A 72089-nucleotide genomic window follows, 5' to 3' on the forward strand; every position below is an offset into this window, starting at 1 on the left:
TAAGGCCAGTGGATCCCATGGTCATGGTCCCACTCTCACACATTTTGTGCTGTAAAGTGACTCCCCAGGTCTGATGCAGTGCTATGTGGGTCCCTATGCTGATGAATCAAATACTCTATAATCCCTCAGAGAGTACTGCTGGCTGTGGCTCTGTAGACAGGAAAGGTGAACTCGTAGTATCCCTGTGAGAATAAATCACTAGTCTTTCCAAGCAGGGAAGGCTCAATATGGTCAAATTGCCACCAATTGGCCAGTAGGACTCTTTAAGGAATAGTGCCATAGTGGGGGCTCAGTGTTGGTGTCTGTTGCTGACAAGTTGGATATTGAAAGGCAGTAATAATTAGACAGGGCTTCTTAAGTGGGAGTTCACGCTGTTGGGCCCATGTGTAGCCTTCATCTCTGCCACAATAACCTCTCCATTCATGCACCTATCATGCCAGGTTTGGGAAGTCCGATGATGAAGGCTGACTAAGGTCAACTGGCCAAATCATTCCATCAACTTGTTTATTCAGTGCCTCTTCCACAGTAGATGTTTTCTGATGGATATTAACATGTGATATAAATGTCTTCACAGTTTGTCCTCACTTCCACAAACCCATCCACATACCTCTACCACTGACCTCCTTGCCCTCTATATTCCCTGTCTTTCTCCTTCCAGGACCCTAACCAGCTGGCCAGACCATTCATGACTTCTTTTTCTGTAGAAAGTGAATGACCAGGTACACTGTTTAAAACTTTGCCCATTGGGAGTATTTTTCTTTGCCACTGTCTTTTGAGGCCATCATTGAGGGAGACTGTACTGCAAGTACTGTCCATTTTTCACTAGCACCTACATACACCCACATACACCCACATATGGATACTTGTGCATCCATAAACTGAGCTCAGGCTTTTTACTCCTTTATTAACTAGTGGTATGGGATCCCTTATATGACCATGTCAGCTAATAGAGGGCTCTGGATCAACAGTGGTGGATGCCATGAGGATCTGGGCTACCTGCTCATGCACCTTTCCTGTGCCCTCTGGTCCTATTTATGCTTAATTCAAGATGTACTACTTCCATCTCATGAAGAATTATTGACGGGCCTACCTAATCTTGTGACTTGGTACATCGGACAGAACACAGACCATGGGGGAAATTCTGGACTCATGGACTCTTGAGTCTAATGGTCAGGTATTCTGTGTCTACCAGGACGCAGTAGCACACCGTAAGTTGTTTTTTGTTTGTTTTGTTGTAAGTTCTTTAGGTCTTCACTGCTGTTGTCGTGGTCTTGCTCTAGAACCCCAGCAGTTTGTTTTGTGGCTCTTTCACTGGTGCTTGCCAAAGCCTGCATGTGGCATTGTTTCTTACCATTGATACCTCCAACAACATAGGGTCTGCTGGACCACATGGTCTAAGAGGCAGGATTGCTTGCACTAGAGCCTGGACCTTACGCAAAGCCCTTTCCTACTCTAAGTCCCAATCAAAGCTGAAAACCTTCCATTTCACCTAGTATACGAGCTGGACCTACTTTTCTAGGTGTGGAATAAGCAGCCCCAGAACTTAAAGGGGACCATCAGATGTTTTGTTTCCTTTTACATTGTAGGAGATGCAAGATACAATAATTTGTCTCTTGGTTTGAAGGGGGTGTCATAGCACACTTTTGACCATAGGGCCCTTAACATTTTTATAGATGTGGCAGGCCCTGAATCGTCATAGAGTTTATCTCCTACCTTCTGGAGGATTTATGTCTTACCAAGGCCTCTAACTCCCTTGGTACCTCTTCCTCATTCATACCAATTAACATGTCATTGATACAATGGATCAATGTGATGTTCTGCAGGATGTCCAAACGGTCCAGACTTCTTTGTACTGTATTATGTCAAAGGGCAGAAGAGTTAACTAGCCCTGCATCAAAACTATAAATATATATTGTTGTCATTTCCATGTGAATACAGCCCTTTCTGATCCTTTTTTCTACTTGGGACAGAAGGCGTTTGTCAAATCAATGGCTATAAACCATGTATCAAGGTCATATGAGTCTTCTTTAGCAAAGATCCACATTTGGCAAATTAGTTACAATCAGGGGCTACTATCTGGTTGAGCTTGACGTAGTCTACAGGCATCCTTCAGGAACTATTGAGTTTCTTCAAGGCCAAACTCGTGAATTAAATGGAGAAATGATGGGGACTATCATGTCCTTTAGATTTTTAAGAGTGGCTCTAATTTCTGTCATTTGCCTTCCCCTCCTGTGATGCGATATTGTTTTTGACTTACTATTTTGGTCGAGGAGCATTTTATCAGATGCTTCCATTTACCTCTACTCACTGTGACAGTTTTTGCTCCATAGTTCAAGGACCCAATTTGGCCATTGCTTCAGTTGCCAAGTATGTCAGTCTTAATTATACATTTGGACAAGGGGTAAGGAAATGATCAAATGTGTCCACAGATCCAGGGGATGTGTTGTAAACTGGACCTTAGCCAGCCCTTCTATGCCTTCACTCCAACAGTGAGGACAATAATAACACTTCAAATCTCTGGGTTTCAATGTCAGTTTAGACCCATGATCCAGGATCCTTGAAATGTCTGAGTGTACCTTCACTTGGGTAAATGGCTGTAGGTCTCTTTGGGAAAGGACTGAGGGAATCATTGCTGTGTGTACTTGCCATAATTTGGCAGAGACCTTCCTTCTGTGGACTGAACCTCTTTAGTCAATGGGTCCAGGTCAGAAAACTGGCTCAGGTTTAGAAATTGGGCTGAGAATCATTAATTTTTATTGGAGTGACTGCATTTGTGTCCCAGTCATCCATTTCTTCTGCTGGTACAAACTGAGTAGTATCCATGTTCTTTACCCGTCTATTTTTCCTAAGGATCTTACGTTTTATTGACTATCTCCGTAACACTTTTACATCAGACCCCCTTGACTGCCACTCTGACCTTGCCAGCTGTTATGGTAGTCGTGACCTTGTAGCTTCTGGCATTTAAGCTCCGCCACTTGGCCTCTATAGTTTTGGCGTCTTCTCATACACATTACTATCAGCAAGCTAAGTTTTGCAACTGCTTCTCCTACTATCAGCCCCAGTCTGCAGAGAAGATCCACCACTGATGATGGTGATGGTGATGCTGGTGCCCCTCTTGTCAGAGCATTCTTCATGGCCTCAGTACATGGTGTGTCCCCAGGTCGGTCCCATGGAACATACTCTTCTGATAGGTCTCTCTCAACTTTACAAAGTAGATTTGTTACTGCACAAAAAGGAGGTTCTCTGACTGATGTGCATAAAAAAAGCCAATTATTATGCCATTGGCTTTTTAGAAAGGAAAAGACTTTATTGTGAGGTCAATCAGCAAAGAGACAGGAGGCAAAGCTCTGAAATCTGTCTCCCCAGTTCAAGGTTTGGGGCAAAATTTAAGAGGTTAGGGAGAATGGGCTGGTACACAAAAATGCTGGCAGGGTAGGTTTCCATTGGAGGGCTTCAAACATTTATGGTAAGGATTTAAACATTTATGGTAATGTGTAGACGGGGCTTTAATACCAGATCTTCCTGGACAACAGACGCCTCACTTTTAATAAGAGTCTGACTTTCAAGTTCCAGTCATGTCCCTGTCTTTCGGTTCCTTGCAGGGGGGGAGAATCTTTGGTTCTGGTGTCATTTCAGGTCAATATTTTTTCCTCTGCACATGCTCTGGCTACATGACTTGCAAATTTTTTTGCTGACAGCCTCTGAAAAACAACTTTTAATCACTCCATTGATAAGATGGGGTCGGTTCGAACTGGTCCTAGTGGGCCTATGGTTACAGATCCGTTGTGCCATGACTATTTCTCTGAACCTTTTAATCCTTTCCTCCACCATCTGCCTTGGCACTTCTAACATTTCAACTGCACTCAGTATGAGCCATCACTTTTTTATGCTTTCAGGAGCTATCCTATTAGGGAGTTCACACCATGTCCTGGGGTTCTTGCTGGGGTGTTAAATCCTGTATTTCTGGAGAACACTCACAAGTCAACAGACTCTTCCAAATCCGATTTTATGATTTGCCTCCCCTTTATCAAGCGCTGTCAGAATCTAGTCCCATGTGTTACTCCCTGAGCTCCCGTGCTACTAGCTAGTTCTTGAATCTTCTATGGGGGTATAGTCCCTTTCCTCCCTTACCAGGCACAACACCTTCCCAGCTTAGTTATGTTGCAACTTAACCCTAGTCATAGGCCTAGTTGTCAGGAGAGGTTGAGTAGGGAGGAGATTCTCAGAAGAGTACCTGTTACCTTTTGAGTAGAGACTTCTGAATTATCCTCTAGCAATGGGATGGAGAACTAACTCTTACTAGATGGACCACTTCTGTAGGATCACAAGGTTCAGAAGTATCTGCTATTTCTTCCACCGAAGCCTGATGCATCTTAGTGCCTTCCTTTCCATGGGACCACTCTCCCAATTCTGGTGAATGTTTTAACAGTTGGACCACCACTTCGGGCCAGGAGCTGACTGTGCTCCACCTATTACTAGCGAGGGGATTCTCCCTGCCAGCCTGGCAGTGAGTGATCCAGCTCCAAGGCCTGTCTTATCGCCTGCTTTCTTGGACCAGTCCTCACACAAACTTCCTCATGCTGGGTTTTGTGGAAGCAGACACTAAGATGGAATTTAGAGTACAGGATATTTTTTAGGGACCAACACCTGTGAAAAGAAGCATGCTTGAGTAGAGCAAGTCCAGGTGCAACGCAGGCCTGGCAAAGCCTTGGCGAACCTAGTGAGGAGCTCTGGAACCAGTGTTGCCCTTCATAGTCGCCCTGTGGCAGGCTGAAATGGCCAGGCCTTTTTACCCATCACCTCTCACCCACTTTGCTCAATCACAAGATGATGGCAGCCTCTGGAAAGGCATTCCTTTGGGTCACTTTGCCCTCTGCAGGCAATCCCTCAGGTGAGGCAGCTCTCTGCATCTGAGGCAGAGCCTGAAGGAGCTGACAGCTGGTGTCTGCGTGTGACCCCACTCCCTGCAGGTGGGCAGCACGTCCTTCCTTGAAGCAGGATCTGGGCAGCGTGTCTCCATGTCTGCCACTTCCCCCACCCTTCTGGTCACCTGTGCCAGTACTGCTTACAGTTTGTGAACTATCTCATTAATCAAGATCAAGAGCAGAACACAGTATTACCACAGTGATTCTGTGACTAGCACACTGTGCTCTGAGACCAGCACCTCATTTGAGCAAGATCCAATAGATTGGTCCATACGCTCAAGATGGCATTTTCTTTTAGATTTTTAAAAATCATGTCACATTATCCAAATACACAAAGCTGCTGTGGAGAAGAGAAGATAAAATAGAGGTTATTAAAGCAATGCACAGCAGAGAGAAGGTGCGTGTTGGGTCAGGATGAGATTGATGGAAATCCGGGCCATGTTACTTACTTGATATGTGACCAGCACATATCCAGTTTTCCATAAACATTGGTGAGAGTCATTCTGAAGTGATTTAAAGAGATTTGAGTTCTCTAAGCCTCTTTCATTCTCTGGAAAATAAGAGTAAGAAGCACCTACCACAGGCTTGTTCTGAGAATTAAAACAGGATAATTATGAAAAGTTGTTCACTGATATATCACCAACACCAAAAACAGTATCTGGACCTGAGGTAGCACTCAAATATTTCAATGAATGTGTGCATGAATGAATCAATAAATTTGGTGCAAAATAAATGCCAACTTTTATGATTATGCACTAAACACTTTACCTGCATTAACTCGTATAATCTTTGTAACAATCCTATGAGGCAGGTATTTGTATCTTCACCATTTTACAGATGAGGAAACTGAGGCTCAGAAAGGGTAAGATTAGGTTGCCAGTAAGTTGGTGAGTCAGAATTAGAACCCAGATCTCTGTGTTTCAAAAACCTGTGATTTTTCTCGTATGCAACTTACAGTTTTCAACTACCTGTATCATCACACTGAAGTATTGACCAGGTAGTGGATCTCCTGCCAGAAGAAAAGGAATGGTCAACCTTTTCAGAGCAAGGCTTTCTCATTTTCAGAGGCTGAGGCTGCTGAAAATACGATAGCTCTTTAGGTTCTGTCAAGAATAGATGCCTTACTCTCAAGGATCAATCCCCTCTGTCTATCTTCTCAAAGAGCAGTCGCTCAGAATATAGACTTTTGACGATGGAGCAAGAATCAGTAGAAGGCCAAGGAGGACGTTTCATTCATCAGTCAAGGTTTAATCTTAGCAGTGAGACAACAGTAAAATGAGTGTTATATAACATGCTTTACACACTTTAAAAAGCACATCTTTCTACTGCTACCAGCTTTTCTTCCACTCTTTCTTAGCCTTCTACTGATGCTTGCTGGTAGCTTGGTGAATGGAGTGTGCTGGTGGAGGTGAGCATGCCCCTCCAAAGGGAATTACCCCAATCTCACCAGCACACTCCATTCACCAAGCTCAAGTCCACTGAATAGCTTCTGATAAAACACTGATTTCAGGACACTCGAAGAGCCAGTTTGGAGCTCTTCTCTTTCCTTCCTCTCCTATTTCCTTAGAATCTTGAATCCAGCAAAATCTCTCTTTCCGGCCAGGTGAAAGTGGGCCATAGTTAGCCTTGTCCAGAGCTCTCAAACGCACAGCCAGCCCTAGATCTTCATCTTTAATCTTGGGACCAGGATCTCATGTGCTTTTGAAAGTGTGTAAAGCATGTTATATAATACTCGTTTTAGTGTTGGCTCACAGCTGAGATTAAACCTTGATGGATGAATGAACCTTTCATATCTAAAGGCAATGGCTAAGTATTAAAATCCTTGCACTGGCAGCAGTACGATAGCGCACATGCTAGGAAAGTGTAAGGAGCTTTAAAAACAAGCATTCTCTGCTAATTTTAGCTTTCCTACACTGAAAGAAACTCTAGCTCCATGGCTCCATACTTAGGAAATAATGAAAACAGCTCTGCTCTTTCTCCTAGTAACCAAAGTTTGGGCAGGGGTGGGGATATTCACCTTGTTCTTCATTTTCTCACATAGTGTTAGCTTTTTTCCAGCTAGCCACTGTCAGATCATTACCTCACTATCTACACACTGTATCAATTACCATTATCATCACTAGCATCATAATCATCATCATTATAGAATATGATGCTACCCCTGCCTGAATATTCTCCCCTAAGCCTGTTTTCTGTGGGACCCCTTGCCTAAACCACTGCAGAATTATTCACTCTGACAGTTAACTGCCATCATTCACTCAAAATTGAATGATATTATGTTCTTTCAGTCTAGTGTCTGCTGCTTTTCTTCTATCTTGACTTTCACAAAAGAGAAAAGAAATATATGTATAGCATTCACCAACAAATCAATTTCCTCCACCTTCAAAAAATATCAAGAATGTGATCGTATGTATACAATATTTTATATGTGTATAATCTCTGGCCTAGACCACAGCCACGGCCACCTGACTGGTCTCTCTGGTCATTCTAAGGTATCACTCTTGCCCTGTAGCGTCCATTCTTTCTCCAGTAGCAACCTGAATGATCCTTTATTAATGTAAATCAGATCACGTCACTCTCCTGCTCACAAGTGTCTAACCATTTCTAGTTACATTTAGAATAAAAGCCATATTTCTTGCCATGTCCCATGAGGCCCTGCATGGTCTGGGCCCTACTGACCTCTTAAGCCTCATTTCCTCTCACTCTCTTCCTGCCTTCCTCTGCCTCATCCATTCTGAAGGAAATGGGATAAGGTGAATGTTATAGGATGCATCATGCGACTTTTCCTGTGGTCCTGGAAAATTGACTGAAGCTCAAAACTGGGGGCAGTGGGAGTTAAGTAAATTAATAATAATGAAAGCTCACAATTATTCATCACTCAGCGTGTGCCAGGCATGCTTCTAAGTGCTCTCGCATGGATCGACTCATTTAAAAACAACTTCATGAAGGAGGCACTATTATCATTCTCATTTCGGAGAAAAGGAAGCCAAAGTACTGAGATGATGTGTAACTTGCCTGAAATCACACAGTGAGTGCTACGGCCAAGAGTTGGTTCCAGGTGGTCTGATTCTGGAGTCCTTGCCCTTCACAGCCACTTTTCAGCTGTTCCTCACAGTCTCAAGGGATCAGCTAAGGAGCTACCTAACACACCTTTCCAATACCTGGTAAGAGGTGGCTAAACTGCCCCTTTAGACCACATGTTCCACCCCATCCACCCTAAACAAGCAGAAAAATGGGACTTTTTGAAGGCAGGATAGTCTTGGAAGACAGGGATTTTTTTTTGGTGTCAAGGGTGAATTTTATGTCTATGTCTTTTTTTAAAAAATATTTTATTGAGGTCATGTTGGTTTACAACAGTGCATAACTTCAGGTGTACATTATTATATATGAGTTTCTGTATCGACTGCATTGTGCTCACCAACAATAGTCCGGTTTTTATCTGCACCATACATATGTGCCCCTTTACTCCTTTTGCCCTCCTCCCCAACCCCCTTCCCCTCTGATAACCACTAATCTGTTCTCTTTATCCATGTGTTTGTTTATCTTCCATATATGAGTGAAATCATATGGTATTTGTCTTTCTCTGTCTGGCTTATTTCTCTTAACATAATACCCTCAAGGTCCTTCCATGTTGTTGCAAAGGGGACGACTTTGTCTTTTTTATGGCTGAGTAGTATTCCATTGTATATATATACCACATCTTCTTTATCCATCCATCAGTTTATGGACACTTGGATTGCTTCCATGTCTTGGCTGTTGTGAATAATGCTGCAATGAACATAGGGGTGCATAAATCTCTTTGTATTTTTTATTTCATGTTCTTTGGATAGATACCCAGTAGTGGGATAGCTGGATGGTATGGCATTTCTATTTTTAATTTTTTGAGGAATCTCCATACTGTTTTCCATAGTGGCTGCACCAGTTTGCATTCCCACCAGCAGTGGATGAGGGTTCTGGGAGAGAGAGGATTTGTATTAGGGGGTAGTTATCAAGCCAAGTTGGGGGCATTTTCCATCCCACTTCATGGAGGGCAAAAGACTCCTCAAATTCAAGCCAAATGAGACTGAACTGTTGATATGTCCTAGAATGGCAATTGCATCGAGCTCTTTAATGGCATGGGCTATGTCTTTTTGGGTCTCTGTATCTGCAATTCCTAGTACCATACCAGACACAGGATAGGAGCTTGGTACACAAGCGACTGAGGCACAGCTGTGCTGGAGCATTTGCATATCAAGCACTTCCTTCAGCTGGCTGGGGAGCACCCAGCAAATGAAATGAATGGTTTGAGCCTTGAGCTGCTTATGATCTAAGGGACATAGACAGGGAGATAGAAAGCAGAGAGCAACTGCAAAAAAAAAAAAATAGACAAGTACAAAAACACCCAGAGAAAAGTCCAGTTGCCAAGTATGAAAACTAAAGGAAACCAGCAAGGAAGGCTTAATAAAGGTTGCAGTTATTATTGTCTTCATTTAGTGGATGTCAAAACAAGATGCAGAAAGATGATGAAGGCCATGGATTTATGCCCATAGTGCAATCAGACATGCCAGGAAGATGCAGTCACTTTTATTTGCTGGGGTCCATCTCCTAATTCTTGTGATTGACTGGGACTCAAAGACATGGGAACATTATTACAGGCAAAATCATGATAATGAAACTTGCTGGAGAATAATGACTACATCTTACAGCTGCATCTTATTCTACTACATCTGTGCCTATCGACTCAGTCAGCAGTCAAGAGACACTTGAGTAATTGTAGCTAGAGTTAGAGAGGCGGCCAGCTATGGCCCCTGCAGCAGGCACTGTAGCATGGAAAATGGAGTAAGGAGGTGTGGGAGAGGAATTGACTTTCAACAAGAACCATGGACAAGGGGATTAGAGAGGCCTCTTGACAAATAGATGGCAGGGTAGTATAGACTGGGTTATAATCTAGGGCATTGGAGTCATACTATCTGGCTTTAAATTCTGACTCTGTTTCGTAATAGCAATTAACTTATTAATTCTGGCACTGGCATGTGGTGTGTTAATTAACTCTTACTTGACTCTGTTTTCTCATCCATAAAATGGAACTAATAATAGTGCCTACGTCGTGGGATTGTTATGAGTGTTAAATAAAATAGTGTATGCAAAGTGCTTGACACTTAGCTAGTGCTTAACAAAACATGCTATTATTGTTATCTCCTACCTGTATTTTTCACACTCTGGTTTCAACCCATTAATAAATGAGAAAAATCATTTAGGTAGTCATGACCTGGATATTTCATTAATAAAATATCATTGATTAAAAAATATGAGTGCATTGAATGTTATAAGTATTGTTTCATGAAACTTGTTTCAGTGTTTACGTGCATGCATGTAAAACATACATGTATACACATGTAAATAAACACAGATACACACATACACACGGGTACACATGGAAATATGTACATACTTATAGATGTAAATATACATATATACTTATATAAATAAACACAAACCTATAAAACACATATTCACATGCATACACACATAAACACTTGCACACATATCACAGATACACAAACATACAGATACATGTTCAGGTATGCACATACTTGCACACATACATATATAAACATACTTATATACACACATATGAACATGAAGCATACTGATACATATAAACATACTCATACACATATATACATATAAATTCATGCACACAACGCAATACACACATTAGTGTATATATATACATATACACACATACTCACATACAGAAATACAAATGAACATACACACATACACAGATGCACAGACATGTGCTAACATACACACATATAATAGACACACAAACACGTAAGATATACACACCACCACATACACACACAGATACATGTTCACACAAATGCTAATGCACACACGTGTACACATACACATTCACATACATATAGACACATGCCACATACACAGCCTTGCACACACACATGTACCTACACAATACATATACATGCTCAAACCCACACACACACACAGCACTATCCTGTTGGCATGAGAACCAGGTTCTAGATTTCAGGTATGCCTTTGTCTCTGATCCGTGTTCAAACTAGATCAGTCCTCAGACCCTAGCACACTTTGTGCCAATGGAGAAAAACGTTTGATCACACCAGGAGCATTTTATAATCATTATCGGCAGATTTCATTACTGCTTTTCAACCATTTATTCATATTACCTACCAATGTGAAGATTTTTAAAGTAGCCTTGCCTGGAATTCATTTTCAGTCCTGCCTTTGAATCTGTAAAAGGAGAAACACAAAGCATCAGTAGCTACCTCTTCAGCAAAGGAAGGACACTTTCTGGAGTTACCAAGCTTGGACAGTTGCCACTCAGAAAAGACTGGTGACGTCAACAGTTCATGTTCAAAGCCTTAACTTCTGGGAGGTGTTTGGACTTGGGTTACATCACCGAAGCCCGACTCCACGAAACAGACTAAGTGCTGCTGGGAATTGTTTCAACTGGCTAATTTTGGAACAGTTGATCCCTAACGAGAATTCAAGGAGAAAGGGAACTTGCATGAGTGAAACCTATCACAAAAATGGACAGAGAAACCCCAAATTAGAGAGAAGGCTTTTAATATTTCTGTAACATAAACGAGTTTTAAAATGAGTGACTAGAGAAGATGAACTGTATTTTCAACCTCTCAAAAAAATGTGCGAAGGAGAAACCCACTGCCTTCAGGAGGGGAAGGAGGGGGAAATACTGGATCCTTCTCATGTGGTGATGGAAAAGGTTTGGGAAACTTTAGGCTTCAGTCCACATATGAAGGGTGAAGGATATGGTTAGAAAGGTTGAGGATGGAGAGTACCGGGTAGAGAGACCCATTAGAGATAGTTCACAAGTAAGAAGAATTTCGGACTCTACTGGCATATTTCTCACTTTACTTCTTTGACCCCTACAAAGAAATCATCCCTGTGCTGAGCTCTAAGGATACAGAGAAGAATGGAAGGCGGCTTCTGACTTCTAGAAGCATAAGTCTTACCCTACCCCTACTCTGCCAATTTGAAGCTTGTTACCCTGGAGCCTGTAGTAGAGACGGCTAACTGTCCACCAAATTCATGCTGCCCTTCCATTACATAGAGTGGTTGCTGGAAAGTGGCTGTCCAGCCAGGGACTGTATTTCCTAGTCTTCATTATAGTTTTTGATGGAGTCATGTCACTAGTTCTCATTAATAGTGTACGAGTGAAGAGATGAGTATCACTCCCGGGCCAATCATGTGCAGTTTTTCCACTCAATTTTTCCTTTTCACTTGCCTGATGCAGAGGAGAATGTGTTCTGGGAAGCCATGTGTTGAAGATAAAGGAGCCAAAAGGTAGGAGTCTGGGTCCCTGAGTCACTGCTTAGGAGAGAGCTGCCTGCCTAACAGGAACACCCATTTGGGCTTTTATGTGAGTGAGAAGTAAAGTTCTATTGTGTTTGAGCCTATTACACAGTTGAGTCTGTCTTTTTCTAGCAGTTATTCTCTAATACAAGTACCTTACGTGAGATGTATCTTTCCGGATTTATAGTTTAGATCAGAACTTTCCCTGACTTTGGTTGTTCTCTTAGTCTGTTCAGGCTGCTATAAGAAAATACCATAGACTAGGTGCTTTATAAAAAACAGGAATTTATTTCTCATATTTCTGGAGGCTGGGAAGTCTGCACTCAAGGCACTGGCAGATTTGTTCTGGTGAGGACCTGCTTCCTGGCTCATGGAAGGCTTTCTTCTCACTGAGTCCTCACATGGCAGAACAGGAGAGAGAGCTCTCTGGGGTCTCTTTTGTAAGGGCACTAATCCCATTCAAGAGGGCTCCACCCTCAAGACTTAATCACCTCCCGAAGGCCCCAGCTCCTAATACCATAACATTGAGGGTTAGGATTTCAACATGTGAATTTTGAGGAGACACAAACATTCAGTCCACGGCAGTCATGGATTCAAAGTAACGTGAGGCTATCTAAAAGCCTCTCTACTGATCTTGGCCATTAGTACTTGCGCTCTGCAAGTAGGCTGAAGATTTTTAATAAAGGAGAAAGGCAGCTAAATTACTATTGACCTTCAGATACTTTAGTTGGTGCCAAGCATATAAAGATTATTTATTTTGTTTAACAAACAATTAAAAAACACTCTGCTAGGCACTGTTATAATTGCTTTGATAAGTTAAATATTAACTCTTTCAATCTTCTCAACAATTCTGTGAGTTAGGCTCTATTACTACCTCCAATTTACATATGAGGAAACAGGCGCAGAGAGATAAATAATTTGCCAGAGGTTACACAGCTAATAAGCAACAGAGGCGGGAGGAAAACCCAGGCAAGCTGGCTCCAGAGCTCAGGCTTTTATCCACCACACCAGATTGCCTCCCATTAATGGAGGAATTGTTTTCTCTGCCCTACTCTTAGTGGAGGGCAGGTCTGAGACCTCCCCTGAACCTTAAAAGAGCTAGTGGTTTTTCAAGAAGTATTTGGGACGATGGTTTTGCTTTGAGCAGAAGACAGCCTCCAATCCCTGAATTCTTCCTGAATTAGAAAGTAGATGACTGCCACCTACTGCCTCCATGATACCATTTTGAGTGTTCCTTGGAGGTTGCATGTGTGCACGTGGAGGAAGGCAGCCAGCCCCACAGAGCTGCTTTGCCTCTGAGAATTAATAGGATCACAGTACACGGTGGTATGATTGCAAATAGAAATACTGCTCTGTTCAAACAAATCTGTTTCTTGCTTCATGCCAAGAACTTCAGTGGGTAAACTTGTATTCAAATTGGCCTTGATGCCTGGAACGTTGTTTCTTCTGTAACAAACCCTTGGCCTTGGCCGGATCTCCCTAGCCGTGACCCTAGTCAGTGAGTGTTCAGTAGGGCGGAAGTGGCCCAAGGCTCTGAGTTGTTAGGGGTCTGCCAGGTGTTTGGGTGAGAGGAGTGGAGAGAGGTAAATATCAGCAGCGATCATCTCCTGTCTTCACTGACACTGAAGTTGGGTCATTAATTCTGACACACTCCTTTCCTACTTCCTACTTAGAAGTTCCTGTGGGAGTCTTACAACTCTTTTCTCTATCGGGTTTTATTCCTAAGGGTTGAACTCTCACTACCTCCTCTAACCCCATTACTGAGGCACTCCTTCACCCTTGTCTTTGCCTCTATCACTTCTTAAAAAATCTCAAGAACATGATGCTTCTACATGTTTATATTTCTACATATAAAATATAAGAATTTAGAGCATCAGAGCTGGAAGAGCGCTTAGAGATGATCTTCTACCCAAACCCCTTCATGTCATAAATGGGGAGACTGAAGCCTGGGGGAGGGCGATCTACCGCAAAGGCCTATGGGAAGCGGAAGTGAGGAAAACTGCTACTAGGGTTTGACTTGTGTCCCTAAGTTATACTGATGAACCGCATCTGCCTGGATAGAATGGCGTGCTTTGGGGTTGGCATCCTAAGCAGTGTACTTGGCCGAGTCCAGACTACTGTTCAAGGGGCCCTATGGTTTAGTGAGTATTCTGGCCTGGTAAGAAAAGGTTACAATCCAGTGCTAAAAAGTAGAAATAGTAATGGATGCCAAACGTCAAGTCCCCTACTCTAGATCAGATGTCATCCTGTGTGCTTACATGCTCGATTTTTGAGGCAACTAAGGCTTAACTATCACAGCTATATTATTTCATTTGAGCTGCACAGTAATCTTCCAAGGTTGGTTTTATTATCTTATTTTACAAAAGAGTAAACTGAGGCACAGATATATTAAATAACTTGCCAAGGGTCACGTAGCAAGTAGTTGCAGACCCAGGATTCACATCTGGCTCCATCTAACTTCACAGCCCGCATGTTAAACACTGAGCCAAGTGAGAAGTGCTTGGCCACAGTGAGACTCTCAGATGCTCCCAGAAGTGTGCCTAGATTGGCTCCTTCTGACAGTTCTTGGCTCATTTTCTTTGGGATAATTACTAGTAGCATCTAAGGACCATGCCTTGGCTCATGACCAGGCCTTAGCATGGACCCCATGAAGAAGCAGGAGTTTGGCTTTCACAGCCCATTGTTCCCTAGTAACTTCTCTTTTCCCCTGTGACCTGCTGGCAGGTGGCCTGTTGAAGTTGCTCTACAAATGATCTGCACCATAAACTCCTTCACTCTAAGGTACTGGAAAGTTTATGGATTTGGTTTCTGAGTAATTATCGCATTTCAAAAAGAAACCGTTTGTTTGAGTTTTCATTTTATCCCAAAGGGAGAGGGCTGGCTCATGAATGGTGAAACCTGTAGCATGCTTGGATTGTGGGCAGGGGAGGGAGAGAAGAGTGGAGTTCTCCTCACTGGAATAAAACCTCATCTGGGAAAAAGCTGCGGTTTCTATCAGTACCATCTAAGTCTCACCCTCTCCATTCCTTTAACCATATAGTGAAGAAGGAAAATGAGAAGTAAGTTTGTCTCCTCTGAATATGTTCTGGAATGAAGCCGTGTGTCCTGGCACTTGGAGAACTGTGCAAAGTCCAGTGATAATGGCTAATATTTGTATAGCAACTATTTGTCTTGTGCTGTTGTAAGTGCTTTATATATACGTTAATTCACTTAATCTTCGCAACAACCTTAAGAGATGGGTAAATTTTCATTGTTATCATCACCATTTTACAGATTTAGAAACAGGCACAGAGAAGTAATGTAACTTGCTCAAGATCACACAGCTAGGAAGTGGTGAAGCCAGCGTTGGAAACCCAGGCAGTGTGACTGTAGAGTGCGTGCGTGTGATCATCACACCAGCCTACTTCAGGGAGAGAAGAGGCGGCCAAAGTGTGATCCTGCACGTCTTTTGAGGACAGGCTGTGTGTGCTCTGACTCTAACTTGGCCGTGGTACTTGCCAGACCATTGACAAAGACTGGCGTGTGATGCACTGACCTTTATGCTGTGTGTATGATTGTTCGCTTGTCTGCCATCCTTGTCCTGTGCTGCTCATGTCAGGGCTACCAAGAACAAGAACGGTCAACATCAGGGAAATCAACATTCTGCTTTGTCCTCTTTCTCTAGCAAAACTGAAAATTGAGCCCTTTATTTCTAGTCAACTGTCTCTCCTCTTGCTAGGTCTTTTGTGGACCAAATCAGCTTTTTGTTCAAATGAGTGAAGAGAAAACCAATACTCACTTTGTTATGTCTTCTCCGTGGGAGAAAAGTGAGCATGCATGTTTAACCGTAGTGTAGTCAAATACTCTAAATTGGACTGGTTCCAAGATAATTTTCAGCTATAAAAACATATGATTCTGCATGTAAAGATTGGGAATCCTAAGCATTTTTGCAATTTCTGCCAATTGCAATAAAAAAAAAATTTCAAGTCCAACCTCAAGAATTTCATAGTCCCGAGCACACGGTGTCACAGTAAAGAAGAAGCAAGTGGCAAGGAAAATTTGATATTTGTCGCCCTATATTGAGAAAAAGACAAGTGGTTTTAAATATTATAAATGTGTTATTTTTAGAAGGCCCCAAACTCTCACTCACTCTCAGTTTAGAAGGCTGATCGAAATAAAATAAATAAATAGCAATGGTTTCTGCTTAAATTAGGTCTTTCTCAGTTTCCATGGCATCCAATCTGTTAGCACCAATATTCTTACCAGGATCTGTGCTTAGCCTTTACAATGGCAATATTTGCTTTAAGGTTTATGGGACATTTTATAGCTCAATGCGTTCGATTATACTCAAGGAAAGAGAGGATTTGTGGACGCCAGTAGGTGATGCTGTATTTGACGCCTGGCGTTACTGTTTGGTCCTAGCCTTCACACGAGTCTGTGGGTAACTGGGATTTGATAGAATTACAGATGATATGTTTACGCTAAGTGCTCAGTCTCTCGCTGCACTGTTCTACAGCAGCCACTGCAGGTAACATTCATAGGCTAACCCTAATAAGAGGGTACTCCAGGGAAATCATTCCAATGCAGAGAATGCGGAGACAACTAGGGTTTGAGCAATGTGTAAATCTTCATTTTGCACTTGAAGAAGCTTAACTGCAAGGCTCAAGAGAACTTTTTCATGTACCAGTGGCTCCACACTAAATTTAATTCCTCAAGCAAACAAACAAACAAACAAACTAACTAACTAACAACCATACAAGCAGTACCTTTGTAGGCCTTCCTTAGAAAGGGAAGAAAATGTAATTAAACTAATATGTGCAATTTCCAAAGAAACTGACAGGAAGGGAAGTGTGGACTTATTTGTTAAAATATACATGACAGTGTGAAATAAAAGAAGGTATGATAAATTTAGCAGGTGGAATGGCCTTCGTTCTTCTCTGAACATATCACTTAAAAATAATATTCCATTTAGAAAATATGCAAGTCCCACATTTTATAATCACTCCAACTCTCAAAGTTTATTCATAGTGATTTCTTATTAGTTGACATCTCTTAAACCTCATGTCTTCAGTTTCTTTTTTAAGTTTTCTGTTTTTCAATCAGATTGCAATTGGAGCAACATCTTTGGGAAGATCAATTTAGGTAGGTCCTTACCCTTAGCTTCCTCGTCTTTAAAAGGAAAAGGCTGCATTAGAATGCAGATTCATAATCCGGGCTCCATGGGTGGGCTTCACGGGGCTCTCTAAGCCCCCCGTGAAACTGTATGCAAAATTCTGTGTGTATGTATAAATACTTATGTGCAGTGTTCTAAGGAGAGAGGCTGTGGCTTTCATTAGACTCTCAGAAGTTCATGTAATCCCAGAAAATTAAGAATTTCTGAGTTAGATACTTTCTAAATTCCTATGTAACTCTAAAGTTCAAAGAGATTTGCTAAGCAGATTTATTACAGCTCTTCCTTAGTTGAGGGGAGGATAATGGGAAATTCAACAGGCAGCCCAGCGAAGGCTGTATCATATTTTCCATGGACAAGCATAATTGAAAATCTGTCTATGTAATCACACAATCTAATGTATGATTTTAAGCTGGAGAGAGAAAAGTAATAAGGACCAATAAATTCCAAACCCCAATAATTTTAAGTCAAGTTAATAATGCTAAAAGATTTCTTGAAGCCCACTTTATTTTCAGTGTTGTTTATCATCATGCTAACTACCTACTTCTAATTCTTTTTGCATATCCACGGATATCCTATGGACTTTCAGAGTAAGCTACTCAGAAACAGAATAAACATGTGAGGGAGACAAGATGAGAATGAAGCTGACTATGATTGCAACTAGGTCAAATCTATTAATATGTGATATTTATGTCTCTGCATGGTTGAAGCTGCAAATCCTTTTGCATAACACTTCCTCTTTGATAGAAAATTTCTCACTCAAAATACTTCAATAACTTCATTTTAATTTTTATCACCCCCGAAAAGTTCATTTTTAAATGGAGCAGAATGTTATCATGCTGAAATAGATGTTGTTGGATTACATCACTTTGTATGGTGTGAAACTCCCTCTCTAGAGTTAATTTCACTACTGCGTATCAGAAATGTGCCTGTGAACTTGAGGGGGTGGTTAGAGGACAGAGCTAATGAGGACAAGGTCACAGGTTCAGTCTCTGTAAGAGTATTAACTCAGTTACGTTCCCTGACCCTATGGTACTAGACTGTACCCCAACCCTGGCCAGAAGACTCTTGGGGTCAAGGGAATCCAGGGAAGAGAGGAGATGACGCAGTGTAAACCCATCCTCCATGACTAGGGAGACAGCTCAAAGAACACACATTTCAGAATCTCCCAATGTGAGTGTTGGAAAGAACCTCAGAGCTCTTCTTTTGTTTCCTTCCCATGAGGTGTGCGATAATTTTGTCAAGGAGTTATCCAGTCTCCTCTCGAATACCTCCAGTGACAGAGAACTCATCGCCTCCCAGTACCACCCATTCAGTCTTGGAACAGCTCTGATAAATTCTTTCTTATGTGAATTACAACTGTCTGCCATTCTGTAAACTGGTCCTAGGCCTTCCTTGTGGGATTAACAGAATAAGACTTCAAGCCAATCCTTTGCAGGTTGGAAAACAGCAGCAGAGTTGAAGTAAGGACTTCTGGCTTTACCTCCACATTGCTATTCTTATTGGCTTATGTCAGCAGAGAGAGCCCTTGCTTAGAGATGCGAGCATTTAAGCAGAGGTTTCGATTCCTGTATATAAAGGACTTGGGGTATAGCATTTGGGGAGGGAGGCTAAATTCCCTTCGAGCTCTTGAGGCCGGTTTCACATATAGTACACAGCTGGGTGACACAAAAAGGACCACTAAGGAGGCATCTATCAACTCTCAGTCTGCAAAGAACACTGCAATGGGGCACTGTCTCCAGGCAGGAGATTTGGAACATTAATGGGTGGTCCAGACCAATCTGTCATTGCTTCTCCAGAGGGCCTAGTGAGGAGACCTTTGAATGACAAGATTGATGTTTAATCCCTCCAGAAGACTTGTACTCATGTATTCATCCATTCAAAAAGTATTGACTGCAGGCCTTCTGTGCCCTAAGTCTTAGGGATACAGTGATAAGCAAAACAGACAGGACCAACTGGGGGATATGGACATCAAACCAACAATCACACACAGTGATATATAATTCCAAACCATAGTTAGTGATAGGAAAGAAAATTACAGATTGTTTTCAGAGCATAGCAGATCTGACTTGGTTGAGGGATTCAAGGAAGGCTTGCCTGAAATTTGAGTTAACATATAAAGGATAAATAAGAATTAACAGTAAAGGGTGTAGAGATGAGGGAAGCATTTCAGACAGAGGCAACAGCATATGCAAAGGCCCTGTAGGAGAGAGGTGTAGGAAGAAGCACAGAATATTCAAGGAACTGAGAGAGGACCACTGTAGGTGAAATTCAGAGATGAGGAATGTTGTGGTACAAGATGAAGCTGGAGGGGTCATAGGGGCCAGTCAGTGGAAGATCTGGCAGTCTATGGTAAGACCTGTGTGACTTTACCTTCTGCACTTCCCCTCACAAATTCTCTGCTCTTTTCAGCCAATGCCATGATCACCTCCCACCTTCAGTTCTCTACTTGTTTTATTCTTGTCCTCAGGAGCATTCTCCCTTCTCATCATCCATCTCCTACACAAAGATGTATTTTCTCATTCTCTGAACTTTGGCATCCGGGCAGTGCGGGGGAAGAAAGGGGCTCTAATGTATATTAAGCACCTACTATTCACCAAGCACAGTGCTAAGTCCTTTATATTTACAACTTTTTAACCCCTCGTCATAACGCTATGAGGTACTACCCTTTCCACCATCGTTCAGAGGGTGAAATTGGCACTCAAAAATCTTGAATAATCAGTCCAATGGCATATAGTAAACTAATAAGCCCAGATAGAAATTCAGGTTTGCCTGGTTCCAAAGATTCTGCTCTTTCTCATAAACCAAGTTGCTTCTATCTGCCTTTCTCATTGTTCATTAACCTCCTGGTGGAAGTGTCTGGGAGAAACCAATTTTGACATTAAGGTGACCATGTGAAACATGTCAGTTACTGGCATCAGTGGGATGCCATCCAGTGGGAGTTGAAGTTCCTGAGAATAAGAGCTCCATTCATGGTTCATAATGCCCTTCTATTCACAAGGAACCAAATGCAGTCATTGTGGGAGAAGCTTGTACACAGAACGTCTACTTTGCTATTACTCCTTGAAAGTGAGCACTTAATGCAAGTGTTTGTCAACATTTTCTAAGAAATTTTATGTGACCTCTATAAAGCTAATCTACCTCAAGACCTAGTCTTGGCACAAGGTCACATTTAAATAAACATTATTCTGAACATCAAGAAAAAAATGTGAAAAACAATTGTAATTAACATTATTGATATTGTCTCAGAATGCACCAAAGGGGATTCCAATCTCAATGTATGTCAAACCTTCATAAAGTTCTTTCTAAAACTTCTTTCTCCATGTCATTCTCTCTCAATAGCTTAACACAGAACAGAGACCTCAAACCTCTCTCCTTTTTCTCTCTCAATCTCTCCAAAGTCTTCCTGAAACCTAGCCTGTGTTGCTGACTCTTGTCTTTCTTGCTATTTTCTCTCATCTTCAGGATTTATTCATCTTTTTCTTGCCAGTACCTTTCTGCTCTGTCCAATGTAAATGCTTCGTAGTCAGGATGGCAGAAAAAGAATCTTCATAAATCAGGAGGAGGAGGAGATGCCCTGAGTATCTAAACATGAAGTTTATTTTTTCCTTCACATTTATTTTTGTTATGTGTCCATTTCAAAATTCTTTCATAAATACTTTGGTTTCCATTTTCTAATCTTGGCAGAGTCTGTCAATGCCCATGGATAGCCCTGAGCCACTCTGTACTTGCCAGCACCCCTTCATGGCTGGATCGGCCATGAGACTGGTTCCAGTATGTGGAATTTGAGTGAAAGTGACTTGTGTCACTTCTGCACCTAGATGGGTAAGTATCCAGTTTGCCTTTTGTAAACTCTCTTTCCCCTGTTTGTTTCCTGGATAATACCAGGTGATCTTGAAGCCACCAGATGGAAGCACTCTGAGTCCTTGAGTTACTGCTTAGAAGAGAATTAATCCATATTCCACTATAACGTGAGAAATAAACCAAGGGTGCATTGTTTGTTTCAGCAGCTAGTGTGAATGAAGCTAATAAATTATTTATATTTTAATTAAAACTCATTAATAAGTTCAAAATTATAGTGAAGTCTACTTTATCAATCTTTTCATCTATAGTTAGTGCTCTTTATGCACTAACCCAGGGTCATGAAGCTATTTTCTGATACTTTATTCTAGAAGTTTGATTGCTTTACCTTTTAGATTTAGGTCTATGATCTATCTCAGGTTAATTTTTGTACACAGCTTGAGGGTCACGGTTAGTTTTCCATATAGATATGCAATTGACCCAGTACCATATGTGGAAAAGGCCATCATTCTCCCACTGGATTTCAGTGGCCCCTTCACTGGATGTCAGATGTAGTAGATAATCTCTAAAATGGCTCCCAATGATCCCCACATGCTAGTTACTATTTACACCCTCGTGTAATCTCCTTCACTTAAGCGTGGGCTGGGCATAGTGACTCACTCCTAATGAACAGAATATGGCAAAAGTGTCTGGAGGTCACTTCTGTGATTAGGTTAAAAAAGGCTGTGAATTCTATTTACTCTCACTTTCTCTTATCCTTTCTCACTCTTCAGTAAAGAACTTTACATTTCCCCATTGTAATCTGGTGTGTGCTGTGGTGAGGCTGGAGAGAAGGGATGGTCATAGGCTTGCAAATGGCATAGTTTGTGGTGATATTGCTCAGAATAAGATGGTCCTGGAAAGACACCCCTCTGACAATTGGATTACTAGGGGGAGACTCCACCGGTTATCTTCAGGAGAAGACGTCACACAGGAGCCCCCAGGTGCAAGAGGCAATCAGATTGAATCCCCTGGTGCTGCACTATGTTGGCAAGGATGCCTTTATGGCAAAAAGGGAAGACCTTACCACATCTGGGCTATATGACGGGGAGCCAAATTTATTAAGATTTTGTTATCTGGATTTAGCCTTCTATCAACAATATTACTATCTATAAAATAGACTGCTATTTTCTATTTTTTATAAGATTTTGATTAAGAAAAGTCTGAGGTACACAATTTCATTTTTCAACAGCATCAGTTTTCTACAAGATAGACACAAGTCAAATAAATATCCCTTTGCCCCATCCCTGCCATCCCTCACCCCAGTCTAGAACCAAAACATATATTTAGAACATAAACTTTCAGAGGCCAGACAACATTCTTCTTTGCTTCCTGATAAGTGAGCTAGTCCACCGTTGCTTCAAAATGTTTCTGGTATAAAAGCAAGATTCTAAACACCAGAGACACAAGCTACAGTGATGGCTGGAGTGTGGTTGATTTTACACATGGGAAATTTTAAATCAAACCAGTTCTTCTCATTTTTATTTAACAGTTTCCTGGGATCCCCACATTCCCAAATCCTCTAGTTCTGGCAGGAGGAGCAGAAGGTATTTCAGTCTCCATTTTGCAACCTATTCAGTTGATGTGCTTGGGGGCATCCTTAGCCTCATCCTCTTCACGTGGCATGTGTCAGTGCTCAAAAATAGAGTGCAGGGGTCCCAAATTCCATCAGTTCCTGTGCAAAGGAAGATCAAATGAAAAAGAGGGGAGAGGCTCAGTTAGTCTATTTGGGCTGGGTTGTGTTCTTACTATGGATTTCCAGGGAAGGGAAAGCACTAGGGAGCGACTTTGCCACTTCAGGCAAAAGCAAAATACAGCAATTTAACTTCCATTTCCTAGGAGCATGGCACAATCCTGAATCCCTTACCTTCTATTATTTAATACTCACTATAACCCTGAGAGGCAGATACTGTTATCACAGGTGTGCAAATGGCTTAGACACAGAGAGATTAAGAAGCAGTATGAAATCACATAGGTAGTAAGTAGTTGATCCAGGGTTTGAACTCAAGTCCGTCTGATTCCAAAGTCCATTCCCATAACTCTCATGTGACACTAAGCTTTTATAGTAATAAGATGCTCAAGGGAATGAATGATACCACATTTTACAATGGGAAAATATGCAGCCATTACGAAAATGATTTAAAAAATGGAAGATATCCAATATATATTTTTGTTTATTTATATGCTTTAAAATGCCCAATAGTCACCTACCGCACGCCAGCCACAGTTCTAGGTGCTAGGGAATACAAATACCCTACCCTGGTGTAGCTCTTATCAGGAGGGTTTGGCACAGATAATAAGCGAACACAAATGCTGTCATTTCTGCTTGCAATAAGTGCTATGAACAAAATTAAATGGAGCTATGGGATTGGAGGGAGTGTTTTAGCTTGGGTGGACAGGGAAGTCCTCTCTAAGGAGGTGAGACCTAGGTGATGAGAAGACGGTCATTCTGCATTTCAGGCGGGGGAAACAGCAAGTGCAAGAGCACAGAGAAGGGAAGAGCATGTATGTTTCAGGGACAAAAAGAAGGGTACTGTGGCCCAAGAGTAGTGGATTGACTGGGTAGCAGCAGTGAGGGTAGTAGTAGGCGATGCAGTTTGAGAGGCCAGCAAGGGCCACATCATATAGGGTGTGTTAGGCCGCATTAAAGGGTTTGGATTTTAATTTTAGTGTTATGGAAAACCAGTGGTGTGTTTTAGATAGGGAAGGGATGTGATCTGGCTGCTTCCTGAGGATCGAATGTAGCAGAGCAAGAAGGGCGGCAAGGGGAACAGTTAAAGGCTATTATGGGTTATGGCCAAAGGAGAAGATTGGCAAATATTCTTCCCCCCAAGCAATTATAGGCCTGGCCGAAATTGACAAAATATCCATCTCTGATCTCTGGACTGTGGAAATTGACCAACGGCATATAATAAATTGAGAATTGTTTATTTAAGAAAAACTACTGAACTTCAGGTCAGAACAGGAGGAATTCAATGTTTCTTAGCCTGGGGCTGTCCCTATCTCCCCTACATTTATCAGTGCAGCAGTTCCACTAGGGTAGGACAAGCTGTGAACCAACAACTTTGCTTCCAGAAGTGGTTGAACTGGTATGGAGCGCAGCAGAGAAAACCCCATGTTCCTGGGAATTGTATGAAATGGAGGTGATCTTGGTGACAAACGAATGGAGGAAGGACAACATCACAGCCTGCCTGATGTGATCCTGGTTGGCAAGCAACAGCCTGACAGACTAATTTTAAACATAACAGGAAAACCCTGGAAATGAGAAACCATGGCGGGCCTTGATAAGCTCCCACACGTCTCTGGCCGTCTAGAAGGCTGTGCACATGCTTCAGGCTACATAAATACTGAGAGACCAGAGAGAGTCCTTGCTATCCATAGGGCTCTGGCCGAATGTGAGGCTTGGCATGTGACAGAGGAGACAAGAGAGGGCCTGCGAGAAAGTAGAAGCTGAGACATACCCATAAACTGCCTGAACTTTGAATGCAACCTCCAATCCACAAGCAGATCCACCAGCAAAAGGTAAAAGACTTTACTGACTCAAGGTGTTTGAGCACAACCTCTGACCAGTCATTGGCTGCTCACCAAGGTATCCGGACACTGGGGTGACCCATAAGAAGACAGCTTAAAAATGAAAAACAAAGAATTTTTAAAGACCTAAGCCAAGACATTAGTGGCCACATGTTTTAGGGGCAACAGACTTTACACAGTGAGTATAGAAAGTCCATAAACTAACAAAACACAGCAACAACAATCCCCTGGGGAAATCAATCTAGAGTTACTAAAGTTTTGTTGAAAATATCCAGTTTTCCACAAAAAATTATTAGACATTCAAAGAAACAGCAAAGTGTGAGCTATACTCAGGAAAAAAGCAGTCAAAGAAGCTGTCGCTGAGTTGGCTCAGATGTTGGGTTTAGCACAAAAGACTTCAAAGCCACTATTATAAATATGTTGAAAGAACTAAAAGAAATGATGTTTAAATGATTAAAACATGGTATGATAAAAATAACTCCTCAACAGAGAAACTGGAAGCCTCATACATTAGTGGTGAGGATATAAAAATGGTACAATTGCTTTGGAATAGGCTCATCAGTTTCTTAACACATGACTCAGCAATCCCACTCCTAGAAATATAACCAAGATAAATGAAAATATGTGCCCACAAAAACACACACATTCAAATGTTCATACCAACATTATTAATAATGTCCAAAGACCGAAAATAATCCAAATGACCATCAATACAGATGTAATACATAAACAAAATGTGGCATATCTATGCAATGGAATAGTATTTGTAATGAAAAGAAATGAACTATCAGTACATGCAACAACATAGTGGAATCTGAAAAACATTGTGATACCAGGCACAAAAACCCCTACATTTTGTATGATGCTCTTTATTGACATGCCATTAAAAGGTATATTTATAGAGACCCTAAACAAATCAGTGGTTGCCTAGGTCTGGGGATGGGGGGCACAGATTAACTGTAAAAGGCTGTGAGCAAACTCTTTAGGGCATAGAAATGTTCTAAAACTGGATTGTGGTTCTGGTTGCAAAACTCTACAACTTTACAAAAAGTCATTTTTCTATGCTCACAATAGATGAATTTCGTATTATGTAAATTATACTTGATAGAAGTGTTAAAACTAAAATAAACATTTTGTATAGTGGTTAAGTTTCCGTGCTCCACTTCAGCAGCCTGGGGTTCGTGGGTTTGGATCCCGGGTGTGGACCTACATGCTGCTCATTGAGCTGTGCTGTGTCGGCATCCCATATACAATATATAGAGGAAGGTTGGCACAGATGTTAGCTCAGGAACAATTTCCTCAAGTAAAACGATGAAGACTGGCAACAGATGTTAGCTCAGGGACAATTTTCCTCACCAAAAAACAAACAAAACAAAACAAACCCTAAAACAAACATTTTTTAAAGGCTGACAGATATCCAGTCTGGGAAGCCTCTTTGTTCCAAAGAACCCAAGACTCTCTTCCCTTGCTTAGAGTCACCAGGGCAGGCAGGAGGAACTGGTAAAAGGAACCCAGTCAACAGAAAGTGGCCAGATCTTAGAAACCTCTTTATTCTCATGGGTAAAAAATTTTTTACCCCGCCACCCAGAGACACCCGAGCAGTTCAGGGCATCAATAAGGGGATCCAACACACCCTTCCCTTGCCCCGCTGGAACACCTTGCAGCCTGACCTTGTGATACCCCTTCTGCTCCTGTTACCCTGCTCAGTCAGCACTAGCAGGAAACACAGGGAGCCCCAGAGGCCCCAGATAAATGAAGCAGATCAAAACACCACCACGAAGTCTCTGAAAACAAACTGCCATTGGAACCACAGCCCACAAAATTAGATCAAGACCTGCAGGCTAAAATGAAACAGTGTGACTGCCTGGTGAAATAAAAGAATTAACTAGTTCTCAGAGTGTCTTAACATCATTGAACAAAATGTCCAAGATAAACTTGAAAACCACCCATTGTAACAAGAACCAGAAAATCACAACTTGGATGAGGAAAGACAAGCAACTGGTGCCAACACTGAGATGAATCACATGTTGGAATTATGTGACAAAGATTTCAAAGCAGCTATCATAGAAATGCTTCTGCAATCAATTACAAATTCTCTTGAAACAAATGAAAAAATAGAAAATCTCAGCAAAAAAAATAGAAGTCATAAAGAAGAACCAAATGGAAAGTGTAGAACTGAAAATTACAACAACTGAAATAAATAGCCTGCTGAATGGGCTTAATGGTAGAGTGGAGATGACGGAGGACATATACTTGAGTGCAGAAAAATAGAAGCCACCCACTTTGAACAACAGAGAGAAATAGACTGAAAAGAAACAGAGCCTAAGAGACCTATGGGATAATAAAGTAGTCCAATGTTCATATAATCAGTGCCTCAAAATAATAGGAGTTAGGGAGGCTGAAAGAGTTTTTGAAGAAATAATGGCTGAAAAGTTCTAATTTGGCAAAAGACACAAACCTACAGACCCAAGAAGCTGAGTGAACCATAGCTAGGAAAACCAAAGAAAGATGCTAAGACGCATCATAATTAAAATTTTGAAAAAGAAAGACAAAGAAAAAAATCTCAAAAGCAGCTTGAGAGAAATGACATGTTACCTATAGGGGGACCTCAATTCAAAAGTGCATTTCTTATCTGAAAACATAGAGGCCAAAAATGACACAACATTTTTCAAGTGCTGAAAGAAAAGAATTGTCAACAATAAATTCTGTATCAGGTGTAACTGTCTTTCAGGAATGAAAAGAAAATAAAAACATTTTCAGGCAAAGGAAATCTAAAAGAATTTTTCACTAGCTGACTTACCATTAAATGTTGGCTAAAGGAAATTCTTCAGACAGCTAATGATAAAAGAATGGCATTTGAAGCATCAGGAAGGAAGAAGGAATAATGGAAAGAGCAGAAATATGTATACGTATAATAGACTATCCATTTTCTCATGAGTTTTATAAATCATAATGGGTGGTTAAAGTAAATATTATAACACCGTCTAATGCTCAAAACAGTGTTATTTAAAAGTGGGGAAGGTAAAGAGACCTAAATTGAAGTGAGGTTTTACACTTGAAAGGGTAAAAAGTTGATACCAGTAAATTGTTAAAAGGCACATATTTATATTGTAATACACCAAGCAACCACAATGAAAACCACGTGAAGAGATAGACTCAAAAACACTGTAAATGAATCAAGATGGAACGGTAAAAAATGTCTAAGCAACCTGCAAGAAGGCAAGAAAAGAGAAACTGAGGAGTGGGAAGCAGAGAGATTAAAAAAGAAAACAAATAATAAAATGAATTCAAGTGCTAACGTATCAATAATTACATGAGACATAAGTGGTGTAAATACAACAATCAAAAGACAAAGGCTAGACAAGTAAAAGAAAACCCTGACCCAACTATACACTCCTTACAAGAACGTCAGTGCTTTTTCTAGTTTCTTAAAGTAGGAACTTAGGTTATTGATTTGAGACCTGTGCTCATGTCTAATGTAAACATTTAGTGCTTTAAATTTCCTTCCCAACACTAATTTTCAATGTCATAAGTAAATTCAATGGCATAAAGAAGTTGGAAGTAAAAGGATGGAAAAGGATGTGTATTACAAATATTAATTTAAAAAGTCAGGTGTGGCTATATTAATAGCTGATGAAACAGACATAAAAAATCACTATGAAGATGGACATTATATAATTATAAAATGATCAATCAATACTACACAGAAAATCAGCAAACATATAGAAGATTTGAGCAAGGCCATTGACCACCAGGAGTGAATTGACATATACAGAAGATTCCTCCCAACAACAACAGAATGCACAATTTTTTCAAGCATATGGAAAAGCACAGGCCCTAGGATAGATTAAAAAAATATTAACAAAGAAGAATAAATTGGGAGGAATCGCTTTACCTGATAACAAGGCTTACTATATAACTACAGTATTCAAGACAGTGTAAAATTGGTGGAGGAATAGACACATTGGTCAATGGAATAGAATAAAGAATCCAGAAATAGACCCTCACAAATACACTGAATTGTTTTCCAAATGTACAAGAATAGTTTAATGGAGGGGTAACCTTCTCAACAAATAGTGCCGGAGTAATTGGACATCCATAGGCAAAAACAACAATAGAAATCTTTCACCAAAACCTCATACTTTGTACAAAATCAACACAAAAAGGATCACAGACTTAAATGTAAAACATACTACTGTTTAACTTTTTTTAAAAAAAAACGTAGGAGACAATCTTTGGGAATTAGGGCTAGGCAAAGAGTTCTTAGACTTGACACCAAAAGCATGATCCATAAAAGGAAAAATAGAAAAATTTAACTTCATCAAACTTCAAAACTTTTGTTCTGTGAATGTCCATGTGAAGAGGATGAAAGATAAACTATGGACTGGGGGAAAATATTTGCAAACATCATATCTGACAAAGGACTAGTGTCAAGGATATATAAAGCGCTCTCAAGACTGAGCACTAAGAAAACAAAAAATCCAATTATAAAATGATCAAGAGACATGATGAAAAGACATTTCACCAAAGTGGACATACAGATGGCAAATAAGCACGTGAAACGATGTTCAACATCATTATCCATCAGGGAAATGCAAATTAAACCAAAATGAAATATCACTATGCATCTATCAGAATGGCTAAAATAAAAAAGTGACAATACCAAATGAAAGTGAGGACTCAGAGAAACCGGATCACTCCTACATTGCCATAGGATGAGAGATGGTACAGCCACTTGGGAACTAGCTTTGCAGAGTCTTACAAAACTAAGCCTGCAATTATCATAGGACCCAGCAAGGGCACTCTTGGGCATTTATTCCAGAGAAATGGAAGTTTATGTTCACACGAAAACCTGTATACAAATGTTTATAGCATCTTTATTCTTAATAAGCAAAAACTGGAAACAGCCTAGCTGTCCTTCAACAAATGAATGGTTACACGAACTGTGGCATATCCATACCATGGACCACTGATACTCAGCAATAAAAAGGAATGAACTATTGAAACACGCAGCAACTTGGATGAATCCCCAGGAAATTATGCTGAGTGAAAAAAGCCAATCTCGATAAGGTAAAAAAGCGTGATTCTATTTATGTAGCATTTTTGAAACGACAAAATTTGAGAAATGAAGGACAGATCAATGGTTGCCAGGAGTGAGGGATAGGAGAAGGGGTGGCAGGAGGAGGGCCGCGTGGTTATAAAAAGAGCAACAGGAGGGATCTTTGTGTTGTGGGAACTCTTCAGTATTTTGACTTTTCTGATAGATACATGAACCTACACAGGAGAAAGAAGTGTATAGAACTAGTTACACAACACGCACACACACACACACACACACACACACACACACACACACATGCGGATACCAATAAAACTGGGGAAATGTGAATCAAATTGGTGGATTATATCAATGTCACTCCCCCGGTTGTGATAGTATACTGTAGTTTTGTAAAATGCTGCCATTTGGGTAAACTGGGCAAAGCAAACAAGCAATCTTTCTGTATTTCTCACAACTGCAAGGGAGGCATCAATTATCTCAAGAAGAACTTTAATTAAACGTGCCACTGCAGAAGTCTGGAGAATAGATGAGGATATTGGACTTGGGTGACAGTGGAGGTGTTGTCAGTGCATTATTCAATGAAAAGAAACAAGGTATAGGATAGTTGGTGCAGTGTGTTCCTACTTATGATTTCAAAGGATGCATATATACATATTTGTATATCAACATCAAAAATTACTGGGAGGAGACATAGGAAATCGTTGAAATAGTGGCCTCTGGGAAGTCTAACATGAGAGGAGACTCACTTTTCAAAATATGCTTGATTTTTTTTAACCATATGCCTATATTGCTTGTGTTAATTTATCCTAAAAATACATAGAAGTTAGAATATCTTACATAAAATATAAACTTCAGTGTTTTAAAATATGCATTTTATATTCAATGCTATCATAATTATTACAAGACGTAAAAGAATCTGTAAGAAAAATCTTACAGGGGGCAAACAAATTTACTGGATTCTTTGGAGGAGGAAGCTTCCGTTGGAGAATGATTCCCATTGCTCTGATACTCCTGGACCCCCAAACTGTACACCAGAGCAAATCGCAGAGAAAGCTATCACAAGGGAGTGGGGTGAGCTGTGATACCAGCTTCATGGTAGTTTAAAAAAAAAAGGATCCTGAAGGCACTGTATTTTGAGGTCGAACTGTGTGGAAAAGAATTCTTTGTGCTAGTGTTTTGTCGTTTACACTGTCTCTCTGATCACATTTTTAAGTGTGTTCATGAAAACAGGCATATATAATTTAAAAGTTTATAGCCTCCTAATGCTGGGTTGTAAATATCAACAATATTGACAGTAGCTGGTATCTGATATTCCCTACAGCCTACCAGCAGGGAAGAGAGAAACTGACGTACAGATTATATAAATCAGCTGGGCCTAATTCTGGGCTCATCAGAACTCCCGAAAAGGTTGATCCCTCCTGAGTAAATGAGGAACAGCCAGGGAGCAGGTCTGCAGCGCAATTAATTGATGTTTAAATTGTCTAAGACCTTTTGAGCTAAATGTAAGCCTCAACCTCATACAGAGGAGTCTGTGTAAACAGCAAAGGTGGCGGGTCACACTTAGGTTACCTTGGGCCAATGTGATTTTGAAAATGTTTGTGTTTTGACACTGAGGAAAGATCTCTGATAAATCACTACTCCACAGCAACATTTTCATCATAAAACCTATCTGTTTATCCCCTTATTTTTATTTTTACCACCTGCTCTGTATAGGAAGGAGTTGACAAGCAGCTGTTTAAAGCGGCTGAAATAGCTTTTAAAACAAATACTCTGGGCCTTTCGCTCCTTCTTCCACACAGCTAAAGGGCTGGAAGGTATCACTTTGCAGCACCCCTGCTCTGGCCTTGGTTTTGTTAAGTGATCACGCTTGTTTAATCCTCAGTGGCTACCATGCTCTGCCCAGCATTATTTCAGATATATTTCAGAGACCTTTGCAAATGTAGATGAAAACACCTGATCTTGGTTCAATTCCACCACACAATGTTTGGCTTGAGAAGAAGAACATGTCTAATGGGTTGGATTCTGACTGAAGCTAGTCTCTAGGTAGGCCCCAAGGGTTAAGGTAGGGTTGCCTGCCCTGTACCCCCAGTCTGATATCTGGCTTGCAGAGGAACTCCTAATGAGTCTGGGTGACTGAACTGGTGAGTGACTTGGGAGTGCAAATGTGTTTTGACTGAGCAAGTCTTGGCAACCAAGTGTTTGATGCTGTCTTCACAACATATTACTTTCTTCTCCAGTGTGTCAGCCAATCTATCAGGACAACACGACTTGGAAGACCTGTAGGCTTCTCAGAATCCCCTTATTCCAAAATGAACTCAGGATTTTGCTTCCAAAAGTTAAGTTTTCTTCCTCACCTCCTCTGCTTTCAGCTCGAACTTGTTCTCCCTACCCTCGTCCAATCAGTGAGTAAGTCCTGTTAATAGTCCCTCCAAATGTCCTTCAGCTTGGCCCTTCTCTTCTATTCCCACTACCAGTGCCTTAAGTCATGCCCCTAGCATTAGCTACTCAGATGACTGCAATAGATCCTTCTTTTACATTCTCACTCTTCCAAGAAATAATGATAATAAACTCCTATAGAGTTCTTACTCTATACTAGTTATTTTCTAAGAGCTTTATATACCTTACCTTGTTCAGTTCTCACAACAACCCTGTAAGATGTGTGATTATCATTGCCATATTACAGATGAAGAAACTGAAGCAGAGAGCGGTGAAGAAACTGGTCCAGGGTTAGACAAACCCAGTAAGTGCTCCAGTGCATCCTATATTGCAATGATTCTGATGCTTTAGTGAACATAAAAATCATGGAGGAGAGAGTACGTTAAAATTTAGATTCCCAAACTCCACCATTTGATACTCTGATGCAGTAGGTCTGGATTTTGACTACCAATCTGCATTTCTACCAACACCACTGATTCTGATGCAGGTGATCCAAGGAGTATACTTTGAGAAGCACTGGTGTGCAGCTTCAGAGGGAACTTATTAAAACCAAAACCTCATCGGTTCACTCCCTGCTTTAAGACATTTTGATGGCCCCCTGTTGCTTTTAGGATAAAGTCCAAATCCCTTGGTATGGCACACAACACCCTCCACAAAGCAGCTTCTGACAATCTTTCCAGCTCTATCTTCCACCTCCCCCTCCCATACCAGATGTCTTATAATTTCTTAGCTATTCATTAATTTCTTCATTCACCCACCACCACTGACAAAATTTTTACTCATGCTTGGCACTATACTAGGTGTGGAGATACAGCCAAAAAGATAGGGTACCTGCTCTCAAGAGACTTAGTCTAGTGGAGGTTAATTTTAGGGGTGAATGCACAAAACACAGTGAAGGCAGAGGAGAAGGAGCACTTAAGTCTGCCTGGGAGTCAAGGAAGGCATCACCAAGAAGATAACATTTGAGCTGAGACATAAAGGATGAGTAGAAGTTTCCAGTAGACAGACAGAGGGAGGAGCATTCCAGGTAGAGAGATGCAGCATGTACAGAAGTAGGGAACTATGTACTCCAGAATCTATACATAGTTCTATAATTCTAGAGTGAAACACAAGGGGATGACAGAATAGTTGTCAGAGTTGTTGCTAGACAGGCAAGCAGGTGCTCGGGACTTTAATTCTGCAGCAGGCAGAAATCTAAGATGGCCCCCAAGATGCCCAGTGTTAACTGGTTTGATTTTTCCCTGCAAATTCCCCTACCCTTGAATGCAGGCAGGACCTGCAAATATGATAGGATATCACTCCAGTGTTTAGGTTACTAATCAGTTGATTTTGAGATCATCAAAAAGGAAGATGTCTTGTATGGGTCTGACCCAATCAAGTGAGCTATTAAGTGAGGATTAAGAAGTCAGAGACATGTACCCCTACCGGCCAGGAAGAAAAAGAAATTTGTGAACTGCCTTTGGGGAACATGTGATAAGGAACTGCAGGTGGTCTCTAGCAGCTGAGAATGGTCTCTGGCAAACAGCTAGCAATAAAATGAGGCCTTCATTCCTACAAATGCAGGGAAATGAACACTACCAACAACCTGAGTGAGCTTGGAAGAGGACAGTAAGCCTCCTATGGGAATTATAGCCCTGGCCCACACTTTGATTTCAGCCCCGTGAGACCCTGGGCAGAGGACCCAGCTAACCTGTACCTGGAAACTGGGACATCATAAATTTGTATTGTTTTAAAGTGCTAGGTGTGTGGTAATCTCTTATTCGACAATAGAAAACTAGCTCATATTCCACGCAAAAGAATTTAGATTTTGCCCGCAGGTGATTGAGAAATATTGAAGGATTCTGAGTTGGGTAACGTATATACAAGTTAGAAACAGAAATCTGACAGCGGAGTAGAGAATGAATGGTAGAAACTGAAGGGGAAAATTCAGGATATTTCTCCTCTTTTTGCTCACAGCAGTGGCTGTGCTCCCTCTGTGCTTTCTCATAGCCCCTGCCTGCATGATCTCAGCTCCTATCAGGCAGTCCCCACCATGGTTCCAGCTCCCATTGGACGGCCACAAATCCTGGCCTGTCATTACACTAACTACACCTGTTCTTCGATCCCTGGTGGGCAGGTAGCGGCAGATCTTTAAGTTACCTTGAGATTGCTGTTTGGTTTACCAGCAATTTAATCACCTATTCAACCAATTCCCTCCTTTAAATTCTCTATGTTTAAAATTTCTGGAATGGTTTCTGTTTCCTGAGTAGAGTCTCACTGATTCAGGTGTTAAATTGGCAAGTGCGAGTGATTGATTATATGTAAGAGGGAGTAGACAGTGAAGGATCTCAGATGACTTCTGAGTTTGAGCAACCAGTTGGACGATGATGCTGGTGAATTTTCACCAGTAAATTGAATAAAATATTTACAGAAGAAATGCCACTAATCATACACAAACTTGTTTAGAAAATGAAAGAGGAGATACGCTTCATACATTTTTCTCTGAAGCAGCAAAACCTTGATATCAAAATCTTGCAGAATGTTACAGGAAAAGAACTACAAACCAATATGCTCCGTGTATATAGGTGCAAAAGTCCTTAACAAAATATTAAGTCGAAACCAGCATATATAAAAAGAATAAAGGGGAAAAAGTATGATCATTTCAATAGATGTAAGAAGATTTTGACAAAATTCAATACCTGTTTGTGATAAACAACAACAACAAAACCTCAGCTGACTAGAAATAGGAGACTTCCTTCATATGAGAACCTATAGGGCTCATGATATTTAATGATGAAATATAAACACTTTCCCAGAAATTCAGAATTAGGCAAGGACATCCAATTTCATCACTTCTATTGAACATCGTTCTGGAGATCCTAGCAGGTACAATAAGGTAAGATAAATCAAAGACATAAATATTGGAAAGGAAAATTTAAGGGCTTCTCTATTTGCATGCAACTTTATTGTTTATATAGAAAATCTAAAGAATCTACAAAACAATTGTTCAAACTAATAAGTGAATCTACCAAGGTGACATGACTCAATACACAAAAAATAATAGTAAATATTTATAGTGGTGCAAAACAATTGAAAAAAACTTAAGCAAACAATTCTGTTCATAATAGCATCAAAAACATAACATGATTTAGGAAAAAATAACAGCAGACATTCATGATCTCTACATTGAAAAGCACAAAAATTGCTAGATAAAGACTAAATATTATTAAGATGTTTATTTGCTCCAAACTAATTGCTAGATTGATGCAATCAAGTAAAAACCCTGGAAGGCTTTTTTGTAAAAGTTGACAAGCTGTTTCTAAAATTTATATGGAACTTCAAAGGACAGGAAATGGCCAAATTTTCCCCCATCATTTTTTTTTTTTTTTTTTTTGCTGAGGAAGATTCACCCTGAGCTAATATCTCCTGCTAATCTTCCTCATTTATTGGGGGGAGGGGGGAAGATTAGCCCTGAGCTAACATGCTACCAATCCTCCTCTTTTTGCTGAAGAGGATTGGCCCTGAGCTAATATCCATGCCCATTCTCCTCTACTTTATATGTGGGATGCCTGACACAGCATGGCTTGGTAAGTGGTGCATAGGTCCACACCCGGGTTCCGAACTGGAGAACCCTGGGCTGCTGAAGTGGAATGTGCGAACTTAACCACCGCACCACTGGGCTGGCCCCCAATCTTCCTCTTTTTGTATGTGAGCTGCTGCCACAGCATGGCCACTGACAGACTAGTGGTGTAGGTCTGTGCCCAGGAACCAAACCTGAGCTGAAGTGGAGCACCCTGAACTTAACCACTAGGCCACCAGGGCTGGCCCCCCATCTTTATTGAGGTATAATTGACAAATAAAAATTATATATATTTAAAGTATATGATTTGATGTTTTGATATACATGTACACTGTGAAATAATAGCCAAAATCAAGCTAATAACATATCCACTAGCTTACATGGTTACCATTTTCTTTCTTTCTTTTTTGTGGTAAGAACACTTAAGATCTTCCCTTTTAGCAAATTTCAAGTACTGTACAATACGGCATTGTTGACTGTGTTCACATTGCTGTACATTAGATCTCCATAATTTCTTCATCTGCATAACTGAAACTTTGCATTCATTGACCAACATCTCCCCATTTCCCCGTCCTCCCCAGCCCGTGGCAACCACTATTCTACTCTCTGCTTCTATCAACTTGACTATTTTAGATTCCAGATATTAGCGAGATCATGCAATATTTTTTATGTATCTGGCTTATTTCACTTAGCATAATGTCCTCCAGGTCCATCCATGTTGTCATCAATGGCAGGTTTTTCTTCTTTTTGGTGCTGAATGGTATTCTGTTGTGTATACATATCACATTTTCCTTATCTGTTCATCCCTCAATGGATGTTTAGGTTGTTTCCATATCTTGGATATTATGAATAATGCTGCAATGAACATGGAATGCAGATACCTTTTTGAGATATAGATTTTAATTCCTTAGGATATATACCCAGAAGTGGGGTTGCTGGATCATATGGTACTTCTATTTTTAATTTTTTGGGGAACCTCCATTCTGTTTTCATAATGGCTGTACCAATTTACTTTCTCACAAACAGTGTACCGGGGTTCTCTTTTCTCCACGTCCTTACTAACAACTTGTTATCTTTTGTCTTTTGATAATAACTGTTCTAAAAAACGTGAAGTGATTTTTTATTGTGGTTTAGATTTGCCTTCCCCTGATGATTAGTGATGTCGAGCAACTATTCATATCCCTGTTGGCCATTTAATGTCTTCTTTTGAAAAATTTCTATTCAGGTCCCTTGCCCATTTTTTAATCAAGTTATTTGTTTTCTTGCTCCTGGGTTGTATGAGTTACTTGTGTACCTTGGATAGTAACTCCTTTTTTGCTTGATATATGGGTTTCAAATATTTTCCCCCATTCTGTGGGTTGGCTCTTCATTCTATTGAATGTTTCTTTTGCCATGCTGAAGATTTTTAGTTTGATGCAAAAAAGTGCATCTTAACCCATACCTCACACCATACACAAAATATAGTTCAGCATGAATTGTAGATATAAATATAACGCTTAAACTACAAAGCTTGTAGAAGGAAATATAAGTGAATAAGTGAAAAACATTAGGCAATGTTTTTTTGTGGACAAGACATAGAAAGAAAGAAATATAAGAGCAAATATCTAGGTCAATTAAACTTAATAAGAATAAAGAACTTCTGTTTATCAAAAGATACTATTAAGAAGATGAATAGGCAAGGCAAATGCTTGAAGAAAATATTCACAAAATTTATTAAGCATAATAAAAAGGTGGAAAAGACTATTTTCTTCCTAACCCCATTATTCTTTATTATAGCTCCCCATTTTTTCTGTTTTGCCGTTTATCCTAATACCTAATTATCCATTTGCTTATTTACTTGTTCAGTGTCTCACCCAGAAATGTAATCCCCATGAGAGCACAGTCTTCTACCAATTTTTAGCTCAGTGTACACAGTAGGTGCCTATGAAGTATTTGTTGAATAAATAGTATTTATCCATCGATCTAGGAGGAGCTGGGATTGTACATTTATTCACTGACTGAGGGTTGGCATCATCCAAAGAGCTAACTTGGCTGTGTGTGGGAGGCTTTAACTGTGCACCTTTCACAGCTCAGGCTGGGTCCGCTTTGGAGTTTCCTATTGCTGACAACTTGAGCTGTCTTTATTCCATGCCTCTGCCTCAGAAATTGAAATTTGATGTTTCTTAGTCACCAGGAAACTGAACCAATCTTTTTACTTGCATTGTTCATCAAGTTATTCCTATGCTTAGGTAACAACTCACTTGGAATGGTCCTAAATTTCATGGTACATCTTTTCGTTTGGAGTATGGCAAAGCCTAACACCTTATCATGAGTTCAAAGTTGTTTTCACATATTGGCGAGGATGTCAAAGTATTTCAAGCTCCAGATGGAGGTGCTTAAATGAGTTGCACATCATCTTGGTGCAGGAAACATTGACTTTGGCGCTCATTACAAATGAGACCTATCACCTCATCTTACATCCTAAAGTGCCTACAAAGATAGTGAACACCGAGAACAGTTTGGTTATTAATTGTTTATATACCAGCCAGAGTTAAAATTTTGCTTTTAAATTTCAAAATCAATTTCCATTTATTTGCACACAAGTAAAGAGGGCAAGGTTTTGAACTCAAATTGGCACCTAAATAAAAGCACCCGATAAATGCTTGCAGTTGGCCAGCACTTCTAACCACCATCTGGAAGGGGCGAAGTGGGTAATTTGCAAAGCTGTGTTTACTGTGAATAAATTTGAGAAATTCTATTTAAGTCTAATATATACTTAATAATAAAACATTGGATTAGACAACAGAAGATTACTGTTAGAGACGGTTGTTATAGATTAGCCATCCTCAGCCATGGTTTCAATAGGCAAAGTTAGAAAGGAAAATAGCATTCTGTAGGGTGTGAGGAGAAAGCCACTGGCTGCCTGTGAGGAGAGGATTCATCTGGGCTCTTGTGTGACTGTTCATTATTCCCGTACCCATCACTGGAGAGCACCCTAACTCACATTTCATCACAACTGTACAATTCTTGAATACTTTCTATGTGCCAGGCGCTAGGCTGCCTACTCTATTTTTACATTTACAAAATATTTTTATATGTATTTCCTCATGTAGTGCCCACAGGTGCTCATCAAAGTAAGCATCTTCAGCCCTTATTTAACAGATGAAGAAGCTGAGGTCCAGAGGGCGTCAAATGATGCCATACTACCAGTGGAAGGAAGAGCAGAATTCTAATTCCTCTCTGTGTCACTTCAGAGGTTTACTTTGTTTTTTAATTTCCCATCACAGATATAATGACATCAACTAAAAGATGTGGCAGAATGAGATGAAAATACTTAGGGACTAAGATAGCAAGAGTAGTGCAAGGGTCATGCAGGCTAGCTCTTCTGAGGCTTAGAGCTCAGACTAGTACATTTCTGGAACTATTATTGAAGGTATGGGCCCTACGAGAATTGCCATGGAGAGCCTACTAACTTCTCAGGGAGCCATACAGGGTGAACCCTAAGTTCTCCCTGCACCTACTCCAACCTGCAGAAATACTTCCAAGCCTCTGGCTTCCAGCCTTTGGAAGAGTAGCCTTCAGAGATGAAAGAATGGGCTGGCCTGTGCTTCTCTGAGTGAGCTCTGTCTTTCTTCTGCTGAACTTCATGGCATCTGGGCTATCTAGGACTTTGGGCTCTCTGGATGGAGGAAAGAAGCCCAGTCAAGACAGACCCCATCATCAGGGGCTCAGTTGAGGCTTGTCCTGAAGATTCAGTGGAGGGATATAGGATACAATCCTCTTCCCCAATACGTGAACAAGAACTGGATGGTGTGGGCTTGGAGAGTTTGTGGGGCCTCTGGCCCCAGGCTTAGGAGATTCCTGACTAAGACCAGAGGCTAGCTGCTTTGGAGGATCCTTACTGATTCCACACCACTGAAGGATTTGGCTGAAGGCTGGGCCTCTCTAGCTTCAATGGGACAATAGCCTGACACATACAAATCGGTGAGATTGACTACAGTTTCAATATGTGGACCAGGATTCTGACTCTGGAAACAGTTCTGGAGCTCAGGATTCACTGAAGCCTGTCCCTAGAGTACCGATAAAGACCCAGAGGTGTTATCAGTAGAAGGCTTTGATGCAAAGGGAGGCAATACTTCATAGTGAAAAGGGCCTGGGCTTGAGAGCCATGCAGGCATAGGTTGGATAAAGCTCAGTTCTGCCACCATTTATCTGTGTGACCTTGGGAAAGCAACTTAACTTCTTGGAGCCTCAGTCTCCTCGTTGGTAAGATGAGGATGATAATTATATCTATTTCAAGGACTATTGTGAGGTTAAGGGCATGTAGAGCTCCTCACCCAATGCCTGATACATAGTAAGCATTCAACAAATGATGGCCAATTGTATTATTGTTGTGAGAGATTAAACTGTTCTACTCTGAGGTCCTTCCTAACTCTACAATTCTACCACTCTAGAATTTCAATCTTGCTCTCCAGGTCTGGAAGGAGTACTACCTTCTGGGTCTACTTCTGTCAGAGACCTTGCTATGCTCTGCCATAATCCCCTGTTACTTGGCTGTATCCTCTGCAGACACATGAGCTCTGCAAGGACAGGGACTGAGTCTTAGTCACCACGTATCTAGTGCTTGGTGCATAGTTAGCACTTGGTAAATGTTTGAATATTTAAATTAATATATCAATCAATCGATTACCATGAGCCCCCTTAGTGCTGTCTGACATTTCCATTCCCAGTGCCTACTTGCTGACATCTGCTCCTCCCTCTCAAGTAACCCTGGAAGGCCTAGTTAGGAATGTAGGCTTCAGACAAGAGAATATATGTACTCTATGTCACTCAGTGAAGAAATATTCATTAAGCACTGTTGGGAAAAGCAGTCTCATGTGTGCATGTGGTCTTTTACCCCTATGTGGCTGCATAAGAATGGGCCTTGGGTCTGGAGCACTTCCTTACCAACAGATAAAGTCCTCACAGCCTGTGCTGGGCTTATCACCTTGTGTGGTACTCTTTCCCTGTTTCAGACTTAATGTGTGCTCCTTTGTTCTGCTTAAACATGTGCATCATATGGTACCTGGCCAGCTCCACTGCTCTACCTGTTCCTGGTGGGAAGAGAATGGGGTCCTTCATTTGCAGCAGGAGACAGGTGGGTGCAGAACATCTCCCTATGGGCCAAGACCCGCTGACTGTGAGGGACTGGTGCCTACTATTAAAGCTGATCTTGCTCTGTCTCTTCTCTATGTGAGTAAAGCATGGTTCCATCTGGTGCCTGTGTGAATCATATCTTTCTAGGTGACCTCAAACTTTGGTTGATATCCTGGGACTGTTCTTGGTGGCAGGCGTTGTTATGCTCTTTGCTATCCTTCATACGGTGGAACTTTCCATGGAGGTTGTAACAGGTGTCATTTGCTCGACAGTTCAACAGCACCTGATGTTTTCAGGCATCATGTAAGTGAGATTCTGGGGAGGTGTAAAAGTCATTAAAACCTAGTCTCTCCACTCTCAGAGGCTCACAATTTATTAGGGAATGCGAGTACACAAAAATAATAGTTATCATTTGCTAAATACCTGCTATGTGCAGGGACTTCATTTGAACGAAAGCTTCTTCTCATTCCATTAAGCATAGAGTTATACATGTCTTGGTTTCATTGGGACAGTCCTGGTTTATTCTTGTTGTTCCAAAGAAATGATTAATAGCACCCTTTTCACTCTCAAAAGTGTCTTGATTTGAACGATAAATTATATGATCAGCCTAACTAAGCTACACAGGCTCTCAAATATGCTGGGACAGAAGTATGACCAGAGTACTTTGGGAATCCTGAATAAGAGGCAAGTAGATTTCCCTGGGGTTGGATGAGAGAAGAGCATCAGGGTTGGGGTGGAATTTGAGGAGGACAAAATAGACTTTTTGACAGCAGAGGTGGTGATTATTGATATGTTTTTCCTTTTCTTTTGTTATGAGTATCTCTGGACTTGGATGTCCAAAGCCGGGATCAATGAGTTCTGATACAAAACATAGGGACCTACATCTAAGTACAGAAAAATGCGTGAGTAAAAAATAGGACATAACATTTATTGATCACTTATTATGCACCAGGCACTGTACTAAATAAATCGTGTGCATCATCTCATTGAATCCTTATAAACCTATCATCATAAGACAGCACTTATAAACTATCATCTCCTTTCTACAATAGAGGAAATGAAGATTAAGAGGGGTTAAATGACTTGTTCAGGGTCACACAGCTAGGAAAGGGTGGAGTCAAAATTCAGACAGAGATCTCTCTGAGTCCAGAGCTCACACTGTTATTTTTTTAATTGAGACAGAATTGACATATAACATTGTGTAAGTTTAAGGTGTACCATGCATTGATTTGATATATTTATATATTGCAATGTGATTACCGCTGTAGCATTAGCTAATACCTCTATCATGTCACAAAATTATTTTTTGTGTGTGGTGAGAACATTTAAGATCTAGTCTCTTATCAACTTTGAAGTATATAATACAGTATTGTTGACTATAATCACAATGCTGTGCATTACATATCGGAACTTATTCATCCTCTAACTGCAAGTTTCTACCCTTCAACCAACATCTCCTCAATTCCTCCACCCCCCAGCCCCTAGTACCCACTGTTCTATTGTCTCTTTCTATGAGTTTGGCTCTTTTAGATTCTGCATATAAGTGATATTATGCAAAACTCTCCCAAGTTTATGGCAGAATTATTCACGATAGCCTAGATATGGAAACAACCTAAGTGTCCATGAACAAATGAATGAATATATATATATATACACACACACACCCTGCATCTCATCTATCTTTGAATATTAATCAGCCATGAGAAAGAATGAGATCCTGCCATTTACAACAACATGGATGGACCTTGTGCTGAGCTAAGTCTGACAGAGCTTACGTTCTTAAATCCTTCACTCTCCTGCTTCCAGAAATTTCCATAATCTGGAATCAGAATTCCACTGTTGCCCATGCAACTTTCAGTTTCAGTTGACTATCATAAACAATGCTAGGGACCACTACGTATTCAGCATCCATGATGTGCCAGACACTTCACAGAATTTATTTTGAATCCTCGTAACAACACTGTTAAACGGGTACTTCTCATTTTATGGATGAATCTGGTGTTCATAGAGATCGGGCACCAACTCTTAGTTGTAAACTTCACGTCCCTCAAGATGGGAAGAATGGTAAGCATAAGAATGCCTTTGGGTAGCACAAGGACTGTACGCTACTAGATTTCTTTAGACAATTCCTGAGCTGGTAAGAAAGACAAAACCTCCTGTTCTTTTTAATTAGTGGACCTCTGAGAAATAACACAGAAAGTGGAATGTTATCCCTTCACTTTCTCAGAGTCACCAGCCATGTCACCCTGGGCAAATCCATTCCGCTCTAGGAGTTTGTTTCTTCATCTGTACAGTGGGGATAACTCCTACCTCACAAACTTGCAAGGAAGGTTAAATGAGAAAGTGCATGCAGACTCTCTAGCCTAGCATCTATCGCCTTGTTGCCATTTCCTTCCCTATAATTATGCATCTTCCCTTTCTTTGGTCAGTGGCAGGTTTCCATTTCACCTTTGCAGTAGTCATGGCTGAAATTAGCTCAACTATTTTTCACATTAGGACTATATAATTTTTCCATATTAGAATTTGTAGAAATTGTGGAAATTAAGCTGGAGCAATTATTACCTGATTTTTTTCCCCTCTGAAAAATGCAAGCATTTTGTTTTCTTGGAATTTGCATGGAAATACTAACCTCCCAAAGAATGTACATCACAGAGGATTCCAAAATTTGACCTTCATTTTTTAGTTTATATTTTAAATAATACATGCACATGGGAAAAAAGGCAAAAGCTATGGAAGGTTATACACTGAAGAATAAATTGCTCTTTCCCGCCACCCTCAACCCCCCAGTCGCTCTTCTTAGAAGTAACCACTGCAATTATTTTGTGTGTCTTTCAGGAGATATTCTATTCATATACAAGCATATCTGTATATTTATATCTCCCTGCTTTTATTCACAAACATAATAGCATAGTCTACACAGTTTTGAACCTCACTTTTATTATTTAACAGTGTGTCTTGGCAATCTTTCCATTTCAGTATGAATAGATTTCCCTCATTATTTTTAATGGCTGCATGGTATTCAAATATATGGATATCCTATAATTTATGTAAACGGCCCCAAAGTTGTTTATGGTCTTTTGCTATTACAAATAATTTCGAAGGCATTATCTTCATATGCACGTCGTTGCTCATGTACACGTAGTGTTGTGAGATAAATGGCTATTTACTGGAATCACTGGATCAAAGTTCATGAACATTTACAATGTTGATAAATATTGCCAAATTGTCCTTCAAAGAGGGTCCCAATTTAATTACTACCAACAGTAAATGAGGGTGTTTCTTCACATCCTTGAACACAGTAGACTTTTTTATCCTTTTTAATCCTAGTTGGAAGATGATCATTTGTTTTGGTTTAATTCTGCATCTGTTGCACTATGAGTGAATTGATATCTTTTCACGCATTTAAAAGTAATTTGCATTCCTTTTTCTATATACACGTTCCTTGCCCGTTTTTCTTATGGATTATTATATTCATTTTACTTGTGTGTAAAACCTTTTTATATATTGAAGATTTAGATTCTTTACCAGATACGTTGAAAGTGTTTTGTCTGCCACTTGTCTTTTGACTTCATTCATGGTGTTTTGATACATGGCATGTTTTAAATTTTAATGTCTCTGTCTCTTGTTTAATGGGTTTTGGTGTATGTGTCATATTTACAAAACATTTCTGAGAGTATAATAAAGCTATTTCCTCAATTTTTTACTTTAGTGGTAGCATTTTCAAGAAAACATTTAACATTGTTATATATTTATATATGTATATGTCTTTATAGATTCTCTGTTCTGTTGCATTGATTTGCCTATTCATTTACTGGTTTACTGGTATCAAGTTGTGTTAATTACACGAGTTTTATGGTATTTCAATAGGTGTTATTGCTAGTGCCCTCTCACTACTCTTCTTTTTCAGAATTTTCCTTGAGTTTCTTACAAGTCATGTTTCCATTTGAACTTTAGAATAAGTATGGCTGATTCAAAATAGAATCATATTTGTATTTTATTTGGATAGTTGAAGTTTATAAATATTCTCGAGAGAGTTGTTTTAGTAAGAATCATTTCTGTTGTTACCTTAAATGGGTTATTTTCTTTGATTAAATTTTCTAAGTGCTTATTTGTTATATATAGGCAAGTTCTGATAGGAAAGCTTACGTATACAGTATACACGATGAGCACTCTTGTTCCAGTTTTGAAATATAGACTTATATAAAGACTTCTAGAAAATACATTGGCAGGACACAAGCCAAAATGTCAACCTTGATTATCTCTGAATAGTGGATGATGATTCTGAATGATCTTTCTTTTCTTTTTCGTGGTTGTCCAGTGTTTCCCATATTTCTTGCAGTATGCATATATCACCATTATATCAAGAAGCAAAAGATACTTTAAAAAGGAAGGAGAGTTGACAGCATAGTTAAGGGATGCAACTTTGGAGTATAATTGTGGTGCTCACATGGGGAGGAAAGGAACAACATGGTAAGTGGTGTAATCAGGGTAGGCTAACTGCTGCAATAAACTACCCCAAAGACTCAGTGGCTGGATATGATAGAAGTTTCTTTCTTTCTTACAAAATAATGCAGGTCCATAGAGATTGCAGCAGGGAGGTGGGGAGCTGTTGCATATAGTAGGTATTAGGGGGTCAGCCCAGAAGCGATATGGTCGCTCCCACTCACATTCCATTGGTCAGCACTCAGTCATCTGGCCATATCTAGCTGCAAGGGTGACTGGGAAATGTAAGCTGGCTGTGTGCCCAGGAAGGAGAGAGCATGGGAACCAGTGAGCACTCCAAGACTCTAGTGAATCTAGTAAGCACTTAGAGTTGCGCTAGTGTTTTCGCATCATTTTCCAGGGTGGTTACTTGGGTTTGAGAGTGTTCCTCCCAGGGAGTTTTCTTGAAGTTGTTGAGAGTACCCAGATTGTACCTGAATAAGAAAACAAGCAGAGAAGTGCCCTCCCTGCCCTCCACCACAGGATTCCCATGCAAATTTCTTGGTACTTCGTTCCCTTTGTCCAGCCTTCTTGTACATCAAGCCATCTCCAATCTGAAGCTAAATCCCCAAACTCTGATTCCTGACCTTGCACCTGCTCTGGCTTGGTGTCTTCAGTCATTAACTCAGTGTCTGACTTACTTTTGTCTGTATTGGGTGCTGCTTTCTTTATGTACAATGCTTTGGTGAACTGTTGACATTTTCTTCCGTCTCTGAACGCAATCCATCTTCTGCTTTCTGACCTGACACTGGGTTGTGAGGTTGGCATCTCACAAGGGCTCTGTGTCATCTCACCAGGGGCTGGTTACTTCCTGGAGGAGGGAATCATTTTCCTTGCCCTGGTTTCTGGAGAGTGATTGATGAACTACTTCCAGTTCAGTTCATGCAGTCACCTGCCCGGTGTCCTTTGGTACCCCAGTTCGGTGTAAGGAAGTTGATAGATGTATGTGGTACAGCCAGACATGGCTTATCTGGAAAGGATCCCTGATGGACAACTGACACTGTCACCATCTCATAAAATATCAAAATGCATGATAAGGTGAAAACGTTCAGTGTGTTCATAAAGCACAAACCCTCAATAAATATCCCAGGAAGCTGGGGTCCATTTTTCTTAGCTCTGCACTCACGTTGAAATAAACTCTTTCTATCTTTACCGTAGAAGCTTCAGAGTGTAACTCCCTTTTCACCCAGGACAAGTTTTCTGTGATGGGTTTTAAATGGGGCCTTCATTTAAGCAATTTCTGTGTGCTGCTCATGTTTTGCTATCCAACAAACTGCCAGGCAAACAAAATGCCTGGGGCCTATGATTAACCACGTGTATTGAAGTCCAGAGCTATTTTTAAAATAACAATTTCTTTCCGATTATAAACGTAATGCATAACCATGACTTATGCTTTGGAGTCCATACTAAGAGCTCAGTACTGGCCTCAGTGTTTTGCATGCATTGACTAATCTTCATAACAACTTTCTGGGGTAAATATTATGATTTCCACTTAACATAGAAGGAAATAGGTCCAAATAAATTCGGTATCTTGTTTAGGTTCACACAGTTAGGATGTGGTAATGCCAGAATTAGAACCTGGGTCTTCTGACACTGGAGCCTGCACACTTTACTGCCACCAAATCCTGCCTCTATAAATGACTATTCCAGCAAATTTGAAGAAGATAAAATATAGTGAAGAAAAAAACAAGGGTAAAAATTATCCATAATACCTTTACCTAGAATATCGATTGTATTTGGTACATTTTCTGAAAGTCTTTATCTCTGATGGATAGATAGAGTTTTTAAATATACAGGTTTTATTCATGGTACTGTACTCTGATTTTAACATTTAACCTCTTATTGTGGGACTATAGTCAAGTCATTAAATCTTGTTGAAAGCATTCTCATGGTTGCTTGACATTCAACTGTACCATGATTCATTTAAGCAGTCCTTTATTACCGGACCTTCTTCTGCCTTCAGTTTTGCTATTACAAAACCAATTATAAATAATTCTACCATGAATTCATTTGACTATATTTTGACTGATTATTTCCCTGTTATGAATTCCTAGTAGAATTACTGTTTTAAATATATGCACATATTTAAGGCCCTTGATACATATTGTCAAATATAACGGATTCTTGGTAGTATCTATATCAATGAGCCATAATTGACTTTAATATACTTTGTAATTGATTCTAATCAATGCTAGAGGCATCTTTTCTTCCTCATCTAAAGATCTGTGTTTTGGGAGTAAGGGAAGGATTGGGCTTCAACCTAGCAACTCAGAAAGGGCTTGATGACCTCAGGAGCGCTGAAGTGGAGCTGGATGGCATCTACGGCAGTACATGGCTAGCAGAAGGGAGGACCTGCAAGACAGAGGCTGAAGGAATTCTGCTGCTGACTATAAGAATTGTACATGGATGCAACACTTGCAGGTATATTCTCTTTGTGAGATTGCCATTCTTGAGTAAGGAAGAGAGGTAAAAATAGCTTTGAATATTCACAGTCTCTTCCAGCTTAGAGACTGAATTTAAAATACTGTTCATGTGAAGTCATGACTTTCCCTATGTAATGCCCTTGCAACAACCCTGTAAGGCACACAGATTAAGTACTATTATCCTCACTTTACAACAGAAAACAACAGTAACAGTGGAAAATTATCAAGCACATACTATGGGGCAAGCATTGTGCTAATACTTCGTATGTATTACTCTTCTTAATGCTCAAAAGAACCCTATGAAAGAACCCCACTTCATGGATAAGGACAATGATAATTTAATTTAACTTATTTAAATAATAATAATTTAAGATAATTTAAGATAATTAAGATAAGTTAAGATATTAAATAATATCTTTATTTAATAATAATTTAATTTAATAATAATATAAGATAACTTATATCTTATATAATAATTTAAGATAACTTATACTTTAAGATATAATTTAATAATAATTTAAGATAATTTAAGATAACTTAATAATTTAATACAATAATTTAAGATAATTATTAATTATCAATAATTTAAGATAACTTATTTAAAGTTACAAATTTAACAATTGGCAGAACTGGTATTCAAACCCACTTTGTCTTCAGCGAAATCTCAGAGAGGTTAAGTGACTTGTTTAAAGCCCCCCAGAGAGTAAGCCGTTGAACTGGAACCCGTGTCCAGGTCTCAGTGTTCAGTGGTCTTTCCTCTACACCAAGGCTCCACTGTAGCCATTTGGGTGCAGTTGGCAGTGTCAGCCTTCATTTGAAGTACCCAACACTATTAAGAGTCTCTCAAGCACAGAGCAAGTTTTCTCACAGATATAGAGTGGCCAATCACTATTTTTGTTCCCTGACATCTGTGTATGCCCCTGTGTGTGTTTGTACCTGTGGGGACCTGAAGGTTGCCAGGCATCATTTTACCAATGAGTAGGTAGAGGAACTGAGAGGTAAAATAACTTGTGCATGGCCACATAGTTGGTAATGAAAGTAGAGATCATACTACTCATCTCCCAAAGTTATTCAGAGCATTTTATGCACGTTTGAAAGTGCCTGTCACAAAGTAAGCATTCAGTAAATAATAGCAAATATTAATGATGATGATGACAATTATCTTGTTACTATGATAGCATAATTAGTTCTTCTGCCTCATTAATCCTTGTGTCCTCAAATGAGGACCATTGGAGTCCTTCATTGTCTTACCAGACCAAATACTACCTGAGAGATTTGCAAATATTGATCCTACTTTGTATGAGGAATGCCTCTTAGGAAGCAGCTAATCAGCTAGGAGAAGCTGGCTATCACTGAGACCCTCAGATCTGTACCCAAACTACAGAGACTTCTAAGCAGAGGCATTGTTTTCAATGCGTCGACTTCACACGTATCTTTGATAAGCAGGGGCACCTTTACTTTTACACACTGTACATGGACACGAGTCTGCTTCAACACGATAGGAAGCAACAAGCTACCCAATCCCTGCTATTTTAAGTATTGAATAGCAAAATCCTGTGGCAGTCTAGGAAACTTATTTCTACAGAATGTGCTGACACAGTGGAATGGAATTAAATGGGACCTCATACCTAGTGTATTTCACCACCAGCATGTTTTATTCATCCTTGCTCAAGTGTATGAATGGGCAATTTTCCTTCCAGATGAAGAGCCACTCGAGTAACAGAGCTACAGTTTTCCAAGGAGAATTACTGGGCACCTGATTTGAAGGGAGAGGTCATTTTGGCTGGGAGAAATTAATAGTTTCCTGGTATGGCATTCCCTTTACTACCAAAATATATGGTGTGTAGAATCTAGCTTGAAATTTCCTATGAAGAGTGAATGCAAATACCGAGACTCTCTAGTCCTCTGCTATCAAAGACCATATATTCTAGTAAGGCCAGAATCAGACAAAACTCTGGGTTGGAGTTCTGGCTATAGTTGTACTTGGGATCACATCACTGCTGTGTGCCTTAGTCTTCTCACTGGGAGATGGGAAAGCAGAGCAAACCATACTCCTCAAAAAGGCATAATGAAAAACGTAGGTTCGTGTCATTAGCTCTCCCCAAAACCCTGAGTGCTGTGTATTGACATGCCCAGGGCCAGCCATTATCATGAGAGCAGGCAAGAGAGTATGGCACTATAAACCCATTCCCACTACCAAAATAAAATAAAATACAAAAGAAAATAATAAATGCAAGATTTGATTTTTACTGAGCATCAATTATGTGAAAGAATTGAGCACCTAAAATGTACTGGAATATTGTAGTAGATGCTTTACTAACAGTATTGCCAAACTTCAAAACAATTATGTGGGATAGATATTATTATCATGCTCATTTTAGTGATAAGGAAACTGAGGCTCAGAGAAATTCAATACTTTTCCATGGAAAGACAGTAGGAGACAAAACTGAGTTTGAACCTAAGTAGTTTAATTCCAGAGCCTGTGTTATTACCACGAAGTTCAGTTACCAAAAAAACAGGTGCACTGGTGTGGACACCAGATCGATACAGAAATTTTACAATGTATTCATTGGAAGAGTTGTGTCCAGTTCTGTGTGGAGCACTTCATAAAAAAAAATAACCTCAGGGGCTGGCCCCTTGGCCGAGTGGTTAAGTTTGCGCACTCTGCTTTGGTGGCCCAGAGTTTCACAGGTTCAGATCCTAGGCACAGATATGGCATTGCTTATCAAGCCATGCTGTGGCGGCGTCCCACATGCCACAACTAGAAGGACCCACAGCTAAAAGTATACAACTATCTACTGGGGGGATTTGGGGAGAAAAAGCAAAAAAAAAAAGATTGGCAAGTTGTTAGCTCAGGTGCCAATCTTTAAAAAAAAACCTCACAACAGTCCACAAAGTTAAGCTCTCTTATCATCTTCACCATATACATAGGGAAACTGAGGCGCATGATAACTTCCCCAAGGTCATCTAACTTGTATGATACAGAGCTGAGACTCAAACTCTAGTTTTTATGATTCTAGAACATCAACCTATAAGGAGACTATAAAGATGAATAAAACAGGGCCCTTGCCCATTATGAATTTGTATTCTAATAAGTGAAGAATGAACCCTGGACATGAATTACAAAGTAATACAAAGTCCAATGTAATAAATTCCGTAAGAGTAGTGAAGAAGAAGAAAGAGAAGGAGGGGAGAGGGGAAAGAGGAGGAGAAGGAGAAGGAGGAGTAACCCTGTAGAAGAGGGAGATATCATTTCTGTTCGTGAATGACTCCGTGGAAAAGGAGGCATTAACAGCATTCTTGAGGGATGGATAAGACTTGAATAGACAGAGCCTCCTTTTATTTAGAGCCTGCTGTATGCTAGGTACTTTACATCTATTAAAGACTGGGTCTCACACGAATAATGTTATCACTCCCGGTTGGTAGATGAGGAAACAGAGGCTAAGGAAGATGATGTAGCCAGGTGTGGGTAAATGGCATGAAGAAAGGCCCAGCCCAGGGATCATGAATAGAGATATGATTGATTGGAACCAGAGAATTCACAGTAGTATTAGAAAGGCCCAGATTACAGGAGTTCTGGAACTCTATCCTATTGACAATGGAGAGTTAGTCAATCTCCTGAGGCAGCAGGTGAGAGATAATGACAGCTGTGTTTTGGGAAGATTCGCAGGCATTTGTATGCAAAGATGAATTGCATGGCAGTAACTAGAGTGAGCACAGACGCTATTTCTATAATCCAAGCACACGGCAATAGGCACAGGCCCCCGGAGGCCTCAGTCTGAAGCCAAGCTCTACTGTTGATTAGCTGTGCGGCTTTAGGGAAGGCATTCTCTCTCTCTTGACCCTCAATTGTCTCAGCTGTAGATGAAGATGATAATAGAATGTACCTGCCTCACGGGGATGCTGTGGGGAGTAAACAAGACAAAATATGTGAAATGCTCTGCTCAGTGCCTGACCCATAGCAATCATACAGTAAGTGGAAGCCCCTATTTGTTTTTTCGTGAAAAACAGCAAGACCAGCTTGGAGGCTGTTATGATCCATGCACGAGGTGGTGAGGGCGCAGCCTGAGATGGTGGCAGGAGAGGATGGGGAAAGAGGAAATAATAATGTTAAGGGTAAGATAGTGACTCCTCCTTGCATGGCTAGGTTGTTGAGAAAAAAAAACTTACTTTAGCCTGAATATTCTGCTGTCAAATGCAAAACAGATTTGAAAATGAAAATTATCTATCATGTGCAGTGTAGTATTCCTAGGGCTTTTGTTAGACTGCAAGACATTGACTCCAACTTTGTAATATCCATATCTATCATTCTTTAAGCATTCAGCATGTTGATTTCATATCTCCCAAAGCCTTTCCATTTTGTAACTATTCAAATGAAAGGTTTTGAGATAAAGCAAGGGATTTGAGAATATATGAAAATGAGTCATAAAATGGAAGATTTAGTTTCATATTTACAGCCTTTTATTCTATGATTCCAAAAGACTTGCATTTTCATCATTTCCATTATGTTTTCTGAACTGGCATTAATGTTATAGATATTAAATCTGATATTTAATTAAAGGGAGGTTGTCTGTTCATGTAATTGCTGCCCAGGGTAATTAGTCGCTTGTCTGAGGTAGCTAGAGCTGAATGTTTTTACCACAAATCCATGTCAGCTATTTGATACATAAATCAGGTCCTGGAGAGAACAAGCTTAGGAATTTAAAATGTTGGACATGCCTTTGATTTCAATATTAGCCCACAATAAAATATCCTGGAATGCCAACCTCCACGTCTTTCTTAAAATGAGTTTATTAGCTGATCGTTAAACATACTGTATGTGCCACATAATTAATTTTATAGTAAGTTGGCTAGAGCCTGGATAAATGGACAGTTAGCCTCTCCTCTGAGAGCAGATCTATTATCATAATTGCTAATAAAAACAAAATTCACGTGTATACGTAAAACAAAATTAACCCCTTCCTCTGGCTTAGGTATTTGCTACAGAAGCTAAAAGCTCAATTTGTAATATCCAGTAGGACTAATTCACTTCACTTTTTTCTTCTTTGCCTTACAATGGTAGTCAGGTTTTCTTATGGAGCTCTCCTATCTCCTATCTTGTTTGCATTTAACTCTCCAGCTTCGCTTATTTGAAATCTAAAGCTTGTGTGTAACACTGGGATATATTATTAGCTAGATTTTTAATATCTAGATAAGATAAAGAGAGAACATATAAATTTCATTAGGAGGCTTTAAAGTAATGATTAGCATAATAGAGCAATCATTTATAATGTCTCTATACATTCATAGATTAAATATCTCTGAATGAAAAATAAGAGAAATAACACATACTTTGAGCTGGTGCATACTTGATAACTCCTCTAAAGGGGGCAATAGTGTGAATGAATAAAATATAGAAAAGATAAAAAGACACAGCTGGTCTTGGATAGAAGACAAGCAGCTCCATGGATCAGATACAGAAAAGAAAAGCACAGGTGTGAGTAGGGCTGAGAGTTGCTGGGTTCCTGCTCGGGTAACAGGCAATGACGGCCAAAAATTTAGGTCCTTGTGGGAAAGGCGGCTAACATGCACCACATATGAAGGGGGATAAGGGCTAACTCAGTGCTTCAAATCAAGAACTGGGAATGACAGACAGAACACTGCGCCTTGTCTCACGAAAAGAAGCTGCAAAATGTTACCTAAAACTGTATCCCCTGCAAGATACAGGCCTTAGGAAACAGGAGGGCACAGAAACGGCCTCATGACCTAGGAATGAACCAAGCTGTCCATTTGTTCAGTGAAAGGATCTGCCAAGTCCCCAATGTTACCACTGGGCAGAAACTCCAAACTGACTCCGTAAAACCTGGTTCTGGAATAGAGATCTCTAGGGCTGGGTGGAGCCAACTATAAAACTGTTAGATGGAAAGGGACAAAAATAGAAACAGAAGCAGAAAGCAAAGGCCCTAGGCATGTTACTTTTAAGAAGGCACTTACACAACACTGAGAATAAGTGCCTCCATAAATTTTGTGCCCCTGCTCCCATCCCTCCCCACTAGGCCCTGCTAAGAATCTACAAGTCCATACAAATATAAATAAATAACAAATAAGTGGAGAATTAGAGTCCTTCCTTACAAAAATGTTAATAAATGTAGAAGGAATAATAGAAAACCACCATTTGGCAATAATCGTCAACAGATGCTAAAACTACCGGGTTACATTTTGATGAGCAATGGCATCTTTGCACATTTTCAAAGGATCTCCTCCACAAGATACTTATTAATAACAAAAGGGCAAATAGTAACTTTATAGTGGAGAAACCTGGAAGACACCACCATAACCGAGTGATCAAAATTAGTATCACCAGTAATGGGACACCTAGATATCATGTGTATTCTGATAAGATGTACCGAGAAGGAAACATTATCTCTGTGACATCCCTGCCAAAATTATATAACCAGAATTTAATCATGAGGAAGAATCAAACAAACCCAAATTGATGGACATTCTACAAAATTAATGGCCTGTGCTCTTCAAAATTGTCAAGATCATGAAAGACAAAGAAATTCTGAGGGATTATTCCAGATTAAAGGACACTAAAGAAACATGAAAACTCAATGCAATACACAATGCTGGATTGGATTCTTTTGCTATACAGGACATTAGCGAGACAATTGGTGAAATATAAATAAGATCTGTAGATTATAAAACTGTATCAATGCTAATGTTCTTTTTTGAAGAAGATTAGCCCTGAGCTGACATCTGCCGCCAATCCTCCTCTTTTTGCTGAGGAAGATTGGCCCTGAGCTAACATCTGTGCCCACATCCTCTACTTTATATGTAGGGTGCCTGCCACAGCATGTCTTGACAAGCGGTGTGTTGGTCCATGCCCAGGATCTGAACCGGTGAATCCCAGGCCGCTGAAGTAGAGCGCAGGAACTTAACCGCTAGGCCACCGGGCCAGCCTCTGCTAATTTTCTGATATATGATTATCATATAATAGTTGTATAAAAGAATGATGTTATTTTTAGAAAATACACACTAAATTATGAGGGATAAAGAGGCTTTATGTCAGCAACTTTCAAACAAAGCAGTTGAGAAAAATATGTAATATATACAGTTATGTGTGTTTATGTGTATGTGTATATATCATGTTAACATTTGTGGAATTAGGGTTGTGGTACATAAGAATTCTTTTACTATTTTTGCAACTGTTCTGTCAGTCTTAAATTATTTAAAAATAAAACAAAAATCTATATGAGAATAAAATTATATACTACAAGACTAGTGTTATCTTGCTAAAGTGATAATTAAAGGTAATTTTACAATCTTAACTACACTTAATAAAAATTTAAGGAAAATTGAAGATAAATGAATTAAATGTTCAACTTAAAAAAATAAAAACAAAATAGAAAGAAGGAAATTGTAAAGAGCAGAAATTAATGAGTTCGGTAGAAATCAGAGAGGGTCAACAAAATAAAAAATTGGTTCTTTGGGGAGAAAAAGAATAATGAGAAAATATCAACAATAGTAAGGGAAAAAAAGCAATTCTTAGAAACAAAGAAAGGAATACAACAATTGTATAGATGAATTAGAAATTTCAGTGATCATAAGATAAATCTATAATCGACTTGGCGCCCATAATCTTGAAAAAAGAAATGAATATTTTCCTAGAAAATATATCAAAAGTGACTCAAGAAGACACAAACCTCTATAAACCAGTAAACATCAATGAAACTGAATTGATATTCAAAAATTTTCTACCATAAAAGATAGTAGACTCAGGCAGTTTTAAAGAAAAAGTTTATCAAATCTTCCAGAATCAGATAATTTCTCTTTTACAAACTGTTTCAAAGAATAGAAAAAATAGAGGCGAAATATCTAAGAGATTTTGAAAGAACTAAGCAGAGGATCCTCCTCTTACCTGGTGTCCAAGCTTCCTATAAAGATACGGTAATTAAGACCCTGTGTCTCGGTGCAGGGAGGGACACAAACACTGATGGACTAGAACAGAGATCCAAGAAATATACTCATAAGTGCGTGGAACCTGGATTATATGTCAGATGTGGCATATCAGATCAGTGAGGGGGAAGGAAGTATCATTTACTGTATGGTTCTACTAGAATTGGGGATAATATGGGGGAAAATGAAATTAAATCTCTATTACACATGATACGAAACTAAACCCAGGAGAAAATATGATCATAGAACAGGGAAAGTTTTCTTAAACAAAACTAGACAAAATAAAATAAAACAAAACAAATCATAAAGGGAACGACTGATAAATTTGCTTCTGTAATTTAAAAAATTCTGCAGAGACACTATTCAATATCTGGAAAACATAGTGTCAAGTGAAAAAACCAAGTTGCTTCACGATACAGTATGACCTCATTGGTTAAGTGTTGAGAAATACACACACTAATTGTCTACGTTGTTTATGGATGTATATGTATGGTGTAAAATTATTTAAAAATATGCGTAGAAACTTTAATACTGAATTCCTAACTAACAAGAAGGGAAAAGTGGGGAATGGAATTGGGAGGAGTACAATGGGGTTCTCAACTCTATCTGAAATATTTTTTTATTGAGATATGATTGACATATAACATTATATTAGTTTCAGGTGTACAACATAGTGATTCCTTATCTGTATACATTGAGAAATGATCACCACAATAAGTCTAGTTAACATCCATCAGCATAGATAGTCATAAATTTTTTCTTGTGATGAGAACTTTTAAGATTTACCCTCTTAGCAACTTTCAAATACACAATACAGTATTATTAACTATAATCTCCATGCGGACACTACATCCCATGATTAATTATTTTACAACTGAAAGTTTGTACCTTTTGACCCCCTTTATGCATTTCACCCCTCTCTACCCCTTGCCTCTGGCAATCACCACTCTAATCTCTGTATCTATGAGTTTGTTGCGTTTTTTTCAGATTCCACATATAAGTAAGATCATACAGTATTTTATCTTTTTCTGACACCTTACTCAGCATAACACCTCAAAGACCATCTATGTTGTTGCAAATGACAAGACTTCCTTTATTTTTATGGCTGAATGATATTCCAGTGTGATATATATATACACACCACACTTTCTTTACCCATTCATCCATCAATGCATGAACACTCAGGTTGTTTTCATATCTTGGCTACTGTAAATAATGTTGCAATGAACATGGGGGTGCAGATATCTTTTTCAGTTAGTGTTTTCATTTCCTTTGGATAAATATCCAGAAGTGGGATTTCTGGATCATATGGTAGTTCTGCTTTTAAGTTTTTGAGGAACCTCCATACTGTTTTCCATAGCGGCTGCACCAATTTATATTTCCATCAACAGTACACAAGGGTTGGCTTTTCTCCACATCCTCGCCAACACTTGTTATTTCTTGTCTTTCTGATGATACTCATTCTAACAGGTCTGTGGTGATATTTCATTGTGGTTTTGATTTGCATCTCCCTGATGATTGGCGATATTGAGCACCTTGTCATGTACCTGTTGGCCATCTTTGCAAAAATGTCTATTCAGGGGCTGGCCCAGTGGCCGAATGGTTAAGTTTGCGCGCTCTGCTGCAGGCAGCCCAGTGTTTCGTTGATTCGAATCCTGGACACGGACATGGCACCACTCATCAAACCACGTTGAGGCAGAGTCCCACATGCCACAACTAGAAGGACCCACAACAAAGAATATACAACTATGTACTGGGGGGCTTTGGGGAGAAAAAGGAAAAAAATAAAATCTTTAAAAAAAATGTCTATTCAGATCCTCTGCCCATTTTTTAATCAAATTGTTTGGTTTTTTGCTATTGAATTGTATGAGTTCTTTATATATTTTGAATATTAACCCCTTATCAGATACATGATTTGCAAATATTTTCTCCCATTTAGTAGGTAGTCTTTTCATTTTGTTGATGGTTTCCTTTGCTGTGCAGAAGATTTTTAATTTGATGTAGTCCCACTTGTTTATTTTGCTTTTGGTGTCAAATCCAACAAATCATTGTCAAGATCCATGTCAAGGAGCTTACTGCCTATGTTTTCTTCTAGGAGTTTTAGGTTTCAGGCCTTATAGTCAAGTCTTTAATCCATTTTGAGTGAGTTTTTGTGTATGGTGTAAGATAGTGGTTGAGTCTAATTCTTTTGCATGTGGCAGTCCTGTTCTCCTGGCACCATTTATTGAAGAGACTGTCCTTTCCCCATTGTATATTCCTGGCTCCTTTGTCATAAATTACTTGACCATATATGTATGGGTTTATTTCTGGGATCTCTATTCTGTTCTATTGATCTATGTGTCTGTTTTTATGCCAGTACCACATGGTTTTGATTACTGTAGCTTTGTAATATAGTTTGAAATCAGGGAGTGTGATGCCTCTAACTTTGTTCTTCTTTCTCATGATTGCTTTGACTATTTGGGATCTTTTATGGTTCCATACAAATTTTAGAATTGTTTGTTTTATTTCAATGAAAAAATGCCATTTGCATTTTGATAGGGATTGCATTGAATCTGTAGATAGCTTTGGGTTGTGTGGACAGTTTAATAATATTAATTCTTCCAATTCATGAGCATAGAATATTTTTCTATTTATTTGTGTCTTCAATTTCTTTCATCAGTGTCTTGTACTTTTCAGTGTACTGGTCTTTTACCTCCTTGGTTAAATTAATTCCTAAGTGTTTTATTCTTTTTTACGATATCGTAAATGAGATTGTTTTTTTAATTTCTCTTTCTGATAGTTTGTTGTTAGTGTATAGAAACTCAACAAATTTTTGTATATTGATGTTTTTTGAGGAGGATTAGCTCTGAGCTAACATCCGCCACCAATCCTCCTCTTTTTGCTGAGGAAGACTGGCCCTGAGCTAACATCCATGCCCATCTTCCTCCACTTTATATGTAGGATGCCTACCACAGCGTGGCTTGCCAAGCGGTGCCACGTCCACACCCAGGATCCGAACTGGCAAACCCCAGGCTGCCAAAGTGAAATGTGAGAACTTAACTGCTGTGCCACTGGGCTGGCCCTATATTGATTTTTTTTATCCTGCAACTTTACTGAATTCATTTATTAGTCTAACAGTTTTCTTGTGGAGTCTTTAGGGTTTTCTATATGTAATATATCATCTGCAAATAGTGACAGTTTTACTTTTCCTTTCCAATTTCAATGAAATTTATTTCTTTTTCTTGCCTAATTGCTCTGGCTAGGACTTCCAAAACTATGTTGAATAAATGTGGCAAGTAGGCTTCCTTGTCTTGTTCCTGCTTATAGGAAATGCTTTCAGCTTTTCACTGTTGAGTATGATGTTAGCTATAGGCTTGTCATATATGGCCTTTATTATGTTGATGGACATTCCCTCTATACCCACTTTCTTGATAGTCTTTATCATAAATGGATGTTGAATTTTGTCAAATGCTTTTTCTGCATCTATTGAGATGAGCATATGATTTTTATCCTTCATTTTGTTAATGTTGCATATCACACTGATTTGCAAATGTAGCATCCTTGCATCCCTGGAATAAATCCTACTTGATCATGGTGTATGATACTTTTAATGTAGTGTTGAATTCAGTTTGGTAATATTTTTGGAGGATTTTTACATGTTTTCATCAGGAATATTGGCCTGTAATTTTCTCTTCTTATGGTGTCCTTGTCTGGTTTTGGTATCATGAAATTGTTTTCATTTATTTAAAAAAAATGTCTGAAACAGATATGGGCTAAAATTAAGATTTGATAGCACAGAATGTGGGTAAATGGGCATTTGTTAATATCACCTATTCACATATATATGCTTGAACTACCCATACTCCATATCCAAGCTGTGTGCTATAATGGAAAAGCATCAGTCCAGATTACATTTGAAGTCCGGGCTCTACCGTTTGCTAGCTGTGTGATCACTGCCAGATGACTTAATTTCTTAGTACCTCAATTTCTTTATTTGTAAATTGGGGTTAATTGTAGTACTTAAATTATCTTTGTGAGAATTATGTGAAGTGATGCATGTAAAGTGTTTTTCACAGTACCCAGTACAAAATAAGTACTCAAAATACTCTGGCCTTTGTGATCATTTTCAACAAATCTCCCAAATTTTGATTTTTTGCTTGTCTTTTTTGGGTAATGTTTCATTTTGAAATAATTTTACATTTACGGAAATAGTTACAAAGAATTTCCACTTACCCTTCACCTCAATTTTTTTTTAGGTATGCTTTATGGTGAGGAAGATTGGCCCTGAACTAACATCTGTTGCCAATCTTCCTCTTTTTTCCCTCCCCAAAGCCCCAATACATACTTGTATATTCTGGTTGTAAGTCCTTCTAGTTCCTCTATGTGGGATGCTGCCACAGCATGGCTTGATGAACAGTGTGTAGGTCTGCAACCAGGACCTGAACTAGCGAACCCTGGACCACCAAAGTGGAGTGCAGAAACTTAACCCCTATGGCACCAGGCCAACCCCTGCCTTCACCTCAATTTTACCACAATTATTCTTATTCTATCAGTTGGATCAAAAAAACTTCATGATGAATGAGAAACCAAGCTATCATATAGCCTGTGCTATGGAAAAACTGGACTATGTGAAAGGCACTCTATAACCATGGTTAAGAATGTAAGCATTGTATTTCAACAGTCCTTGATGGGATCTCAGCTTTCCTACTGAACAGTGGGTGACTTTGGGTAAGTCACCCAACTTCTCTGAGCCTATGAGAGAAAAAGCCAGCATAGTGTGGCAATACTAGCCAGTAGTCCATCCTCTGAATCAATAAGCAGCCTCAACACTTCTGAGCTGGAATTATTTCAGAAGCATTTGCTGAAATGCTTAGCGAGGCCTTCCCTGATGGCTGGAGAGATCTGGGATATGTCATTTTTCTCTGTGAACCAGAGTCACATGAGTGAGATCCAGCTTCAGATGCCTAAGGCCAAACTTCAAATTTCCTAGATTCTACTTTTGGAATGTCTGTGCACGTGCACACACATACGTATGTTCTCTTGATTTGTTTGTTTGATTTTTTCTTTCCCAACTCATCAAACCCAGCTTCCTTTGCCACTTTATTCTCCTTCTTGTTCTCTGCTGAGGCTTTTAGATATGGCTGTTCTTTGTCTCTTGGAGAGAAAAAGGCCTGATGGGTTCCTGACCTTTCCTGATGAGGTTCTGACTGGAACAGCAGTGAGCGGACCTGATAGAAGGGATCACACACTCAAGGTGACTTAAAGGGAGAAAGAAGTTTTGGTGCTGCAGAACATTGAATCAAAAGTGGGTCTGAGGGACTATGCCAGTCTATCAATATTTCCCATATCTGTATCTATATCTAACTGAGAAAAAATAAAGAGAAGGTAGTGAGTTTTTCATAAAGCTAAAAGAATGGAACATAATGATCTGTGCTCTATTTTGAGATCATGTCTTTCCAATTCTTTGGTGATAAAATGTCTTTTCATTTTTGAAATTATCATGGTAGGCTTTAAAAATGCCTTCACTTAGCAATCAAACCTTGTAAATCCTACATATGCCCTCAAAATGTTTGTGGGAAATGTTATTGATACATGAAACATGAAAACCCGGGCACCATTGATTCTGATTGCCAAAGATGAAAGGATTCTTTAACATTAAGCTCCTCATCCCAATTTTACAGATAAGTCAACTGAGGGACTTAAATTCACACAGCAAGATGGTGGCAGAACCAAAACTAGAACCACATCGCCTAATTTCCAGGCTACTGTGCCTTCCTCTCCCGGGCCCTGCTGCTTCAAATGGAAAGAGGCACTGAAGAAAATCTACCTTGACCTCACTGTGTAACAAGTTTTTACCATGCACTGTTTATTTCCTGTTTTGTTTTAATTTCAAGAGCTAAAAGAACAGCCAACATCCCAATGGGAAATGACGACAACTAATTTCCCTGCCTCATAATCGTTAACCCTGTCGGAATGGAGGTGGGCAATAAAATGGTCACGAAGTTTTGCTGACTTGCTCACTGTTGAGTCAGGAGAAGTGCCTACTCAGAGCATTAATTTCTGATTAGCTGTTAATCTGGCCAGGTTAGAAAATAGGATGGAGAAGAATAAGCATTCACATACCTTTTCAGATCATTAACTAGCAACAGCTTGCAGATGTGGGTCAGTGCTGTTACAGAAGGGGAAACTGGAGGTTTCTGAGCTCTACCTAAAGCAAGAGACAGTCAGCTTCTGACCTGGGGAAGATGATGAAGGTGGAACCAGTTCAAAATTGGGGCACTTGGGTAGCTCACACCTAGAATTCTAACTGCAGTGCCAGGATAGAGGGACACTAGAAAGAGTCACGGAAGACACTGCTCTGGGGAGACATCTCGCCACATCTAGGATAAAGGAGGCCTGGCTTTGATTTAGAAAGGCCTCCGAACATCATAATGTTTTATACTAGTATATTTGTTTCCTATAGTTTCTGTAACAAATCACCACAATTCAGTGATTAGAAACAACATAAATTTATTATCTTACAGTTCTGGATGTCAGAAGTCCAAAATGAGTCTCACTGGGCTAGAATCCAGGTGTTAGCAGGCCTGTGTTCCTTCTGGAAGCTCCAGGAGAGAGTTCATTCCTTCCCTATTTGGCATCTAGAGGCTGCCCACATTCCTTGTCCCGTGATAGTTTCACTTAAACTTCTGCTTCTGTTGTCACATTGCCCTCTCTCTTCCTGACTCTGACCTTCCTGCCTCCTTGTTAGCAGGACCCTTGTGATTGCTTTGGTCCTATCAGGATAATCCCAGATAATTTTCCCAGCTCAAGATCCTTAATTTAAAATACACTTGCCAGTCCCATTTGCCATACAAGGTAACATTCACAGGTTCCAGGGATTGAGATGTGGACATCTTGGGGGGAAATATTTAGCCTACCACAATGAGCAAAACTATTTTTTCATCTGAAATCATGTGAGGAACCCCAATATATAAATTACATCAAAGCAGAGCTGCTATAGTTAATAGTCTTATTCAGCCTCTGTTACTTCCCAACCTTGACAGTTCCAGAAGCACCCAAGTGGAACCTTGTGGCCCCAGGACCAGTCTGAATACAACTGATGTGTACCTGAAGGAAGAACAACATTTGAAACACCTCAGCCTCCACATACTCTCTGTTCATTATATTTTTCAGTGAAACCAGATGCCTCTTAATCCTTGTCAATGAGCTCCACGGGACAAGAGACCTTGCTCATTTAGCCCTGTGTCACCAGAATCTAAGGTGCTCAGTGTTTGTTGAATGACTTGAGTGAATAATCAATTAACAGTGAATGAAAAATGCTTAAGTAGCATCTGTTTCCTGCTTCCCTACTCACAATTATTCATCAGTGAGACCTATACCTCAGTATTATTGGACAAAGATCAAAATGGAACTGTGCCACCTTTCTCTCCCTCACTATATCCAGTCCCAAATCATTTATATACATGTATGCACACTGAATTTAACTGCTCATCATGAGACTTAACAGAATGTATTCTTTCAAATCTTTATCACAGACATCTTATTTGCACATCATGGAAGCAAACAGTAGTATTCTAATATCTTTCTCTTCCTGTTTTCCAGAACCTCATTCCTGAGGGCAAGATTAGAAATAAGAAAAAGACTGTTAGAGATGAAGATGCTTTGGTGCCTTAAAGGCCATCTAGGGCACGCATCTTCAGAGATGAGGAAACTAAGGCCTAAAGAAGAGAGGGGACTTATCCAATATCACAGAGCACGTTTGTAAGATCTAAACTAGAGCATGGGTCTTCTGTTCCTGAACACAGTGTTCCTTCCATTGTTCCACAGTGGTGCACAGCTGAACAGTTCTATCAAGAAGAAGTTTACCTACAGAGATCATAAAATCTGAAGTTTTAAGGATGGTACAGTTATCTTTTATTTCTGTAAACCTACGTTTGGCAAATTAGTGGCTCCCAAGACAAATCCAACCCAGGGAGCTGCTTAATTTGTCCCATAGTTTTCTTTTTAATTGAATTGGTATGTCTTTAAAGAGAGTGGGTACACTCTAAACTCGCCCATGTCCCCAACACTCCCTATTGTCTTACATTTAGCCCATTTTACTCACTTTTGTTATATATTTGAACCTTGGAGACATATGAGTTTTTAACCCCTGACAGAAACAATCAAAATGTACAAGAATTGTCAATGGGGTTACAAACTCTAATTGTCTTTCACACTGTAAGCGGTATAAACATTTGTTTGATAGACCATATGTCTTGAAGACCAATGGTTCAGAAAATAATGCCCATGGTTAACCCATATTTCAGTCAGTGCATGAGAAGGGAGAGATGATAAAGCAGACCATATCTCCTTCTCTTCCTCCAAACCAATCATCACTAACTTCTCACCTTGATCTCTTCCCACCGACACCTTTGGAATCTTTAGGTCTGATTGAAATTGAGATTAGTCTTGGGTCACCTGTGACTATGACTTTGGCAGTATAATCTTATAGCATATGAAAAAGCATATGAAAAAGCTAGTTATCTTGTGAACTCTTGAGCATGAGATAAATGTCAATAGTGGGGGCAGAGCAGAGCTCCAGTACCAGTGGGGAACTGAAATGATAATTAGAAACTGTTGTTGGGTGTGTACAATAAGATTTGGAGTGGTGGCGGTATTTCAGTTGGCATATGAGTGCCCAAAGTCTCCCCTTAGATACACCAGAGAGCCAGTTCCAAGTAGCATGACTGAGACTAACCCTACTCCTGGTGGAAATTGGTTTCTGGTATCCTACTTAGCATATAATTTATAGGCATTTCATACCTAAAGCTGATCAGAGCTGGGGCAAGCAGGGGTTGACAGTTACCACACTTCTGGACATTTTCTTGGCACCCAAAGAATATTGATTGAAATGACTTATTGGAGGTAGTGCCAATCTACCCACTAGATATATAATTCATTCCAAGTTGCAGTTCTGGGCTTGCACAGCTAAAAACATTGAAAAAACCTATAACTTAAAGCATGGTGCACCACATAGAATATTTTTGGAAACTCTCTGGTTTTATTTGGAAAATTATGTCTGATATTTGGTCAAGGTTTAAAGTTTCCTAAGCTTTGAAGTAATGCTGAATCCTAAACAGTGAACCTTCAAAAGCTTTGACTCTGCCACAGGGCATTGATGTGATCTATAAACAAGGGAAAAGAACAGTATTTGAAAAGGAAAAAAGTGCCAAGTTTCGACGTTAGATATAATAGGCAGAATTCCTTCTCTATTTCAGCAACAGTTCTATCCCTTAGGAACACAACTCTAAGCAAAGACATCTTCAGAAAAGGCCTCAGCAAGAAAGCAGGATAAAACATCTACCTGGCTCTGCTACTGATGTCGTATGGCTGGGGGACTGCCCCCACTCCATGGAGATAGCATGCTGTGCAGGTGATGGTGTGAGAAATGCACTTCACACCAGAAATGTCTGCTGGAGACTTTGACATATAAGCTCCATGAAGACGAGAACTCTGTTTATGACACACACTATTATATCCCCACGACTTAGACTATGAGCCTGGCACACAGTGCTTATGGGGGCTCCCAAAGGCCCAATAAATAGCACTCCATTTCGTTATCCAGATTCTGAACAAATTGAGAAATATGCAAGATAGTAAATATGGACTTTAAAATATCACTTCATTACTGATGGAGGCCAGGCTAGAAGACCTAGTTTAACAAGCAAGAGGAATGTGTCTGGTAAATGAATTGTAAAAATTAGGCAGACTTATCTACTTAAATATAAGCAGCACAAGACCAGGGCAGCCTGCCTACCTGGAGGAGCAGAATAGAGCACCTGCTCCCATGAGTATGATTGCTCCCAAGAGAAAAGAGGACTGAACTGAGTTGAGCTTGTCCAGTGATCTACACCAATTTACCAATCAAATAAGTATTCCTCACTTGTGCTCAATCAATACTTTAGGAAGGCATACATGAATAGTACCTGTGGAATGTGGAAAGTGAACTTGAATGCAAAAGTTCAGAAACATCACCTGTGGTAATTAGTGTAGCCAAAAGACTGACCTTCATGTTTGCCCTAAAAGCACTGGATAGCCAGAATGGGGTCCTTGTATAAAGAGCACTGTGGAGCCCATGGTAAGTTTCTATAGCACCAGACTTCGGATCCTCTCATATGCAAATAAAGGGAGATAAAGACTCCTTTGACTTCTAGAAAGGGAGTTTTTGGAAAACATCCTTCACTCTGACAGAAGTTGACTTCAACTTGGGGTCAGGGCAAAGGGTTACTGATGCAGCTTGAATAAGAGGGATTAGCTAACATTTTCTCCAATACCAAACTGGATGAAGAAAACAAGATTCATTAAGCCAAAGCCAAAGCAAGTTACTTGCTTTGTTTTGTTTTGCTTTGCTTTGTAGAACACCTGTTAATGTCACTCTATTTCTAGCCATATGTTTCTCATTGAACTAATCCAGGACAACAGAAAGAAGCGCCAAGGGGCCTAATGCTAGCAGGAGATCCTCAGAAGGGGGCTACTTGGTTCCATAGGCTTGAAAGGGAAAACATTTATTTGAATCTTCTCCACTTCCCTAAAGTACTGAGTTCAGTAATTGACAGTGACTAGAAAGGGTTGTCATCACGGGTACCACGCTTTTGAGGTAATAAGACACTGGCAGTACTTCTCCTTTCAGGTTAGCTGTATTCAAAGAAGTCATACTATCACCGTGTGCCCTGGTATGTGACCCAAAATTCTGGGCTTGACTGTGGTAAAGCAGAGTTGACAAACTTACCATCCGTTAATGGTAATCACCCGCATCTAATCTCTCTTTTTGCCCACAGACTTTAATCAGACCATCTTTGTTAACTTACTCTAAATAATATCTGAGAATCAAATCCTTCCTGAGTTTAGGGTTTGCATCAAAAGTCTAATGACCTGTCTAGTTTTCTTTGTCACAAGCAACAGTAAATTCTCTTGACCCTGCTTAAGCTTTAGAAAGAATTAAATGGGACAGCCTTAATTTTGCTATTTATAGGTGGCCATTAGTTCAGCATGTATTGAGAGCCTACTCTGTGCCAGGCTCCGTGCTCTTTAGCCCTTTACACACACTATCTTATTTAACACTTCCAAAAACCCTGCAAGTTTGATAGTGTTCTCCTAATTTCCCAGATGAAGAATCATCTCATTAAAGAGATGAAATCACTTGCCCAAGTTCCACAGAGAATAATTGGTGGAGCTAGGATTCACCCCCAGGTCTGCTGAGCTGCCAAGCTCCGCAGGCTCTTTCTAATAATATGCTCAACAGCTTCCAGCTGTCTTTCTAGCTCATCTCCCGATCAGAGGAACAAGTTCTCCTTTATGTGATGTTTGCTTTGTTTCTTCCTCCCAGTTGAAACAAAAAGAGAAGCTGCCCCTTCATGGTAGGATGCACCCCTTAATGGTAGAGGCTGCTCACTGATTTCCTCTTTGGGGAAGAACAGAACAGTCCTCTTTTTATGTTATCTGCTTCTTTCTCTGGAAACTACCAAGTGTAAAGAAATGTAACATCATTAAAATACGTTTTAGAGCTTCCTTCAATAACCGCTGCTAACAAATGGCCTTGTTTGGCAGAACTTCCAGTCACACATTGAGGCTTGTACCACAACAGAACTTTTGTAGATGTTTTACTCTGGTCATCAACAAAGTTCTAAGATGGAGACTTAAAGCAGTTTCCTGCAAGCCTCAAATCAGCAGGAATATAGAGCTCTATCTCCACAGATAGGCCTTGAGGTCACACCCCGTGGGTCTGGGAGTCCTGACCACCAAACTTGCCCCTCCCAACTTTGCAGATCCGAAGGCAGCGGAATGGGAGAGTAGGAGTCTTATGATTCCTCGATCTCTGAGTTGAAATGTCCCAAAAGATTGTTTTCTTAGGACACTCCCACACATGCACACTCAGAAAACAGATAAGGAGTGTGGGGCATCTGGGAAATATGAGCTTAGAATTACTCAGTGGATTCCAGGGTCCTGGTGGAGTCAGCCAGCACATTCTCGAATGTGGCCTTCCGTCCCAGCTGACCCAAGATAAATCATCTAATGGAGGGTGGATCTCATATTATCCATTGGAGACTTCCTGTAATTCTGGTACAAGTTGATGTTTTTATTTCTGTAAACAGAAATCTTGTACAAATGCTCTCTCATTAAAGGAGCCTCGTGGTGAATCCTTTTGTAAACTGAAGAGAACTTTTGTAATGCAAATAAGCTCCCTCTAATCTAACTGTATTGTTTCTGAGTTTTATGTGTAGGATATTCTTAAAGAGGATATATTAGTAATGCCCAAATCACAAATATATTGTTTATTTATAAGCTACTCATTTTAGAACACAGCCCACCTAGAAACTCATATCCCGTTGTTTCTTTTTATTGGTAATGAGTCTTGCAAAATATTGACTTTATTTTAGAGCCACTTCATCTTGTAACATCAAGCTTTGGAAACTGCAGGAGATTTTCAAAACTAACAAGGACAAAAATCAAGCGAATCTGGAAATAAAAGAGAAGCCAGGTATCAAATAGGATAAAAACACTAAGATCTTTGTTTTCACTTGTGTTTTTGTTTTTCCTTTGCAAAATAAAGTAGGTGGCCCTGTGCATTCCAAATAATGGCAGAAAGACTTTTCTCTTTTTCAATGCTTAAACTGGAGCTAGGGCACTGTAATATTTTTTAAAAAGAAAACAGTTGAAATCAGAAAGTTTTGCCTTTTTTTTGAGGAAAACTTCAAACCTCTGATGGGCGTTGGGGCCTCTTGGTTTCTTAGTTGGCCGATTTGCATGTTGTGTTCCTGTGGTTCCCTCTGGATAGCTGAGATAGAAATAAGAGGTTGGAGAAGCCTGCTGAGATTTAGGATGTAGTCCTCTGAAAAAGAAAGTGCCAATTTTTAAGTGGGATTGGAAGGACAATAAGTTTGGGCCACAGCATTGGTCACTAACTGAATAGAGCTCTGTTTCATCGATCACCAGCAATAGCAGAGTAAGAGGAACTTTGTAAAGGAAGAGATGTGTCTTTTTCTGAGGAGACATTGCAAGTGGGCTAGTGGTCACAATGCCATTGGCTTCTTTCGTAAAGGAGAGGGCTTTCCAGAAGATAACTAGAAGTAATAAGGAAACAAACCAGCAAACCTCTGGAGAACCAAGGAGACCAGCCAGTCAGAAGCAAGACTTCTAGCAGCAGATCCTTACCTGAGTTCAGAGACTGGGCCGCAGGAAAGGGACTGGAGGCAGGGTAGATTGTTGTGAGGGCACAATGTCAAATAGTAATTGGTTTTTAAAGTTGTTTGTGAATTGAGCTAAAGAGTTGTTAGTAGGAAGTGCCCAGCTGACTAAGAGAGTATACCCCCCCAAGTTTCAGAGTGGGGTCTGGAGCCCAGAACAATGGGAAAAGTTCCCTGAAGGAGCCTCCAGACTCCATGCCCCAGATGAACAATACTGGATATGAACACATCACATTTGGTCTTATCTTCCTTACTTGTAATTACACAGTATTTTTGAGATACTACAATGGATAGATAATATTCAAATACATTCCTAATAAATTCAAACATAAGTAGAGAGTAAGAGGGAACTATTTTGTCCAAATGTTAAGTAGTCACTAATGATATCTTTGAAACTAGATGAGAATCCTCAAAGGAGATGTTAATAGATCAATTTGTATAATATGAAGTAAATCCACCCTCAATTATAGTCTTCTTCCCTATATAAGAAAACAACTAATTTGGAAACAAATTGTATTGTGATCCTGCATTTGGTTTATTTGTGAATTTCTGTGGTTTTAAATAATTGTCCATTTCTCAATGACATCTGCATCATCAAATTTCCCACCCAGGATGGACCTGAAACTTTTTGTCTGCCACTATAGTAATTCAACCTCGTGCTTTCATTTTTGTGTATCTATACAAGGGTGAGGAAGGCAGTAGGAAGCTACCTGGAAGGGAATGTACCTAGAGTACTAAGAGTAAAATGGGCTTCCTGGAGTCTTAACAGCATTTTGCTTAGGATAATTTGCTCATTCACTTATTTATAGAATTGTGTGATTTTAATAGCCTCAAAAACACATTTTATAGTATAGGATTGAAAACTATGATTGCTAAGCCCTTCTAAAGTAATTGAAGGAACAAATTGTAGCTAATGCATAACTATTAGCCCTCAATGAAAGGCAAATGACGTGAAGCCAGTATGAGGACCAAATCTGTGATAAGTGGTAGTTATAAAAACGATGCCTGGAACACCAATCAGTTGGGAGTAACCCAGAGACCTGAAGGACTAGATGAACTGTACTGAGGGAGGTCCTGCTCAGCTGCTGGAGTTTTCCTCAACACGTGGGTGGGCCTGCGAAAGGGGCAAAGGGACGTGTGAAGAACTTGAGGTTGGATTCTGCAACTGAACAACAGTCACCTAAAGAATACGTCTCAGCTAAAGGGGAGAGTGGAGGAGCAGGGTTGATTCTTCTCCCCAATTACCTCTATGTTGCTAAATCTAATGGATATTTCTCAGTCCTCATCTCACTTGAGCCAGCCCTGGTAGTCCAGTCCTCTCACTGCTGTGGCCAGGGTTCACTTCCCGGTCAGGGAACCAAACTACCCGTCTGTAGATTGTCATACTGTGGTGGCTGTGTGTTGCTGTGTGCTGAAAGCTCTGCCACCAGTATTTCAAATTCCAGCAGGATCACCCATGGTGGACAGGTTTTAGTGGATCTTTCAGTCTAAGACAGACTAGGAAGAAGGACCTGGCCACCCACTTCTGAAATCTATGAATAGCAGCACAGCATTGTCTTCCAGTACTGGAAGGTGAGAGGATGGTGCCAAAAGACTGGGCAGGGCTCTGCTATGCTGTGCACAGGGTCGCTAGGAGTTGGAATTGACTCAATGGCACTAACAGCAAATAACGTCTTACTTGACATCTGTCCCAACAACTACCGTTAATCACTCCCTCCTTGAAGGACTCACTTTTCTAGCTACCATTCTGGCTGGCTCTTCTCAGTCTCCTCAATTTGTCCTCTACCTGACCTTTAACTGCTGGAGTTTATCAGAGTTCTGTATTCAGTTCTCCTTTGTGCTCACTTTCCACCCCCCCCTAGGTGAGCTCATTCACTCCTTGGCTTCAATGACCGCCTCTATACTGAGCTGACAGAATTTAGATTTCTATCTCCTTTCCTCTGAGCTTCAGGTCCATATATGCAACTGCCCACTGCCATGCCTCCAAGACACCTCAGTTCAATTCATGTCAAAATGAACTCACTATCCTTTCACCCCACTCCAAACCTGCTCTTCCTCTTGCGTTTCCCATCTCAGTGAACAGCTCCCACCATCCACCCAGCATGCAAGCCTGAAAACAAGGAGTCATCCCTGACACCTCCCTCTCCCTCACACTCCACATCCAACTTATCATCAAATCTTTCCAGTTATGACTCTGACATCTCTTTTGAATCAACCCACTGCTCTCACTCCCTCTTACCACCCTCCTACTCCAAGTTACCATCATCTTTCACTGGACAATAACATCCAAACTGGTCTCTGCACTCCCCCTCTGGTCTGCCTTCCCACAATGCATTCTCTACACAGCATCCAGAGCTTTCAGACACATGTCAGATCATGCCACTCTGGTTTAAAATCCATCAACAGCTCCCCAATGCCCCTAAAAGACAGTCAGAAGTCCTTATCATGAACAAAAAGCCTTGAATGATCTGGGATCACTAACCTCGTCACCTTATTTTTACCATTCTTCCTTTTGCTGATTACCCCCAGATCCACCTTAGAGTTGGCAATGTTTCAACTTCTTAAACTTGCCACGTGCTTTCCTTTCTTGGAGCCTTCCTTTATGTTTCCTCTGCATCCTTCAGAGCTCAGATCAAATGTTTGTTTCCTTGGGAAAAGCTCTGTGATCCTCCAAGCTTGGTCAAGCCCCCATTATCTGCTTTCCTAGCAACCCATTCCTTTTCTTTCCATCATCTAGACATTAAGAAAGCAATGACAACAAGAAGTATATCATTACAATTATGTAGCCCCTTCACGAGTCTGTAAACACCATATGGCCAGGGACTGTGTCTACTTTTGAATCACCAACATATTTCTAACACTGAGCATAGGACTTAGCAAAAAATATGTGCTCAATCCATGATGGTTGAACAAGCGAACAGCTCTGATCACCTTTTATTGTTATTTCTTGCCCAGTTGAGTATTGTTTCTGATCACTGAGGGCAAAGACTGTGTACTTGCTTACCACTGTAGTGTCAGTGCCCAGCTCAGTGCCTGGCAAAGGAGTGAGTCTGGTTCAAGGGTAGGCACTGGCCTTACCTCAGGGACACTGA

Source organism: Equus quagga, chromosome 10, assembly GCF_021613505.1.
Source record: "Equus quagga isolate Etosha38 chromosome 10, UCLA_HA_Equagga_1.0, whole genome shotgun sequence".
In the NCBI taxonomy this organism is placed as follows: Eukaryota; Metazoa; Chordata; class Mammalia; order Perissodactyla; family Equidae; genus Equus; species Equus quagga.